This window comes from Caretta caretta, chromosome 2 (assembly GCF_965140235.1).
Source record: "Caretta caretta isolate rCarCar2 chromosome 2, rCarCar1.hap1, whole genome shotgun sequence".
In the NCBI taxonomy this organism is placed as follows: domain Eukaryota; kingdom Metazoa; phylum Chordata; order Testudines; family Cheloniidae; genus Caretta; species Caretta caretta.
Genome location: NC_134207.1, coordinates 119,728,744 through 119,800,832, shown reverse-complemented (window position 1 = coordinate 119,800,832; position 72,089 = coordinate 119,728,744). Strand labels below are relative to the sequence as shown.

Below are 72,089 nucleotides of genomic sequence, written 5' to 3'. Positions count from 1 at the left end.
TGGCCACTCAGAGCCAGGTGGCGGGGGTGGGGCAGGAAGCCAATATGGAGGGCTTGGCTGGGTCTCTCCAGGCAAGTGCATCTTGAGGGAGCCTGCCCAGGGCAGGTCCTGGCCTGGCTGATCGCATCACTCCCGAGGGGCCAGAGCAATTCCGAGTCCAGGGACCAGCCCTGGCAGCCCTGCCGGCTCAGCCTGGCAGACAGTCACCTCCCAGCAAGGCGGGTGAGTGCGGCCAGGAGGCAGGGCTTAGGGGGGTATGGGGGTGGGGGTGCTGGGCTGTGAAGGGGTGGGGAAGATCTGTGTGTTGGGGCACTAGGGCGTGGGGGTTCAGTGTGGGGGGTGCTGGGCAGTTGTGGTAGGGCTGTGGGCAGGGGTGGTGTTGTGCATTTGTGGGTGGGTCTGGGGTGGGGTGCTGGGCATAGTGGTCCAGGGCAGTTCTGGCCATAGGGAGTTAGGGGGGTGTTGAGCAGAGCAGCTGTGTGGTGTGGCATAGGCCCGCCCTTGAGGGGAAGGGGCATGCTGGCAGTACAGGGCTGGGCAGGCCACTGTGCGTCTGGCAACTGCTAGTTTGTAAATAGTGCTCTCACACTGGGCGGAGCGGGGCTGCCCCTGCCATGCCCCATTGCCTCTGGCTGTCCTCTTGTTCCAGGGACCGACCTCCCTGCACCATGCTCCATTGCCTCCATGGGGGCACACAAATATGTTTGGTGCCAGGCCCACAGAAGGTTAATGCAGCCCTGTGGATAACAAACATCTGATGAAGTGAGCTGTAGCTCACGAAAGCTCATGCTCAAATAAATTGGTTAGTCTCTAAGGTGCCACAAGTACTCCTTTTCTTTTTACATAGCACCCCTGATGTGCAGCCATCTTTTGGGTAGCCACTCACTGCATATAATGGAGGATAGGGCTATGCTGGTTAAGCACACCCAGGCACAACCTACGGTTATGAAACGTTCCATAAAAATGTTCAACATCCTGAACCAAGAGACTGAGCCAGAGCCCTTGTTAAGCTAATGTGAGTCCTTAAACTGACTTCATTGAGCTTTGGATCCAGTTCCAAGTGCTTGGTTTTCAAGGTCCCATCCAAAAAACCTCTACACAGCAAACTGCATGAAATTTAGTTTACCTGCCTCAGCGTGATCAAGGGCTGAACTGACCCAGCTAAGATTTAAAGTGGTGCTTCCAGAGCTGTAAGGTAGGCTTTTCAAACTTGGCACATTGACCAAACATGAGTAATTAGGATCTTATTCTTCCTTCCTCTTACTCTCATACTTCAAAAAGCTTGATTGATTTTTCTATACCCAGAAGCTGTTTTGATTTTTATTAGAGTTGGTTGAAATTTTTAAAATATCAATTAAAAAAAGACACCAGAAATTATTATGAACTTTTTGGGGGGCACTTTTTGATCAGCTCCAATTTTTATTTATATACACTTATGAGAAAAACTTACAAAATTTTACATTCAAAAAATATTTTGAGACTGAAAGACTTTCTCCAGAAAACAAAAAGGATAAGTCAGATCTTTTTGATCATCCACTTTTCCAGGATATTCTATTCCATCTATTAAGATATCCTAAAGGATATCGTATTGCAAGCTTTACATGTCAGCTCTGCCTCCCAGGTCATGTCCACACAGGCACCTCAAGTACTTCAAAAAGACTCAGCTTTGAGGAGTGACAAGACAGAGATTTGGATTTGTTTGGCAACTGAAAGGATCTTGCAAAATGATTCATTTTCCCCCCAAACATTTCTCAGGCTCCTTGCTATATCAGCATGTGACACACTGACCCACGGGACATTCCTACCTACAGCTACAGTTCTGCTCCAAATCAAAAGCCACGTTGTACTCCTTATTTGTATAAGGAAACGTTCTATTCACTTTTTGAAATGGGGGGAAATAATTTCTATGGAAACAGGAAGATCCACATTTTTAAATTTACTTCCTTCTACCTAGCAATAGGGCAACATTACGCTTTAAAGCACAGCTGTAAATGTTTTAATGCAGTTTTTAAAGGAGTCATCTATATTCCATACAAAGAGAGCTCTTCTAGGATATGTGCACTAGAAGAAGTGGGGGTTGTGACAGGTTGGAGCCCTGCATCCTGGCTGCCACCTGATGTGCTGGGATCAGGGAAAGGCAGGGTTGAGTCCAGGCTGAGACAGGGGTCCAGTCTGTAAAGAGAAATAACTGGAACTCTAAGCAACAGAAACTCTGCAACTTGCCTAAAACATTGAGGTGAGAAATTACATTTTGTAACCTGTTTGAGTTTATTAAGCTTAGTTTGCATGTTTTGTTTTATTTGGTCAGTAATCTGCTTTGTTCTGTTTGCTATTCCTTATAATCACTTGAAACTAACCAGAAATATTATTAACTACAAAAGGTAAATTTTAAGACCCAGTTTGTGCAATTCATATGGTGGGGGGGCAAAAAGCTGTACATATCTCTCTCCACCTTGAGGGAGGGAGCGATTTTTATGAGCTTGCGTTGTGCAAATCTCTTTATACAGCGCAAGACAATATTATTTGGGGTTTACACCCCAAAAGGGGGTGTGCACGTGAATGCTGGATAAATCCCTGAGCTGAATCTTCCCACACAGAGCTGATTTCAGTCTGTGTCTGCAGCTGGGTGTGGCCTTGCCTGTGTGTGTGTTAGAGAAGGCTTGAGGGCCTAGCACAGCTAGGACAGGGTGAGGAAACCCACCCTAGTGGAACCCCAGCACATCAGGTGGCATCCTGGACAGGGGTGTCCAACCTGTCAGAGGAGTGTTGCCCCGTCACATAATTTTACAGTGCCAAATGCAACCAAGTGTCTTTCAAATATCTGAAAGACAGAAGTTTGAGAGCATGACTACACTCTTTAACCTGTTTGCAAATTATGGTATAGGAGGAAATTTAGGATCCAACATCTAGCCTACCATGTTGGAACTCTATGCTGAAGTTGCAACACAGACCTTGAGCTCTGATTGCACAATCAATTTCCATTGCAGAGACCCAAACCTTGGTCCCACTGAAGTGAACAGTTAAATTTCCACTGATTTTATTAGGCTCAAGGTTTGACCAAGAAAGTAGAAGAGTTGTTCCTGCCACAATATTAGAGAATATTTGTCTCCAGGGTATACTGATCATCACACACCTATGTCCACAACACTTGCCATTTTCCCAGGCTTGTTCCAAAATATTGTTGCCTTAAAAAAAACCAAAAAGCCACTAGTCCAGAAGAGAAATGTTTACTTTGTCTCCCTCTCAAATGTGTACTTTTCCCTCCAAAAATTAACCTGGCCCAAGGCCCAGGATGAGGGAGTTTCAGTCCTGAGCCAGTGACAGTTTAAGTCATAAAAGGGTCACAATTTTTAGATTTTGTTACCATTCAGCCCTGCAGGGCTAGAAACAAGAACTTTATACTATTGCAAAGGGAGGATTTTCTCTACCCAATGGAGCACAGAGCACTCACTTCTACCCCGAGAAGGAGCCCCAACCTTAAGTCACGATTTTCAGAGTGATTGTCAATTTGGGTGGTTCAGGTTTTGAGTTCCAACTACAGCCACCTTAAAGAAGACAGATTCTCAGGGCTTGTCTACACTTGAGATGATGCAGCAGCACTGATGCAGCTGTGCCACTGTAGTGTTTCAGTGAAAGCATTACCTGCACCAATGGGAGGGCTTCTCTCATCAGCATAGGTACTCCACCTCCCTGAGAGACAGTAGCTATGCTGATGGGAGAAGCCCTCCCATGGACGTAGTGCTATCTTCACCTGGCGTTAGATTTTCCACATCCCTGAGTTATGTAGTAATACCAGCAGAAGTTGTAAGTGTAGACCAAGCCTCAGAAAGCACTAAGGATCCACTCTGAAAAAGCACACCCCTTTAGGGGATCTCATGTTGGTCACCTAAAAAGAAAATCAAGGCACCCACTAGTTACGAGTTTTGACCTTGAGGTCTAGTAGGTATGGGGGAGGGAGGGGTTAAGGGTCAGCATCAATGTTCTGGTTCTGTCTCAGCACTAATTTATTGATGTGAACCCTCAAAAAAAAAAGTGTCAAGATAAACAGCTATTTCTTGTATTTTCTTTCAATATTATTTTTAACACCGACAAGCTACACACAGTTTAATTGTCTGTAAATGCTCCAAAGTCATACCAGTAACAAAGCCATTGATGTGGACAATATTTTATGTACTGTAATTAATTTTTAAAAACCTGTTTCTACAAATGTAGATGTTAGTACTCAAACCAAATTAAAAACAGGGCTCAGGGATGCAGTTTAATAAACTGGAAGTGAATTGAATATCATTTGTTCAAGGAGGAAGAGAGATAGATAAGCTAATATCCTGAGCCAGACTGCCTATGGAAGAAGCATATACTCTGATCTGAGAGTTAGAAGTCCTTAAACTGTAGATATTTTCTGTTGTCTGCTAATGGTTGGTCACTGCTTGAACTGACAGGGCATTATAATGTTTTTAATTTTCTTATCAGCTGTTTTTGAGTCCCTTTATGACTTTGATCACAATAATTATCACATGCATAAAATTCCATAATGTAATAGGGCCAACTTCATTCCTGGTATAAGATTCTGATTTCAGGTACACTGGTTTAGACAGTGTTACACTGATATAAACCTGGCTCAGGCTGAAAAAAGTAGCACCAGTGATGAATCTGACCTATGGAGTTTAACATAAGTTAATTATGTTGCGGTTCAATGAAGCTGGATTGTCATGAGGCCCTATAGGAACCACAAACCTACACAGAAGCCTTAAGAGACTATCTTGACCTTTTTGCATTTAAATACTCAACTTCATTATTGTAATAAAGAGCCTGATTTTTAGAAGTACAGACCTTCCACAACTCCAGCTGAAGTCAGTGGGAGCTGCCAGTCCTCACCTCTTCTGAAAATTCAAGCCCTTTTAATTTTTCAGAGGGAGAATAAATGTTGAATCAAATATTTATGAGAGTGTTTTGCTGGGGGCAAAATATGGATAACTCTCCTTTATGAAATGATAATGTGAAGATTTGTACTTGTCTTCCTGGAAACTTCTCAAATTACTGAATATCTGAAAACAAAGCTTAGTCAGTGGAAAGAAAATGATAGAACTATGACATATCAACACATCTATAATAATGATAATGACCTATGTGAAGCGCTCTGAGATCTACTGTTGATATCACAGGTATTGGTCCAATGGTTGGGGCACTAGCCTGGGTCTTCAGAGATTCACATTCAGTTACCTACTTCATGACAGACTTCATATGTGACCTTGGGCAAATCACTTACCTGGCCCGTGCCTCAGTTTCCCCATTGATAAAATGGGTATAACTGAGCGACTTTGCAAGGCCTTATAATCAACTTGATTTCATTGCTGTTTGGATGTATGCAATACCTTTTGAATACTGCAGCTGATTAACTCAGAGTTTTCAGGTAATGTTTTAGGCATCATGGGCAGAACCCTGTGTGGCTTTCACCAAGGTTAACAACCAGAAGGAGGAAATGGGGGACACATGGAGCCCCAGGCAGATCTAGGAACTTCAACCACTTCCAATTGTCTCTAGATCAGATAACCAATTGATGGCAGCTGTCATAAAAATAAAAGGGTAACCACCTTTCTGTATACAGTGCTATAAAATCCCTCCTGGCCAGAGGCAAAACCCTTTCACCTGTAAAGGGTTAAGAAGCTAAGAACCTCGCTGGCACCTGACCAAAATGACCAATGAGGAGACAAGATACTTTCAAATTGGGGAGGAAACAAAGGGTCTGTCTGTCTGTGAGATGCTTTTACCAGGAACAGATCAGGAATACAGGTTCAGAACTTTTGTTAGTTAGTAAGTAATCTAGCTAGAAAGGCTGATTTTACAGAGGTGATTCTTTTACCTTTTCTTTAATTAAAATTCTTCTTTTAAGAACCCAATCGCTTTTTCATTCTTTCATTGTTCTTAAAATCCAAGGATTTGGGTCTGTGTTAGTTTTTGAATCAAGCCTTCCCCAGGAAAGGGGGTGTAGGGCTTGGGGGGATATTTTGGGGGAAGAAGTCTCCAAGTGAGCTCTTTCCCTGTTCTTTGTTTAACACGCATACGGTTCAAGGACAAGGCAAAGTTTGTACCTTGGGGAAGTTTTTAACCTAAGCTGGTAAGAATAAGCTTTGGGGGGGTTCTTTCACACAGGACCCCACATCTGTACCCTAGAGTTCAGAGTGGGGAAGGAACCTTGACAGCAGCCATTAACACCTTCAAGAACAACAATATCCCCAAAAAAGAAAAGAGAAGGAAGAAAAAGAAAGAGGAGGAGAGCAAGGGGAAGCAGGGAATGGAGAGGTTTTGGGGTGAGGAAAGTTAACTTTGACTGTAGCACTGGCAAGTAACCCTTGCAGAAATGCTGTGAGCAACTAGATGAGCCATTTGCTTTCCATCTCATGTTGCAATAGCTAGAGCTTTATTACTGTGACGTTATAACCAGTCCTGCACTTTTCTGGTGAGGTTCCATGCTGCAGCCAGAACAGCTGAAACCATGTTCCTCCTGTATGATTGGGGGGCGGGGGAGGGGGGAGAGAAGATCTATAAAAGGATATTTTCCAACATAGAAAAAAAATAGCTGAATTCTGCCCATAGATACACATACAAAAACTACCAGTGATGTCAGTGAGAATCTATGGGCCCACTTCTTTCCATACAATTCTAGCTTTTGACTGTAGCACTGGAAAGGCCTCATCAAAGGCCTAGATCCTGCCATCAGACCTGTGTGGGCAGACACTCATGCCCACATAAAGCCATTCTGTGAGGAACAAAGCTTAATCCAATCTGACTGCTCTGCAGAGCAGTGATCTGTGGCATGACCCATGTACTGCAGAAGTCTCTACTTGATGACTAATTTCACTAGTAAATATCTACTGAGTGCTTGTTTATCAAGCAGCTGTTGTCTCAGACAATGATCATTCATGGCTTGTCCTTGGCAGGTGGCTATAACAGCTGCAGATCATCTGTAGTAAGACATGTCAGACAGCTAATGCCACTAAAGACCATTCATCAAAGCAACTAGCTTCAGTTTGTGAGCTCACTAGCATAGATGGCATTATATTAGTGTATTATTAATCATGAATACTGCAAGATAAAATGGAACAGGTAATAAATAGTATTACAGTCAGGGCCATCCCTGGGGGGGGGGGGGTGGCCTGGGACAAATCAACCTGTATGGGCCCTGCATGGGCAGGGGGGCACGCTGGGTCTCCCCTGGGGGCACTGGTGGGGGAGAGGATGCTGCAAGGTGTGTGCTGGTGGGGGCAATGGGGCTCCAGCTGTTCCGTGGGGCATAGGATAAGGAGGCTTACCTGGAGCAAGGCACACCCACTGGTGGTCAGGGGTACCCGTCTGCTGGGTACCAGTGCTGCCTCTTGCCCAGCCTGGACTGGGACCCCACACTCCCTGGCCTCCGCATTCAAATAATGGTGGGGCCAGGGTGGGCGCATTGGGCGAGGGAGCTGCATGCGCAGCACCCTCCTGCCAGCATTGCCCCAGGCCCAGCAGGGGCCCAAGAGCACAGGGAGGAGGCGGGGGCTGTGCAATCTGTGCGCAGGTGCCATGGGAGAGCCCAGCTGTCTGCACAGCAGCCAGAAACCCCTGACCTGGGCCTGCCAAGCTCCCCCAGCTATGCCAAATGGTATGAGCTGCTGCGGGGAGGCAGGGCCAGACACACCATGCTGCCTCCTGGTCGCTGCCTGCCTCTGCCTGCTCAGCTCAAGACAGACAGCTGATGTTCTCGCCCCATCTGACACTGTGATGTCAAAGCACGGGGCCCGGAGTCCGGAGTGGTCACCCTGATTCGCCCTACCCAAGGGATGGCTCTGATTAGTTGTTTTTTGTAGTATAAAATTTATTGCTCTACAACTTCTAGAGAAGACAAGAATGTTAATATATATTGCCATTCATAGCATTCGACTATCCAATAAGATCTCCCTCAAATGATGGCTCTTCTTCCATGAGACAACCATCTTTTTATTTCCAGTGGTAAAGACTGGAGCTTTATAACACACACACAAAAAAATCTGACTGGAATATTAAAGGAAAAGCAGAATAGCTTAGGAAGCTAATAAAAAGTTTGTTTGTTTTGGATGGCTGGGTGGTTCTTTCGCTTGGTAAGCGAAAGAATCATTTTGAGACAGTGGCTGAAAAAAGAATTCATAGCAGTAAGTGTACAGCAACATGAAGGATGTTAACTGAAGGCCTTGGATAGTTCTAGCCAGCATGTTAGCTGGTCCTCAAGTGCACTATTAGCATAGATTAAATTCAACTATACTCATATTAGAGAGACAAGGTGGGGGAAGTAATACCTTTTATTGAACCAGCTTCTGTTGGAGCTACAGAGCGCTCTTCTTTAGAAGAAATTGAAAACTTGCCCTTCAGGTCAAACAAAGACAACTGCCTCTGGCTCTCTCCAACTTGGCTGCATCTTACAATCCTATCAAGGCATGGCTACACTTGCCAATGTAGAGCGTTGGGAGTTAAACCAGCCCTCGGAGACAGCAGCAGGGAAAGCACTGCTGTGTGTTCACACTGTGCTCCTTTTGACTGTGGAGAGCATGGCCACATTAGCAGCTCTTGCAGCGCCACAGAGAGCAGTGCATTGTGGTCGCTATCCCAGTGTGCAAGTGGCTGCAGCGTGCTTTGGAAAGGATTTGTAATGCCTAATGGGGCTGGCACAGTGTCACACAATGCAGGTTTCCCCATCCCATTGTTCCATGGGCATCCTACTAGATTGCCAGCAGCTTTTCAAATGAGAGGGTGGGGCGTGTGACAGGGAGCATGTTATCTGTATGTGGGGAGGAGAGTGTGTGTTTTGGGGGGCAGAGTGTGTCAGCATGCTATCTTGCAAGTTCAGACAGCGGCAGGGGGAAACCCGACATCAGCCCCCACCTCTCTCTCACACAAACACACACACACTGCTGCCTCTGCAGCAGGAGCATTCCACCGTAATGGTTTTCTGTGTGCCCTGGAGCAGATAAGCATGCAGGCTGTCAGAAACTGAGCTTTGAAAGGGGATATCCGCATGCCTGCAGCAGAGTTCAAAACAATGACCAGAACAGCTACTTGGCCTCCAGAAACCTCCCATAATCCCCTGAAGTCAATCACAGCACAATAGTGTGGACGATGTGTTGCATTGACGCTCCAGCCCAGGCACAGCAAGATCAATGCTTCTCATGGAGGTGGATTACCAGGAGTGCTCCAGCTGCAGAGTCCAGGCGCTCTAAATGCCTTGCTAGTGTGGACGGGTCAGGAGTTATGGCACTGGGGCTGATTTAATGCGCTCTAACTTGCAAGTGTAAACAAGGCCTCAGTTGGGAGTTCTGACAACAGTGAGGTTAATCAAACCTAAATATTACAGGCTTTTGCTGGAAAGGTTAATTCATAATGTATGATGATTTCTTCCCGGATCTGCTCCCTCATCCTCCATGCCTTGTCTTCTCTAGAAGTTGTTGGGTTTTTTTTTTTTTTTTAATAGAACTTAAATTAATGGATTGCCACTTACATCAAGATAGGTGTTAACTATGTAGAGTGTGGTTGGGTACAAATGCCTGGGGAGTATCCAGTCAACAAGAATTTGGGGAGTCTCCAGACTGGCCTTTTCAAAGGTGTTTTCTAATTATGGTCCTAAGTACCCCAAGTTAATTGGAAAATGCCTTTGAAAAGGCTAGTCTGGAGGCCCCAAATTTGTTGCTCTGAACAAATAACTGGTGAATGTTCAGACCAGCCTTAATAAAGTGTTAACTATCTAAAGCTAATTGGCAAGCAATGAACCCGAGGTAAAACACTCTGGTGAAGACAAGGCATTGGAGAGAATGGTGAGCCCAGTTTTTCTGGAGTACCTCTAGGTTTTAGCTCAACTAGCTAACACATGTTAAAACTGTACCTTGCCTTGTCTACACTAGGCTTGTACCATGTGTTAGAATACTTTAAACATGATAGCTAATTACCATGAGATAAAGAAAAATCCTGTATAGACTGAGTCAGAGCTCCAACCATAGAGGGGCTTCCTGTGCACTTTGGGTCAGGAGGGAGCATGCAGCAGAACCTTGCTTCCCTCCTTGAGCACTTTCACCTCACACTCTAGTTCCAGTATATTTTGCAGCAGAGCCTTTTCCATCTTTTTACTACAAAGGGGACCACATGAACCATAGTATTTGCAGCTATGACATTAGCAATCCAAAAAGACTTAAAGGAGGAGAGGATTACATTTAAAAATAAGACAAGAGGATGAAGAATCGTATTAGTTTTCTATTTCATGTTGTCTTTTAAACAGGCTTGCTCATCCATTATTGGTATAATGCACAATTATTTTCTGTCTAAGCGATCTAACAGTGGATGTGCCGGATTGTTTATTTGCTTTCTGTAGCTCTCTCATTCCTAGAGCAGCCATGTCCTGGTTACCATAGTAACTGCTCAGTGGTAAATTCCATCAACACATGAAGGTATGGGGAGGGATGAAAACGTTAAGAAGACTGAGTACAAAGAGCAAGAGAGCATCTCCTCTTCCTAAAAATGCACAAGACAAATTCAGGTTCATGCCAGAAGAGGTAAATCAGGGCCTTTCCAATGGTAGAGTGATGACATTCCTATCCAGAAAATAAAATGAGCTTCCATGCTCTGTCAGGACTTCCAGAAAGCTGTTGCAAGATGTAGCTGTACCTGAGAACTTGAGGGGGTGGGGATTTGTGCCAGTGTAACTACACCACTGTAAATCCCTAGTGTAGATGCATTGTATTAATGTAACTGGTGACATAGGCCTTGTCTTCACTGTGAGGGGGTTGGGGGGAAAAAGGTGGGTTCTTACCCCATATTGCCATTTAACCACATGGCAAAATCCTTGTGGACACAAGGCAGGTTGTAGTTGCCACATATTAGCAAGATGAGCCCTGGTCTACACTACAAACCTTACATTGTTATGTAATAGCGCAGCACCCACACCTCACGAACACCCCTTTTGACTGGTTATGTCTACACTTCTTGGTTTATGGTGACCCCTTCTGGCAGTTTCTCTGCCAATGTCTAGTGACCGAGTCACTCACAGTCTGTGCAGAACAACTCAAATGGACCCCTTCTGGGGGATTAGTCCAACCAAGTCTCTAAGCAGTCCTGGCCATAGTAGGGGGCTGTGCTCTCAGGACTGCCTCCCTGGAGATTCTTGGCCTACTCTGGTCTGTTCTGGCCCCAGCTGGGCCTCTTAACAGTTCAGATTCCCTTCAGGGGAGAAGGGGGCAAGGGTTAATCACCATCTAATCATAGGCCACTTCTCCAGTAGCCTATGGGGGGGACCCAGGCCCACCCACTATTCCAGGTCCCAACCCAAGGACCCAAGCCACATGCCACCATGACTCTTTAACTAAACTGCTTTCAGATCCACTTTCCTATGGCCCCAACCTTCACCAATGCTTCACCCTTACCTTAGGGCTCTTCTGTGCTCAGGCTCAGCAGCCAGCCTGGCACTATCTCTCACACCCCCAGTCCCTGCTAGCACTGAGATGTCCATGGTAATACCATCCTTCAGTCCACTACAAACACCACAGTCACTCCTCAGGCACCAAGCAGCAACTGACTCTGGGCTACACTGTAGCTCCTTTTATACTAGCCTGCAATCCTCTGATTAGCTAGCCCCTTGCAGTCTCGCCTTCTGATTGGCTGCTTCCTGCACAGTCTCTCTAGGCAGCTTGGAGGACTTAGCTCCACTGCTCCCTTCCTGGGACAGGTGTGGCAGGACTCTGAGGCCTCCAGCAGGGGGCTTCTTGCCCTAGTCCACCCTGTCACATGGTATAAGTACATCACTCAAGGATGTGGAAAATCCATCCAGCCATGCAGTTGTACCAGCCTCACAGTATAGACAGTACTTTAAATGTAAAGAAGCTTTCAGGTAAATGCAAGTCTCCCCCAGAGTTTACCTTGACACATGTAAAAACTACAAACTGCCTTGTCTTCACTAGAAATTTTCCTTTGTGTTGGCTAACGTGGTAAGAATACACCTTTTTCCTAATGTGGATGGACCCTTGAATTGAAGTATCTTATCCCATTGTAAAATCAGGATAAATTACACTGGTGCAAGTCACTTTTTACAGCAGTGCAGCATGTCTAAGGCCCTGGGACTGAGACAACATTAGAGGGCTTGATTGTTCAGCAGCTGAAGAGATGCATTAAACCGCAGCCTAATCGAAACACTGAGATTGGCAAAAAAAAATAATTTATAATTTAATAGCCAGACACGCAGGCAGGGGTGGCACCGGGAAAGGCTTGCAGAGGCAATAGCCACCCCAAATTTTGCCTCAGCCACCCCTCCACTGGGAAGCTACATCTCCCAGAGCAAAGATCAAACATTAAGCAGAAGTAAGTGTGGCATGGTACGGCATTGTCACCTTTACTTCTGCAATACTGCAGTGCTGCTGGTGGTGGCACTGCCTACAGATCTGGGTGCCTGGCTAGCAGCCACTGCTCTCTGGCTGTCCAGCTATGAAGGCAGTGCCTGCCCCCAGCAGCAGTGCAGAAGTGAGAGTGGCAGTGGGTTGCGAAGTCTGGTATGAACAGAGATATTGAAAACATTTCTTTGTTGTCCCCCCCGTATTAAACAGTAGCTATTTAAAAATCTTTTTGCTTATAAAAATAATTTGATAAAAATGTGTTTTAGTCAATTTAAAAGTAGTGAGAAAAGGTAAATTCATTTTAAACAATAGGGTGGTAAATTTAGCACTTAAAATAGTGGTAAATATAAAAGATGTGTTTTTAATTTATAACAGGGGTTTCACTCAGAGGCTTGCCATGTGAAAGGGGCCGCCAACATAAAAAGTTTGAGAACCACTGGGTTAAGCATACATTTTTTTTCTGTCTGCATGTTTTATCCTCACTAGATAAGAAATAAGTTTCATGGTTACAGAGGAGATAAGGTTTAGCTTTTCCCTACCAAGACTCTGGGAACTCAGTCATAAGTAGGCTTGGCAAAATTAAATTTTATATATTGCAACAGATAATACTGATGTTTATCTTTGAGCATTTTTTTTATTTTTAACGATTAAAGCTTTCATAGCTGTGCAAAGTTATGGGCTTTAAACTTTTATTTTTATCCATTTAGATTTTCACAGTTGTGGGAAATTATGGGGCATAGGCTATGAGGGGGATCAGACAATTATTTAGTTGTTGAGATTCAAAAGGTTAAAGCTCTATAACCCATTAAAATACAAACTGTCAACATAGATATCAAAGTATACAAAGTAAATATCCTTAAATCAAACTCTAATGAGTTCTCAAAAGCACATTTGTCTATCTGTAAATGGATCTATTATCAATGGAATTATTGTTTCATCGGTTAGTGTGTGTGTGTATAGTGAAATTGATGTTTACAGACATTTTAACTAATAAAAATCTATTCCTTCCAAGCCTAGTCAAATGATAGAAAGGTCAATATGTTTTTCTGAAGCTCATTAGTTTGGGTAACATATATGTTTTTTCAGGCACAGGTACAGAAATACAGAGAAGAAACAAATTACAAATTCTAAAATATATATGCCTGCTTCACAACACATCAAGCTGTAAATCTGAAATATCTTACTTATTGCTGATAAAGATGCTTGAAAATTTTAGAATTTTGTGAAAAGTGGCCTTTTATTGAAATACAAATCTTTGTGCAGATTTTTTTAGCTTTGTTTTTGTGATACTCTTGATAAAAAATAAAAAAGACAATTTTTGTTAATACTCTGCATTTTTCAGTGTATTGTTCATTCTCCCCTTCCTACCTACCTTTCTTCCCCATGTTTTCCTCAACCCTCCTCCTGCCCCTCCCTCCATACACACACCTTTCTCACTGATAAAATGGAGGAGGGGAAAGTGCAGGGGGAAAGAAGAAAAAATAGAAAACATTGGAAACATTCAAAACCAAAAATTTGATTAAAAAGTTCATGAAAAGGTTTAAAGAAACAAAAAATTGTCTGTTTACAGAACCTGTAGAGTAAAAATGTCCATGAAATGTTATGCTATTTAAAAAAAAAAAATCAGCTAGATCTAATGACTGTCCTATGCCAGATTCCTATAAGTGCTACTTCCAGTATTTTAAAGCAAGAAATCTGAACACAAATTTCATTATTCCCTATTTTTGTTTTCTAAGTCCCATACATTTGAAAGTCATTGCTAGGTAAGGCCCCCAGGACATGCCAGAGGAGCTCTTCTATATTCTATTAAGGCTCCATCCAGGCTAGAAAAAAAAGTATATTTTTAATCATAATTTATTATTTGTATTACCATAGCAGCTAGGAGTCCTAGTCATGGACCAGTACGTCACTGTGCTAGGTATAGTGCAAACAGAACAAAAAGGCAGTCCCTGCTCCAAAGAATTTATAATCTGGGGCCTGACCTATACCTGAAGTTAGGTTGACATAGCTAAAGCACCCAAGATATGAAAATTTACCCCACTGAGCACCGCAGTTAAACTGATCTAACCCCCATATAGGTGCAGCTGGCTCAGTGGAAGAATTCTTCCATCCTGCCACTCAGGGAGGTAGATTACCTACAGTGATGGAAAAACCCCTTCTTTCAGGCATCTCTTTGGGGTGGAGAGGCCATCACTTAAGCCAACTGAAGACAAAATGGAGGGGTTTTCAGGGCCTTTTATATTCTCTCTCTTGTGGGTGGAAACCCCTTTGTTCTCCTGTGCAAAATCACAGCAACAAGATGGAGTTTGTAGCCACCTGGGCAAGTCACATGTCTATGAATGATTCAGCTTTTTGCAGTCCAACGCCATTGTTTACATGTTAGTTTAAACATTCCCAGGAAAGCTCAGATGTGGATTGGCATGTCCCAAAGTCCATTGTCAGTTAAGTGTTTCTTGATTGGGCACTTACTGAGAATAGTTCTTTCTCAAGAAGCTAACCAAATGCTTTACTGAGGCTACTTAGCATCAAACACATTGAGATACATTGAGGTACATAGCCAATATTCATAACTTCAAATACAAAAATGATACATACATACAGCCAGCATAATCATAACCAGCAAACTACAACCTTTCCATAGACACCCCACTTGCCCTCCTCTGCACCAGACCCGGTGCAACCATAGGACCCTGGTTGCAACAATGATCTATATGGTCACAGTTCATGTCAATAAAGACACAGGCAGAACAAGGGAGGAGTAATGGCATCTTTGTCTAGTGTGCCCTAATGAAACAGGGCTGTTGTAGTTTGCTCACCATAAGCCAAAATTCTGCACTCTCTGTTACACTGGCACAACCCTATTGCATGAGTGCAACAGAGAGAGTAGAAGTTGGCCCCATAACTGTAGGGCTAGCTCAGAGTATTTTGAGCCACTGAACAAAGTTGTGATCAAATCCAAAACCTTTTAATATTTCTTACTGTGCTTTATGGTAACAATAGGGGGGACAGCTGTAGAGACAATAATTTCTAGAACTACACAAAATAAATTGTTCTAGTGATCCAGAAAGTTTGCTTGCTCCTTTTGAATTAACAAAGCTAGCTTTATGTGTTTGTAAACTATTACTGTAGTATCTAGTTGCGGTATAGTAATTGGAGGTACCTGACTGGTGTTATCCAATTGCATATAAAATTCAGAAGGCATCCATCTTCCATTTAAGCAATTAAGGCATCATAAATTTGATGCCTAATCTGTGAATTAATTTCCCATTGTTTCCCCTTTCCCTCATTCGCTTGGAATTATCTACTGGTGAAAAATCTATGCTATCAGGAGTTGAGATAGATTCTCATATGTATCAATCAGTATAAAATCGTGAATCTGGCTCTCCCAATCTCAGTCTTATCAAAGGTAATAAACCCATCTTTTCTGTCTATCAGAGCCACAGAACTGCTTTGTAATTCCCTCTTGACTCACTGAGCTATATATTTGTCTGTCTTGTTGCTTAGTTCACAAAAATTCTGTCTGGCTCTATGGAAAATAAAGTGTGTTTTCCAAGTCAACATTTCAGACAGCTTAAGTCAAGGCATGGCAAATTCATTAGGTACTGCTATAGTACCTATTCTTCTGTGCCCCTACTGTAGTCCATGTACGTCTTTCACAAACGCGTTTATATTCATTAGCAACCAGCCTTTTCTCTCTTTAGTTGCATAACTAATGGCCCACGCACATCCCCTGCTCACAGCCTTCATCCTTCATCATTTCTCAGATTGTTGAGCATGAGGGAGCAAATCTCATTCTGTTTACTAATTCTAGAATCTTTTACGGCACGGAAGAGACTAGTTCAGATTGTTTAAGTGGCTGGGTTCTATCCATGTTTTCTCCTTCCCTTGATTAGTATGAAGCCCAGCTACCATCACTGGTACATAGCCCAGCACCAGGGTCTTACAAATACTTTCCATCTGCATTTCAATAGTGAAAGAAGATAAATGGTTAACTCTGGAAACAGAATTATTTATGCACAGGACCAGTACAGTATAGGCAATAATAGTGCAAATTCCCTCATAAGGCCCCCAATAGACTACCTTCAAGGTAGGTAGTGGAAGGACTACCTACAAAGGAGCACCTCTATGCCCTTCCTCCTGGAACTACCACATTCACTCCATAGCCTCACTGAGGATATTGCCAATAGGATTTTATTTTGTGCCATTCCGCAAAACGTGGAGAATTGGCCAGTAAACAATGAACTGAAACCACCCACCTATTTTACAGAGGCCTCTAAAGAGCTATCCAAAGAAAATGCCTTTAGGTCTCTACTGACCGGAGTTGGATTCAAACTAGAAGCGGAAGCAAACTTCTTTTAACCTATCACCAGTCTCAAGCCATCTAGACTGAATATTTCTAGAAATATATCTGTAAGTTTCATCTTTTCATTCGGAAACCCATAACCATGTTAATTCTTCATATTCATCAAGGTCATGCCAATATTCTCTCTCTTTTGAGTTCTAGAGCCATTAAATTCTCCAAACCAAACTAACCGTGATTAGTCTTGTGCTACATTTATACATTTGAAGCATTGGCCGAGTGCACTGGCTCTTTAGGTATAGCTGAGGAAGCTTCCGATATAATATTAAAGTTCATATTCCCTGTTACTGTACCAGCTAATAGTTGGGGGAGATTAGGTAGAAGGACAAGCAAAGCCTACACATCATAAACAAAAGTTGTGATGGTTACATAAAAACAAAAAATCACAAGCGACCAACCCCAGGAAAGTATAAGAGGAGCTTACTCTCATTTTAAGACTTGTGCTTTCTTAAGTACTGTACGTAGTAAAGTAAATATTCTCTGATTAGTGCTCTATAAATACAAGGCATAGATCAAATAAAAACCCGCCCAAAAATATCTGGAAAAAAAATTATATGGAACTAACACGATGCTTGCAAACCATCGTGGTATTCACATTATATCCCTCCTCCGCCAAAGCCTTTATTTGTCGAATCTATTTAGATTGCTAACTCTTCAGGGCAGAGACTGTCTCCCACTGTGTGTTTGTACAGTTCCCAGTACAATGAGGCCTTTGATCATGGTTGTGGCCTCTAGGCGCTACTGGACTACAATTAATAATAAAATAATGTGTAAAAAGAAAAGGAGTACTTGTGGCACCTTAGAGACTAACCAATTTATTTGAGCATGAGCTTTCGTGAGCTACAGCTCACTTCATCATGCTCAAATAAATTGGTTAGTCTCTAAGGTGCCCCAAGTACTCCTTTTCTTTTTGTGAATACAGACTAACACGGCTGTTCCTCTGAAAATAATGTGTGTAAGTGCCATTTATACCCATTCTAATGCCGCTTTACAGTGCCAGAGCACTGCAGCATTTAGGGGCCTTAGTGTAAATGAAAATCATGCCCTCAACATTGAAGCAAGTCCTGGATATTTCCAAACATAAACAAACAGGAAAAAGTCACAGAATCATGAAGCATATTATCAACCACTCCCTTCCCAAAAAACTCAACATCAAAAAATAGTGATAAGCATTTTTCATCTGAGAAATACGGAAATGGAGTTGGAGGTGAGAGGCACATACAACACTCATTTCAATGATGTTCAGAACATTGAACATTGATTGTGGGCTAAGTTCCCTCTAAGCTTTGCAGCCGCACAGCAGGCTATCAAGGGCTGTGCAGGCGTGCAGCGGGGAGAGGCGCCTCTCCCCCAGCCCCAGAGCTGCAGTGGACTAGTATAGCAGTTTATTTCTGAAATTAATGTGGGAGGTCCACTATCTCTATTTAAACCTTCATCCATAAACCAACAAAATTCAAAACCCCAGTCACACCAATTCTGCTGGGATGTTAACCATTTGTGTTAAACAGCCTGATCTGACTTTTGGACATTGCCAATGTGAAGAAACACAAATACACCCTCAAAGTGACGAAGATGAGTCATCACATCACATCGAGGAAATTAAGGTTACCATACATCTGGGTTTTCCCAGATATGACCTCTGTTTAGGTCCTCCGATCTTTGTGCTGGTGCATTTTTGAAATAAGAACAAATGTCTGTGATTTTGAGCTGGGTGGTCAGAGAGTGGTGGGTGCTGGCCAGCCACCTCTGAAGGCAGCACGGCCGTCGGCAGCAGTGCGGAAGTAAGGGTGGCATGGTATGGTATTGCCACCCCTACTTCTGAGCTGCTGCTGGTGGCCGCGCTGCCTTCAGAACTGGGCAACTGGAGAGCTGTACCCATCCTTCCCCCCCACTTCCTCTCCCCTCAACAGTGTCTTCTATTTGGGAACTTGAAATATGGTAACCCTATAGAGGATATCCTCTGAACTCTGCTTCTTTTGTACTCACAATCCTTCCCTTTTCCTCCTCCATCCCTCAGCTGCCACATCAGTCTCCTTTTTCACTTTCTTCTCTATATCTGAAGAATAAAGCCTGGAACACTGAATTTAGAATCTGACATCATTCACCAACTTCCTTGAAGTTAAGGCCTGTTAGACAAAAAAGCTGTCCTCCAAATTTGTGAAGTTCCAATATGTTTTCATTTTGACACCATGGCCTCTGTTAAATTTAATTATTTGTTCCTGGGGCTATAAAAAAAGGGAGGGTGGGTTTCAAAATAAGTGTGGCTTCTATTACATTTAATTACTTCTGCCTGTGGCTTGCATGGTAAAGGTGCAGCTACTAAACAAGAGGCAATGACTAATTGAGGGTGACTTTTAAACTCAGCTTTACTGCATGTAAATTAGACCAGTTGTTTGGAGACCACTAGCACGTTGGTGGAATTTTAGCGGGTTATGACATGGCTCTTGTCATAAAAATAAAGGGAAGGGTAAAACCCCTTGAAAATCTCTCCTGGCCAGAGGAAAAATCCTCTCTCCTGTAAAGGGTTAAGAAGCTAAAGGTAACCTTGCTGGCACCTGACCAAAATGACCAATGAGGAGACAAGATACTTTCAAAGGCTGGGAGGAGGGAGAAAAATAAAGGGTCTGTGATGCTTTTGCCAGAGACAGAACAGGAATGGAGTCTTGGAATTTAGTAAGTAATCTAGCTAGGTATGTGTTAGATTATGATTTCTTTAAATGGTTGAGAAAATAGCTGTGCTGAATAGAATGAATATTCCTGTCTGTGTGTCTTTTTTGTAGCTTAAGGTTTTGCCTAGAGGGATTCTCTGTGTTTGAATCTAATTACCCTGTAAGGTATCTACCATCCTGATTTTACAGAGGTGATTCCTTTACTTCTATTAAAAGTCTTCTTGTAAGGAAACTGAATGCTTTTTCATTGTTCTAAGATCCAAGGGTTTGGGTCTGTGGTCACCTATGCAAATTGGTGAGGATTTTTACCAAACCTTCCCCAGGAAGTGGGGTGCAGCGGTTGGGAGGATTTTGGGGGGAAAGATGTGTCCAAATTACGTTTTTTGAGGAACCCAGATAAAGTTTGGTGGTGGCAGTGGAAATCCAAGGGCAAAGGGTAAAATAATTTGTACCTTGGGGAAGTTTTAACCTAAGCTGGTAAAAGTAAGCTTAGGAGGTTTTCATGCAGGTCCCCACATCTGTACCCTAGAGTTCAGAGTGGGGAAGGAACCTTGACAGCTCTAAAAAAAAAAAAAGCGGGCTCAGTCCTGCAAGGTGCTGAGCCCCCTTATAAGGCACCCTTAACTGCCATTGGAGTTGAGGGAGCTCAGCATGTTCCAGGCCTGATAGATACACTGTCGCTGTAGCACAGTAAGGCTGTGTCATTACCCTGAAACAGCTGCCCAGGGAGGTGCAGAGGAAGTCTTAACGTGGTCCATGAAGATTCAAGCAGATACCGTGAAAGCCTTTGGAATCTAATCCTGCATTCACTGCAGTTCACTTGCATACACTCCCCTATTGTTTGTGACATATTTATTAAAGATGATTTTAATGGATTGGCCACAAATTATTTTGAGTCAATCAGCTGGTATCCACTGCAATATCTTTTACGAGAGCCTGGGGATTATCTAATGGCAACAGTGGGCTTACACTAAAGGGAATTAAGCAACTGTATCTCCATATAGTGAGATGGAGACTTAACCCCCTGTACTGCCTGTCAGCAAGATCTGTACACAGGATCCTTCACAACATGTTGCACACAGTGGAGGTTTGGTTCATTTCCTTTTTTAAAAGGCACACTTGGTAATTATAAAAGGTGCTGAAGTGACCCCCTTGGAGACGGCAATCCTGTATTTTTCTCTTACACACACACACACACACACACCAGCAGCAATGGTTGTCTTAGTGCCTCAACCAACTGTTCTCAGCCCTGTTCTAGAGGGACCATTTATGGCAGCAAAGCAGTAATTGAAGGTATGTCTGCACTTAAACTGCTACAATGGCACAGCTGCACTGCTTTAGCGCTTCAGTGTAGACACTACCTATGCCAATGGGAGGGATGCTCCTGTCACGGTAGGTAACCTACCTTGCTGAGAGATGGTAGTTAGGTCAATGGAAGAATTCTTCCATCAACCTAGCACTGTCTACAATGTGGATAGGTCAGCATAGCTATGATTCTCAGGGGTGTGAAAAATCCACATCCTTGAGAAACAGAGCTATATCAATGTAAATTTCTAGTGTAGACCTCAGACTCAAGGATTATTCAGAGTTCTTGGTCTCCCTACAGCTTGTGATGTGGGTTCTTGTCTTGTTAGACTGGAACCATCAGCTCATTTCATTTATGCCACTGAATGCCCATCAGTAGAACTTCAGGCCACTACTGAGCTGATAAGATTTCAATAGGCACCTTAGAGCATGTCTACTCTGCAAGTGAAGGTGCTATTGTAGCCAGATAGGTATACTCATGCCCATGCTAGCTTTAATCAGCATGGGCTGGCAACCCAAGTACATACCCAGGCTCCGTGGACTGCTTGCACTCAGGCTATGCTACAATCACAACTTCACTTGCAGTGTAGACATATTAAGGTGCCTGCTGAAATCTCAGCAGCTCAGTAATGACCTAAGGTTCTCCTTTCTGATGGGTATTCAATGACATTAGGGAAATGAGCTGATGGTTCAAGTCCAGCTCTAAAAAGACAAAAAGGGAATGAGCTCAAGCCCCAGGGCTGGCCCACAACATTTTGGCACCTGAGGCGGGGAGCTGAAATGATGCCCCCATGTCCCCTTGCTTGGGCCAAAACTTTGAAAGGTCTCAATTCTGCCTTCTTCCTGTTCTACTCCTCTCATGGTACTGCTCTGCTACCTACCCCAATAAAGAAGAACTAACAACTTAAAATGCCTTGTTTAAAAATGTTAAGTAACACTTAACTTTCAAACACCTGAACAACAAATGTAACTTTTCTTGTCTGCATAGTAAACACTGGCATTTTTATCTGTTTGAATAATCAAAGTGGTGCTTTCCATGCCTTCTTGGTTGCAAAGATTTGAACTGCTTCCTGAAGGTCCCCAGTCTGGGCAAGCTCATGCTCTATTGAGATGGTTGCAAGGCCGACCAGCCTGTCCTGTGTCATTGTGGAGCGTAGATGTGTTTTTATTAACCTCGGCTTGGAGAAGCTGTGTTCTCCACTGGCAACTGTTTCAGGAAGTGTTAGAAGTATGCACAGAGCAACAAAAGCATTTGGAAAGAGGATGGCCATCTTATTTGTGCACATATATTCCAGAACAGCCTTTGGAGTTGATCCTGCTGAAATGTATCTTGAAAGGGCTTTCAGTTTATCACCTAAATCACTCGCATCAATATCGCACATGTCAACACTGTCTCTAGTGCCCTGCATTGCTGGTGTAGGTCTTCTTCAGGTATAGTGAGGAGTTTGGGAATATCATACAACATCCGAGATATACTGCTGTGTTCCTTGAGCTGCATGAAACATTCTTCAACTGACTGCATTGCACAATCTAGCACCTGGTTAAAGAATTCAATTTTGAATTGTTGTTTGGAGTCTTTTATGGGATTATCTTGTGCCTCAAAATCAAAATGTCTTCTTCTTTGGTGACTCTTGTATTCTTGAACGGGTGGGAAAATAGCTTCAGTGTGAAGTTCCTCAGCCAACTTCTGTGCACTCTTCAGAACGTTTTGAAATCCCTCTAGGTATGACTTTGCTTTGTCCAGTTGTTCCATTGCTCCAGATATATCAAGGTCAACACCTTGGAGTCTCTTGCTTACAACATTTATTTCAGACAGTATATCATGCCAGAACACTAAGCCACACAGAAATGTGAAATTGTGTATGTTTCTGGTGATTCCATTTCCCTCTGCCACTGTTCTCCCACGAACAGTTCCTGTCATAACATTATCCTCCATAATGGCAACTATGGCATCATCTATCTTCCCAATTTGGTGTTTTATAGGCTTTATCGCCTCCACTCGACTTTCCCATCATGTGGCACTCAGTGGTTTCAGTGTCAGAGAGAATGTTCCCAGATGTTGTTTCAAAATTTGCCATTGATGAGTTGGTGCAGAGAAAAATACATAGATGCTTTGAATTACATTAAAAAATTCAGCAGCCTCACTAGAAGCTGATGCTGCATCACTGACTACCAAGTTCAATGAATGAGAACTGCACGGGACAAAAAAAGCTTGAGGGCTTAACTCTCGGATCTGTGTCTGCACTCCTCTGTTCTTTCCTCTCATGTTGGCACCATTATCGTAGCCCTGACCTCTCATGTCAGCTATCGCAATTCCTGTATCTTCCAGCTTTTTAAGAAGCACATTTGTCATACTAGCTCCTGCAGTATCATCAATGTCAATAAATTCTAGAAAATGCTGACAGTCACCATTGCAGGGACATTTTCACTAGGTTCTGTTGTTGTTGCAAAACACACCATTAAAGTCATTTGTTCCATACGGCTGATGTCAGGTGTGCAGTCCAGAATAACAGAGTAATATCTTGCTGACTTCAGATCTGCCACAATCTTCTGTTTGACTTTTGTTGCCAGTAACTGTATGATCTCGTTTTGAATGGTTTTTCCAAGGTAGTGGTGTGTGTACATTTCTTGGGTGGTGACTCTTCTTAAATGCTCCTGGAGTACAGCATCAAACTCAGCCATCAGCTCCACAATTTTAAGGAAGTTCCATTGTTTGGCACATACAGCTGATCTGATGTGCCACGCAGTGCTAGGCTCTCAACACTCAATTGAAAGGGACAAGTAAACAGGCTAGTAGCAGGGCCTGAGTGAGGGAAGATATCAGCATCTTAAGGGCCTAACTGGCTCCTACTACTTCAGTTGACTGCCTGTTCTCCTCAAGTGGGTTCAGGGAAGCAGCAGGAAACAGGAAGCTCCTTGAGAAGCTGGTGTTTATCAGTCCAGGCTCCTGGGGGTGCTAGAGAGGTACATAAGCGGCTCCTCCTCCTCTCTCTCCCTGCAGGTTCTGCTGCTTTCTGTTATTCCCTATCACCTTTTCTCCTGCTTGCCTGTTATGTCTCTTGTGTCCTCCTTCCTCCAGCACAGCACTCCACCATCTCTGTGCATCTAGAGCAGAGAGAATACATATGCACCAGCAGCAGACACAATAATCTACACTCTGGGTCCTAGTGGTGCCCCCCCACAGTCTGGCACCTGAGGCAGCTGCCTCAGTTCGCCTCATGGTAAGGCCAGCCCTGTCAAGCCCACCCGATCCCCTAGGCTTGAGCTTGGGTGGCTCACCTGAGCCTCCAGTGAAGTGGCAATGTCCTTACAGCTATTTTTAGCGCACCTGCTTGAGCCACACTAGCACAAGTCTGTTTACCCAAGCTGGGAGGCTCACACTCCTCTGCAGTGTAACCGTACTCTTAAAGATCAAGGAATCTCCTTTACCAATCTTGACCTGAGTCAGGTCCCACGGGGAGGAAATAGCTCAGTGGTTTGAGCCTTGGCCTGCTAAACCCAGGGTTGTGAGTTCAATCCTTGAGGGGGCCATTTAGGGATTGGAGCAAAAATTTGGGGATTGGTCCTGCTTTGAGCAGGGGGTTGGACTAGATGACCTCCTGAGGTCCCTTCCAACCCTGATATTCTATGATTTCTACAGTAGTAGCTTTTGCAAAAGGAGTGACCTTCTCAATTTAGTAGCTGGGTTTCCAGCCAACAAGTCCTATTTTACAGTTTGAGAGTTGATCCATCTGTGAAATGGAGATAATAGTAATTCCCTACCTCACAGGGATGTTGTGGGGATAAATACATTATGGATTGTGAGGTGCTCTGATACTATGATAATGTGGATTCTGGGGCTATCAAACAGACAGATCAGTGGGGTTTTGTTCAGAGACCCAAAAACTGCCAACCCACACATAATTATATGATAAGTATTTCCATTTAGTTCACAAGACCTCACAATTACCATAAACTTTTAGCGGAATGTGATTTCCATTACTGTTACGCACGGACACTTATGTGTAATACCATTTTAATATATTTCTTCCCTTTGCATAAATCCCCAAATGTATGTCTTAGCTGAAATTGTTAAATATGACAAGAACGATTATACAAACAAGAGACAATTGTTCTAGAGCACTGAAGCTCTGAATACTCAATGTGCAGTCAAACTTTGGAACAACACATCTGCGTGCAAATATTTCCCTTAGAAAGCCGTTAAACTGATGAAAGAAACTTGGGGCTGACCAATAACAATATCTGAGTAATCTGGGGGTGGTGGGAAGGGGATATTGTACTTCATCACTGTAATACTTACATTAAAAAAGAAAAATGATCATGAGGATTATAGGTAGGTATGTAACACAGGAGTAAACATTTATCTTAGGAATTAGAAAATAGAATTTTAAAAAAATCTGCTGTTGCTCTATGAACTATTGCAGATATAAATGAGAAATCAGGAATCATAATGAAAGACTGGACTGCAGGAGACATTTAAACATGCTGCTTATAATAATTAATAATGATAAAAGGGTTAGTGGACAATATCTGGTGCTGAATGGCCTTCTTCTCTTTCCTTACTTCCTTAAGATTTTTGACAATATTCAAATGTCAGCTTGTTTAATAACTGGGGGGGAAACACTTCAAACCCCCAAGAAATGAATCCTTTGTTCCTGATCCAACCACTAGACTATATTGAATACTGTTTTATTCTTCTCATGGCAGTAACTGTTTAGCCCACTATTTTTGCGCAGTGTTCCAAAGTAATAGACATAAAGAAACAGTTATTCCAAAAGAGACTCCTCTCTCCCACCCACCCCCAATAAAGAAAAAAAGAAATCAGGACAATGGGATTTTAGAACTGTATCAATAGTCAACTATTTAAGCAGCATTAAAACAGATCTGAGCAAAGACTTAGGAACAAGAGACCACATGTGGACTTAGGGTCCTAATTCAAAGCACTTCAGAATGTGCTTGAAATCCTGGCCCCAATTAAGTCAACAGCAAAATTCTCACTGACTTAATTGCGGGCCAGGATTTCACCAAAGGTTTTTATTTAATTTAATAGGAAAACAAAGAACAGAAGAGTATAATATACCTTATGTATATTCAAATTTTAATATGCCCCATAATTTTCATTTTTCAACATACTGTCAGTCCAATCATTCACAACTCAAATAGTCTGCAGAAGTTGTTGGAGGAAGCCAGACCCTGTGGTAGCTAGGCAAAGGACAGCGAGGCTTTAGACAGCCAAGAACATATGGGAGGTGATTTAGGATTATGGAAGGAGTTTTGGGATAAAAGCATTGCCTGGATGTTCCTGCCAAAACCAGAAGTTAACAAACAGTGCTGAAAAATACATTTTCATCATTAGACTTCAGAATACACACCCCCACAGAAAAGAATGGGAGCAGCAGACCCACCTGCAGGGGTATTTCCTGGCTTCCTGCAGACACCAGTACATTGGATACACTTGGAAGGTTTTCTTCTCAATTTTAAAAGCTGGAAATGTAAATTTGTTTTTGTTTTTTTAAAAGAAAAATATTGATTTAGGAGCAGAATTGTACAGTAAAGGGAGGATTCCAGGGCTGTGGAATACATGGGCTCTGCTTATGTTTGTGTGCTGTAGTGAAAAAATTTAATACATTTCCAAAAACGTAGGAGAAAAAAAATCTAGTTTTTTAGTTACTCAAGGGACTTGAAAGTGGAAATACAAGAAAAGAAAGAAAAGAATTACACACACAAAATAATCAAAAGGAAAAACTGTTCCTACCTTAAGTACGTAAGCAAAGGATTGCAGGGAATGTTTCCACCAAATGATTTTAAAATTGCTTTCCTAACAACAGCCACAGAAAACCTCAACGTGTTATGTACAAAGACTTCCTTAAGGCACAGTGCTCATCTTTAAATCAATCTCTGTGCTCCTTCTTCACATGAAAGCTTTTTTAATTTAGTGAAATCCAGCTCTATGAAGTGAAATCAAAGTCCCAGAAGCACTTCACTGCATTTCCACTCAGTGTGACGCTTCACCATAAGCAATCGGGTTATGCTATGTATTTATCACTTTGAATTGCAGCAATTAACACCTACCAGATACATGTTAAATGTTGTACTCCAAGGCCTTACCTTCACTAAAGGGAAAAAAAGACGGATTTTTAACATGTTACAATCCTAGACAAAGCATGCTGTACTTTTAAATGTGTTGGCTGGCCAGGATAAACCCTAAACTTTCCCCTAAGATTTATTTTATCATCTAAGACCTTATATACACACACAAGTCATGCAAGTATAAAGCTAAGGTGTGAATTTAAACTGATGCCATTATCTATATAATCAGATTGCAGGAATGTCACCCTGTGCATAACTCAGAAGTCTAAAATGTTTGTAAAGTCCATGAGAAGCAATGGAAGCAACTACAAGCATGCTTGAGAGCTTGTTTTGTTTAAGTATCACCAGGTTGAGTCATCACTGGGTTTCACAGTCTGTGACTATCCAATTTTTAAGTTCTCAGCCAGTTTTGACTTTATTAATTACACCTGTGTGGTGTTCAGCTACAGTAAGGCATCTATCTATGCCATGCCCAGAGTCCTAGACCCAGTGTGATATCAGCGGTCACTCAATCAATCACATTCACAACCCATACTCTACAGCTAATTTACATGCAACAATTTCACTGGTGACGTGAGGGAGGCTGCATGGATGGAGGATTATTTGGCCCAATCTCCACAGATATGCACTCAACTGCCATCCACAAAATAACACAACCAGCATACACAATGACCGCAAACATACAGAGCTCCTCACAGCAGTACACACCCCTCATTCACCATATGCACAAATGAACACAACCCCCCTAGACACAAATCATCACAACCACCCACATACCACCACCAGCAGCACACACATTAGCCCCAAACATCACCTGGAAGCCTAGACTGGCTGTTGAGTTACTGGGAAGGGATGGAAACAGCTACAAACAGTTGAGATATATTTTTGTTGGGAATATCACCAGGATTGGACTTGACTGAGATATGCGGTCTGTTACAATCCCATTTTTAAATTCTTAGTCATTTTTGGCTTTTTTTACATACAACTTTATGAATTACAGCCATCCAACAGCACAGGCTTTCAGTTACTAGTACAGGAAAAACTGCCCATATGAACACTCATTTCTGGTAGAAGAGTGCCTTTCTGGTTTAGTTTATAGCACTTCAGAAGGGGTTTAATTTATGTAGGTGTTTATACCAGAATAAGAGGGCATATCTACGCGGGGACACTCATAAAACTTAAACAGGATTAAACTCGTGTGAGTGCTCTCAACCCCAAATAACACGGTTTAATGTGCTTCAGCTAGTGCACTTTAAATTCACTCCTTTAGTTAATCTGGTTTAACTTTCCTGATTTTCCCCATGTAGACATTCCCAGTGTCTACGTGGGAGTCACACCTCCATGAATGGACCAGTGTAACTGGTAAAAGCATTCACATGTAGACAAGCCCAAGATGTGTTAGCTGACAACTTCCTTTTGCACACTAGGATTTAAACACGTGTTAAAAAGACACCTTTTTTCCCTTATGAAGACATGGCCCAAGTGGATTATCATTTTCCCACCACCTGTTTAGCAGATGCAAAGAAGGAAGGAGGAGCGAGGTTCCCTCTGGCATGGTCTACATTTAAAAACTTTTATAGGCATAGCTATGTCAGGGATGTGAAAAAACCACACCCCCAGGCAACACAGCTCTGCTGACAAAACCCCCAGTGTAGATGCAGCTATGCTGACAGAAAAGTGCTTCTGCTGACATAGCTCATGTCATATGGGGAGGTGGTGCTTCTACACCAAGAGAAAAACCATGTCTGTTGGCATACGCTAAGGGGCTATGCTGGTTTAGGCTCCATAGTATAGACATAGCCTTTGTTCCATGGGCCTTGTTTACATTGGCCTCCATCTCTGCCATCAGTGAGCAACCAGTGATGTAGCTGCACTGGTGCAAAACCTAATGTGGGCAAGGAGAGCCACAGTTTGCACTTAAGGAGCTCAGCCTGGTTTCAAGCAGGAGTAAGCGCCACCTCACAAATAGTGGTTGTGTCCGCCTGTGCTAAGGGTTGCAGAGAGGCAGTTACACCATTGCCTGGCCACCCATGGATGAAACCAGGTCGTATCCCCAGTGTAGACAAGGTTCAAGGAGGAATTTTTCAAACTCATTGCAGCTCTTCTCGGGTGGGAATGAATGAAAATATGGAAGCTTGTGGAAGACTACTAGCTGCCAGCGCTCCCTGCAACTGTAGGAGAGGAAAGAAATCCCTGCTTCCTCTCCTGAGAAAAGAGGAAGGGGGTTATTTTGTCATGTATTCCCTTTTCCTACTAAAAGATTTTTTCCTGAAATAAGTCAACTTTGTTATCAAGGGGTTCCAGTGTGATTGCAAAACCGTAAGTTTAAGATAACTAATTTCCTATTCCTTAATGTGCTGCTATTTCACAAAAGGAGGAGTCTGGAAAAAACACAGAAGATCAGAAATAGATAGGCAAAATCACTAAAGTCATAGCTTCACTTTGCGCTTTGCAGGCACATTCTTTCAATGGAATAATAAGTTCCAAGGGATGAAACAACCCTAGCCCCAGTCAATGTGGTTGAGGAACCCATCAGCTCCGGCTTTGCCCAACCTGACTGATTGCTGCCAGCTTATCTACTTTGCTTCTTGACATTCAATATTAGAGATTGAAAACCTGGGTCCCTTCTGCTTTCACTTATACTGTGTAATTTCATTGATCTCAATGGAGGTATTCCTGATTTGTTCCAGTAGGAGTGGCCCAACTCCTCAGCTACAACCCAGGGACACACAGTGAAGCTGGTGTACATGCACAAAGAAGGCTTTTGTGATCCCCATAATCTTGACTGCATGCCAAGCTAGTCCCCTAACATAATTTAGAGCAGCATTAAGGCTACTCTAAATTGCATTGGCTGCCCGTGGCCCCACACGTCCCATGTGGAAACCGGGGAACAGAAGGGAATTACACTTCTCTTCTACCCATTATTGCAGCAGTGGCAAAGGAGTTGCTGCATCAGCACTGTGCAATCAGTGGGCCTCCCTGCTATGGTAGGCCAACCCTTTTGTGGCCAGCAACCAGGGTTTGAAATGCCTTGCTTTGCAGTGCAGGGTCTGGGTCCCTGAGCAAAGACTCGGGTCCTGTGACTCAAGCAATATGCATTTGTATTTACAGGTTACATTTAGATCAAGTGCCACAGATCTGTGTGGTGGATCTAAAGTCTCAACCCTGCTCATGACCCATGTGTGTCGATAAAATGCCACATGATGGAATTTCTGTTTATATAGCTGATGTTCCTGCTCCCTGGCTTATATCATCTAAAGGCTTGTCTACATGGAGCAGTAATGCAGACTATAGGGGAGTTATTTCCAAAACGCACTAATGTGTTTCACATTAATTGGCTCAATTCCCCACTGATTCTGTCTGCACTGGGCATGCTCCCGGGGACCTGCAATTGCAGCTCTGGGCTGCACCTGAACTGAGAGCAGGGATTCTGTGACTCTTGTGCTCTCAGTGAGCTCCCTGCTGGCTCCCAGGCATCTTGGATGAGGCAGACGCATGTGGAACAAGGAGTCTGGGAGGGGAGACTGAGACTGGACATTGGTGGGTGGGGAGGACTCTGGGACTGGCTGGGTCAGGAGACTGAGAGCCAGTAAGCAGGGAGGAATTAGTTTTGTTGAGGAGCCAGGTGGGGAAGACTGGGACTGAGAACCACAGAGGCAGGGAGAAGGAGGCGATGGGAAGATCAATTTGATGAGGATCTGGGTTGCAGGGCAAGAACAGGGACTGGCGAGGCAAACAGATTGGGATGAGACACCTAAGGAGTGGAGACTAGCTAAGTGAGAAGAATGGGACTGGAGCGAGGAACCAGGGTGGGGAAGAGGGGTCCCACTTCAGGGGAATGGGCAGAAGAATCTATGCCCACTAAAGCATACTCATTTTTAGATCCTGGAACAGAACATAATATTCCTGAGTCTCACCATTCCTCTGCTGTCAGCAAATACCTTGAAACCCACTGGCAGTGCCCCATCCTCCTCTAGTGCTAGTCCACATAGCAGTAGTAGGTTGTCATCCTCTATCAGTTAGTGTTAGGTCAAGTGCCACAGATCTGTGTGGTAGATCTAAAGTCTCAACCCTGCTGATGACCCGTCTGTGCCAATACAATGCCACATGATGGAATTTCTGTTTTTTCACTTTGCTTTTTCAAAACAAAAACAAAAAACAACCTAGATTGTGCGCATGCACACACACACACCACACAAAACTACACCACCACAGAATCAATCATAGGACTGGAAGGGACCTCGAGAGGTCATCTAGTCCAGGCTCCTGCACTCATGGCAGGACAATGTTATCTAGACCATTCCTGACAGGTGTTTGTCTAACCTGTTCTTAAAAATCTCCAATGATGGAGATTCCACAACCTCCCTAGGCAATTTATTCCAGGGCTTAACCACTCTTACAGTTAGGAATTTTTTCCTAATGTCCAACCTAAACCTCCCTTGCTGCAATTTAAGCCCATTGCTTCTTGTCCTATCCTCAGAGGTTAAGAAGAACAATTTTTCTCCCTCCTCCTTGTAACAACCTTTTATGTGCATCCTTTCTCTTCCTGCAGTGTCCTGCCTCATTCACTACACACCTTCCAACTTCTGCAACAAATAAAGCAAAAGTCCTACAGAAAACAATCTCCTTTACTAGACAGCCCGGATTCAGCTCCAGTGCAGGCCCAGTGCAGCCTGAATGAGGTAGGGGTCCTGTGGGAAAATAGTACGTGATCATGTAATTAAAGACTGAATTATAACACATACATGCTCAGGGGACGAATTAAGGCTGCACCAGCAAACTTTTGAGGGCTTGACTTTGGAACCTTCATAAGATCCTTTTAATGTAGTATTTTGTGTGTGTAATAGAGTATACACTTATTATCTGACTGTGTGGCGGTGAACACTCCTACACACCTCATACTATTACTTGATTTTTACTTAGCCCTAGATCCATTTTGAATTTTAAAAGTGGACATAGTCATGATTAATATTTTATCCTTTTCCAAATTTAAGTTTGGTATAGGGACTAAGGCCTCATCTACATGAGAAAGTTGCATCTATTTAACTAAAGGGGTTATTTCATAAAGTGTAATCACACAGCCTTTTGCACCAATTTAAATCGTTTTAAAGAACAGTTATCTGAAACCAGTGCAACTTCTATTTATGAACTAAACCTTAATCTCACAGATTTAATAAAACGACCCACCCACAACATCTTCTCTCCTGTCTGCAGCTTGACCTGTTTCCTCATTATGAAAGAGGTCACTTGCTTTTAAACTCAATGATAATAATACATAACTTTTTATCCATACATCTTAAATTACTTTACAAAAAGTAGGTAAGTATCACTGGATAACATTTACAAGAATACTTAAGTCTTAGGGGATGTCAGTGGGGCATAGGCACTTGTAAAATGGAGATAGCAGGCAGAATTTTCAAATGGGGAAACTGAGGCACAGGGCAGTGAAGTATAGTTGCCCAAGGTCCCATAGCAGGTTAGTAACAGAGCAAGGAACATGACTCAGATCTCCCAATTCCCAGTCCACCAGTGCCCCTTCCATTAGATAATGCGGCTACCCAGTAATAATCAGCTGGAAGCATAGACTGAAGAACTGTAGTTAGTGGGCAAAGAAAATAAATCCTAGTTCAAGAACATGAAAAAAGGAAGTTTCCTATTACATTCCAGTTTAAGGAACTCCTCCACCCCGAGAAACTATAGATGCCAGATTTGATCTCATTTTCACCTGTATAAATCCCAAGCAGCTCCACAGAAGGCAGTGGTGTTAATCCATGTTTATACAGAAGTGAGATCAGTACCCAGCCCTGTAGCTTTCACTTGGGTATTAATTATATCTGCAGCATGAGAACACAAGCAGCACAGAAAAAGCAGCAATTACTTAACCTGTTTCCAAAATTATTGGAGGAAAAAGCAGAGACTCAGGTCTCAGAGACTTACTCTCCATGAAAAATAAATGGAAGTCAACACTTTAAATGGAAGTTATCATACTTAAGGTGAGTAATTTTATTTCATTAAATATATATTTTAAAAACATACTGTGTAAAGGAATTAGGATTCTCAATAATTTATTATGTACATTAGCAAATTCTGTTTACTGTTATTATACACAGAGCACTGAAGAGTATACCGGAGAGGAGCTGTGCCAAGTTCTTCAGGACCAAGGCAAAGCCATTGTGCAGATAACCAGCTCAAAATGCACTCTTCTCAGTTCATATCTCTTTAAATTAATTCTGGCCATTACTACACTAAATGCTTGACGAAAGGTCAGGGCCTGATCATGCAGGGTGTTGAGCTCATATTGGGAGTGCAGGGTGCTCAGCAATTTACAAGATTGAGCTCTAAGAGAGGTTAATGTTGCACTACTCAGTAGTAAAGAGCCTTTGGGGTCTGATTCTGCTCTCTCTGACACTGGAGTAACTCCACTGAGGTGAATAGAATTTCATTGGTATGAAACCAGTGTAGGCAAGATCAGAATCAGGCCCATTGGGTCTATGGGAGTGGGTTAAGCAGACTATCTGAGCTGCGGTGGTTTCTTTTTTCTTGTCCTCGTAAGATACATTGCAGTTTATCTTTAATTCTCAGTCCCAACAGGGCTTAAATCTCCCCACTCTCTGGAAAGTAATACGCAAAGGTAATTATCCATCTTGTGTAAACAACTGCAAGCACTGCTCAGATTTCCTGGTCCAAGAGAAAAACCAGATCCAAGTGCCTGGCATACATTGACCATTCTTAGCAAGGCAGTTCAGCCTTCCTATCAGCTTTCCAGAACGCTGATGTAATTCAAGGTACCTCAGCATTATAAGCTTTCCATTGCCATGCCAGTTTGCTCTCCTATTTCAGGAAAGGAAAGGAAAGAAGTCAGCTCTCGGATGATTAAACAACACCCAAGGATTAACAGAGGTAAAGTAATCAGATTGTGCATTGGTTTCCTGTAGGCACTCTATGGTATTTGTAACATTATACGTAAGGCACCTGTCATCTCACAGCTGAACAGACAACAAACTATGGGGCCTGTCTTAAGTGACCACATAAAGGGACTGACAAATGTTGATTGCTTAACAGAGGTGGTCTTCTAATAAAGGCGGAGTGGAAGTGTACTCGGTACATCTGGGGATATTTTGTGGTGACGTTTTAAGACAGGAAGCTGCTAATATGGGTAGTCTTTTGTACAAGTTGCATTGTATACCAGTGACCACTGGTGCCAAACGACAGCACGATTGCTTATGGTTTTGTCAGTGTAGTGGTTGCCATGGCCTTTGCCAAGATGATTTCCTTGGATCCAAGTAGCCCAAAGATCTTGCTACATTCCTTTCAGGGAAAAAGGAGTTTGTTGAAGCAGTTACTTCCTTGCAAGGTACCTCCTTGAGTCACAATGAAGGGCTAAGCTGCAAAATCAGTTTCATGTCATATCTGCAGCAACTTCTCTGCTGTTTTTAATCACACAGCTTTATTCATAGAAGAGCAAGGGGATAGCAGAGTCTATGAGCAAAGAAATCAGTTGGATGCTAGCTGACTGGGTCCCTGGAAAGCCTCAGTCCAAAATATCCGTCTCAAATGGGACCAGGTGGTAATATGTCAAGTTGGTGACATAGGCTGCTGGATCATCAGTGTCTTCTAGCTCTGAAGTAAACTCACTAACACTTTCAAACCTAAAATTAAAAAAAAAAAAGTCAAATCACTTACACAGCATGGGACAAAGGAGTGGAGGACAAAGGAAAGAATTAACATAAATTGTGGAAAGAGAGGTAAAACAACTGAAGACTGAATCCAGGAAACAATGAGGAAAGATACTTGCTAGCGAACCATGTGGAAACAAGACCGCAAACAAGAATGCTTTCTTGAGCTTTATCTCCAGCTAATGTTGCTTGCCCACCTTTCAGGGCAATGTTTTGAGTAAGTATTACCAACTAGCCTTAGTTCACATCAGACCTGAGTAACAGTAGAAGTATTTCTAATGCTTTATTGCAGCTTTATCTTTGTGCAGACCACTTTGTAAGAGAATGATCCTCCCAGGAATCCGCCCCTTCTTCCAGTACCTCAGCGCTTCATCCTAATGAAGCAGCGCTTTGTTTTTCAGAATGCTCCACCAAGGAAGGCCCATACGGACTACTGGTGTCTCACAGATCACAGTCTGTGAACCGCTGACAGACTGTAATCATGCTTCTTTGATACACTGACCAAAGTAGTACAGCATCTACCGCCAGTTTCAGAATCATTTAGTGTTACAGGACTAGAGAGATTCCCCCCCACACCACCTCCCACCCCCCAGTTAACGGTAGGCCTGTGTCTTTCTAAACCATGGAAATGAATGGAGGGAGGATCAGTTTGTTTTCAGTAAAATAAGATGGTTATCTTCTTAAAAACGTGCCCTGAATGAAAAACCAGACCAAACCTCATAATATAGCATGGTACCCATATGGAGGCAGTAAGTTATCCATCTCATTAGCTAACAGTGTTTATTAAAAATTATTACCACAAGGATGAGCACCCTAATATGATAGTTGCCACCTATGGCAGTTGTCATCATAGTACTTGATGACACTGTGTATTTGTGATACATTGTTAGTGTGGCATATGAAAGTTGGCCTAGGTCAAAAACAGTAGTCAAGTCATTCTCAAGAATTCTTTTCTCCATGCCTCCCCTACTGCCAACCAACCACAGGAAGGCTCTGTTCCCAGGAAGTCAATGTTCTATCAGGCAATGTCAAAGATCTAGGAGAGGAGTTGCTTAAATTTTACTAGCCAAGAGAAGTTCAAACTATGGTGTGTTAATGACTGCAAGTGGAGCACTTAAGAAGAACCTCTAGAGTTAATCCTACTGAACTCACTTCTCATCTCACTCTCTTCTAGGTTAAAACATGCTGGTGATGAAGGAAGGAAGGAAGCTAGCAAGCAAGCACTAGAAAAATGAGTCATGCAATTGAGGCCCAAATCCTCTCATTTCATTCTCACAGCCTTTGGCAGCTATTTCAAATGCTTCTGTTCTGAGAACACAGAGGACAGAGTCTGAATGGAATCTGCTTTTGTTTTGGTCTGAAAATGGAGATATAATCCTTTCCTTTTATATACAATGCTTTGCATTTGGCTTTTGCAACAAGTCAGAATAAGGAACTAAACTATGACAGAATGACTGCAATTTCTTGATGAGTCAGTGTATCCCTCTCTAATGCCTACAGCCTGACTGCCATCCCCTACTCACACAAGGTTTTAGTAAACCTAGTTTAGCTGGACCAGAATAAAAGATGATCCTATTCTCAGTTTCTCTTCCTTTGACATTTTCTGCACCATCTTCATGCTGCTGCATTATGGGACCTGCCTCGCTTGGCATGGAGCCAATATTCAAATTTTCCGACATCTTGTTAGACATCATCAAATTCTCTGAAGAGAGACCAAACAGATGAAGCCTTAAATAGTTCAGTGTAAAGCTGGGTCATCACATTCATCTGAACTGATTAGACTGCTGCAGCTGAGTAACATAACTACAGTCATCCCAGCAACTCTACCACAGATTGCCATTAGGGCACGCTATTCCAGAGATGAACCAAAAAGAGCTGGGGCAAAGTAATGGCAGTCAAAAGCTTCCAACCCCACATGCAATTTCTCCATCAAACTCTTTCTTTTGGTTTCAGAAGCCTCACAAGTCATTGGCAGGAATATTTTAAACACGCCATAGCATTCTGATACCAGGCTTCTATCTACTTTCCATGGTCTTATGTTCAGGGTGAAAAAACTAGAAAAGCAGGAGACAGGTCTGTTAAGATTCCATCTTTCCCCCATCAGTATCTCTATTGAAGAACAGATGACACTTCTGTTTAAAGTGGGACATATACCCTAGACTCTGCAATATTTTAAAATCTTCATGTGAAGCTGAACTCAGTTAAGGAGACTGCATCAGACAGCACTGCAGTAGAATATTTAACATGCTTCTGAGACGTTACAAACAAGTCATTTTCCCAAGTGAGAGTTTCTGAAACAATAGTTCTTCGGACTATTAATTACATGCGGATTCCTTCCTCTGTCCTCACTAATTATTCCCTAGTTCCTCAAAAGATACGTCCTCACAAAGGGCCTAATTCTCCTCTCATTGTACACACTGATGCAAAACGGGTAATTTCTCTCCTTATAATACGATTGCACCAGTGTAAATCATGGGTAAGTGAGAGGAGAATCAGGGACAGTGTGCTGCTGGTGAAGAAAGTATTAGCTGATTCTCCTCTCATAATCTACATGATTGTAAACCAAGAATAACTCCACAGAAGTCAATGAAGTAACACTAGTGTAAAATTGGTGGGAGAAGAGAGCCTGGTCCCATGTATCAGCCCGCATAAGATCAGTATCTGTATAGTGCCTCTGCTCTCTCTGGGTAGATCTTAAAGGTCAGTGATAGCATTTTCTTTTCCTGATAGTAAATGGTAGGATTTTACATTTCTGGCAATGTTCTTTTCCCAACATTAGTATTTCAGCACAGCTCTTACATAAAAATCTCCTATCCAGAGCTCTACATGCGTATAACACTACAGTAGGGTTGTCCTTAAAAATGCACATCTTCTATTACAGTGGATTTTTACTAGAAAGCAGCATGGCCAACTCCACAGTTTTCACCACCTGCTGCTGGCAGAAAGGGTCCAAATAACCCTTGTAAGATAAGGCTCATGTACAGCAAACCAGTGACTAAAGCAAAACCAGCGACTAAATTATGATGAGTAGATGATGTCTATTTAGCACTTTTTCCTCTCAAAAGATTACAAACTATACACAAGGGGATCATTTCTGCCACCTCTGGGATGGAACACAGTCGTTTCACAGCATACTGCAACAGTACAACACATTTCAGGACAGGATGTGAAGAATACAGCTAAGTGAAATTCTAAATCTGAATCCTTTCCAGGCCATCCAAGGTCACACAGGGCACAAAACAGGCTCTAAAATTACAGGGGAAATTAAAGGGGCAGAATACAGTTACTCAAACTGGCATTTGGCCAGAACACCAGCACTAACTCTCCTGCTTACAAAAGTGCTACAACATCTTTAATGAAGCATGATCAGGATTTCCATTTTATGGATCTTACAAAACACAGCACCACTCACGATCTAATGCCTCTGAATGTTGGACACTGGTTCAATAAAGACTTATAGGAAAGAGTGCCATCTACTGAATCTCCAGTACCACTTTCTGAAGCATGTAGGTATTCTGTGCAAATTTTCTATCCAAGTTCAAAGCTAGCCAAGCCCTATTTAGCTTACAATATCTTAGAGTTGCTGAAGAAAAATGTGGATCTACAAGTTTTCATTTCAGGTGAGACTAGTCAGCCAAACAGGAATTAGCTCTTATTTCAGACAGAAAGCACCAATCCAGTCAATTCAACTGTACACAGACTGCAAATGGATTCCATAACACTCCAAAAAAATGTATACTTTTACTGAAGATTATCAACCTACATTTACATCTGCAATATAGGAAATCTTCACTAACTCTGCCTTTGATAAAACCACATCTTACACAAGTGATTGGCTATAAAATACAACGGCAGGAAGGACCTCAATTCAGCCTAAGAACAGCACACGTATAGATTTTCAGTTATTAACTTCTGAACCGTTCCCTGCAAGAGAAAACAAGCTACCTCTGAATTTAGAATATGAATGGGTAAAGACATCCTGTTTCATTGGCTTATTTATTTCACCACAGTTCGTCTGAAAACCCTGCATCTGTTATATATTTCACAGGTTTTAAGGCCAGAAGGGCCTGTTATGATCATCCAGTCAGACCTCACGCATACCACAGGCCACTGCATTACACCATCTGATCCCCTGTTGTAGTCTAACAACTTTTGGCTGGGCTAGAGCATATTTTTAAATCAAGACTGGATGTCTTTCTAAAAGAATCTAAGTGATGGAAAAATCTATCATGTCCCTTGGTAACCTGTTCCAATGGTTAATTACCCTCACTATTAAAAATGTATGTCTGCTTTCCAGTTTCAGCTTTGATGACTTCAGCTTCCAGACACTGGATCTTTTTACGCCTACTTCCAGCCATTGGATTATGGCCCTAAATGTGCTACAGTTCAAACTATGTTATCAAGGATCAAAGTTTGAAGCAAGGAGCAAGATCCTGGCCACATTAAAGTCAATGGCAAAATTCCCATTGATTAAAACAGGGGCCCTCAGCATCCTTTAAACCCTTTAGCAAACTGATACAGATCACATTCTAAATGCAGTTTAGAAAAGACCTTAAGTTTGGAAACCAAGCTTCTGTCCATTTTATCCATGACGTTTTTCCTCCCTTGTTTTCCTTGGTTTTTTACTGGCTTGACTAATGGGTAGCTCAATGTTTTTCACTGCAAATATTTAAAATGCTTGAATACACTGTTACCTCCATCTAGTTGAAGCTATTAAAGTGAAACATCAATCAGTTGGCATGACAGAACTTTACAGGAGTGCATTTCCATAAAAATTAATCTGTCAACATACTCATTGACTCAAACTCTATTTGAAAGCTTTATCCCCAAAGTGCCTACAATGCAGACCCAAAGGGGGAGCAATAACAAATAAGAAGGTATATTTTAGTCACTGAGTAATAAATTGCTTGCCTCCTAGGAGGATTTCACCTCTCTACGGATCCTTCACTTTTCCACACACTGGATTCAATCCAGCTCTCACCAAAGACAAAGTGTAACAGGCCAGTGTCCGCTCTTGTTCTGAGATCCCACACAAACAGCTTGGGATGCTTTCTGTCTGCTAGCACCTCCTGAGTTTTATTGATATTACCTCCACCAAACCACCATCACAATCCTGTGCAGCAACTTTCTCTGCAGTTTCCTCTAGTCCTCAGCCCTTTCTCTAGGGAGCGCTCTCACCACTCCGACCTCTTGCTTCCTCTGAACTCTGCTAGCGGCCTCCCTTGCACTTCCTTTCCATGCTTTTTAACTACCCTCTCAGCTAATAGGATAATTAGCCCCTTAGCCCATCAGTCCTCCCATCCCCCAGTTTGATTAGATAATTAAATACTCCACTCCTCCAGCAGGCCTCTTCTGGGGTAACTAATTAAAGCTCAGTGATCAGAGTGCTGGGTCAGCTACTAGTTCTCAGCATTCTGTCGCACACATCAGACCCTTGGTACCTATCACCCTTGAGGCCCCATGTTGCATCCACAGTTTTTCCATCAGAAGAGGGCCAGTCTCCTTTAGGTCACAAAACCGGGTGACTGGGCAACAAAATGGCAGATGAAATTTAATGTTGATAAAGGCAAAGTAATGCACATTGGAAAACATAATCCTAACTATACATATACAATGATAGGGTCTAAATTAGCTGTTACCACTCAAGAAAGAGATCTTTGAGTCATTGTGGATAGTTCTCTGAAATCATCCACTCAATGTGCAGCGGCAGTCAAAAAAGTGAACAGAATGTTGGGAATCATCAAGAAAGGGATAGATAATAAGACAGAAAATATCAGATTGCCTCTCTATAAATCCATGGTACGCCCACACCTTGAATACTGCATGCAGATATGGTCGCCCCATCTCAAAAAAGATATACTGGAATTGGAAAAGGTTCAGAAAAGAGCAACAAAAATGATTAGGGGTATAGAATGGCTTCCGTATGAGGAGAGATTAATAAGACTCGGACTTTTCAGCTTGGAAAAGAGGTGACTAAGGGGGGATATAATAGAGGTCTATAAAATCATGAGTGGTATAGAGAAAGTAAACAAGGAAGTTGTTATTTACTCCTTCTCATAATGCAAGAACAAGGGGTCACCAAATGAAATTAATAGGTAGCAGGTTTAAAACAAACACAAGAAAGTATTTTTTCACGCAATGCACTGTCAACCTCTGGAACTCCTTGCCAAAGGGTGTTGTGAAGGCAAATACTATAACAGGATTCAAAAGGGAGCTAGATAGATTCATGGAAGATAGGTCCATCAATGGCTATTAGCCAGGATGGGCAGGAATGGTGTCCCTAGCCTCTGTTTGCCAGAAGCTGGGATTGGGTGACAGGGCATGGATCACTTGATGATAACCTGTCTGTTCATTCCCTTTGGGGCACCTGCCATTGGCCACTGTCAAAGGACAGGATATTGGGCTTGATGGACCTTTGGTCTGACCCAGTATGGCCGTTCTTATGTTCTTATGACACTCCATTGGGAGTCTATTGATTTTTATGACTGCTGCAATGGGCCGTTAGGGTACGTCTGCACTGCAGCTATGAGCGAGCCTCCCAGCCCAGGTGGACAGACTTGTGCCAGTGGAGCTCATGCGAGCATGCCAAATATAGTTGTGTAGATGTTGCAGCACGGCATAGGCTCAAGCTAGCCACCCAAGCTCAGGCCTACCTTGCTCCCTGAGTCCGAGCTCGAGTGGGGAGCCCGAGCCTCTGCCGGCACTGAAACGTCCACACAGCTATTTTTAGCATAGTAGGTTACGCCCTGCTAGCACAAGTCTGTCTACCCAGGCTGGGAGGCTCACTCCCAGCTGCAGCATAGACAGACCCTTACAGCCCAGCCAAACTAACCAACCTTTAATCAGCTAGATGGGCAATTTTACCAACACAGGTCTTCGCACAGCACTGGGTTTGTCTGGGCATTAAAATGTTGTTAGGAGAAGGTTACAATTCATTTAAAGACCCCAATACTCAGGAACAATGTATACTTACAAGTGCTCTGCTGAATCTACATCCAGGTGCTTGTCTTTTCCGTTTGGTATACTGTGGTCAATAACTATTGTTTCAGTGTTTGCTAAACAAAATCCATTAGAACGCATGATTTCTGTGGGGAGAAGGGAAGAAAGAGGTAAAATGCTGAAAGTCTGAGATGGATCCAGAAAAAGGGGGGGGAGGGCGACAAGGCAGGGATAGGGTGGATGTGCATCACACAAAGCTGACATTACTGCAAACAGGACACACTGAAGTGTCAGTGAATATCTGTGCAAGCTAATTTAAAAGAAAAAGTCTTTTTATTATTTTGTAGCTTAATGATGAGCTGGGCTCATTTGCTGACTTCATAGCCACTTGAGCAACATCTGAGCAATTTTACTTGTGATCAGTCCTACTGAACTCATGTGCTTGAATATTTGCAGTTCAGAACCCTAATGTGAGAATATTTAGCAAATCTTCCCATCTGGGAGAAGGCCAAATTCTGCTCCCATTAAAGCCTGTGGCAAAATTCCCACTGACTTCAATGGAGTGGCATCTGCTCCATAAGGTTATAGTCCAACAGTATCTTGATTGTATTCTTCCCAGACATCAAGTTATCATAATTAAACAAAAAGATAAAGAAAAGAAATAATTACAACTCTAAATCAACAGCAACCTTGAAAGTAAGTTAGACAATAGGTTTTCCAACAGCAATTTTCCTTGGGCCCACTTCTCTATTACCTTGAGCCTTGTGTAGTCATTACGTCTCTGCAAATGCTACCAGCTCAGAATGGCTGAATTCTACAGTCATTTTTTATAGGTCGGAGGGTCTAACACAATCCCCATTGAAATCAGTGGACAGACACCTATTGACTTTATGGGGCACTAGATTCGGCTCTCAGTGAATACACAAAGTTATGATATCATAAATACTTAGCAAGCTCACTGCAGCAAGCTTACACTTTTGGGGCCTGAATGCCATTGACTTCAATCAAGATTAGGCCCAACACTTGCAACTCAAATGAGTGGAAGGGTGGGGGCTAAGCCAAGAGGGAAGAAAGAACATGATAAAAGGGAGAGACGTTTGATTCAGGGCCAGTGGCGCAATGGATAACGCATCTGACTACGGATCAGAAGATTGTAGGTTCAACTCCTGCCTGGCTCGGTGTTCTTTGGGGGGAGGGATAGGTCAGTGGTTTGAGCATTGGCCTGCTAAACCCAGGGTTGTGAGCTCAATCCTTGAGGGGGCCATTTAGGGATCTGAGGCAAAAATTGGGGATTGGTCCTGCTTTGAGCAGGGGGTTGGACTAGATGACCTCCCGAGGTCTCGTCCAACTCTGATATTCTATGATTCTATGATCATTAATTAACACTCCTACATCTAACAATAAGTTAACTAAACTTCAAAGTTAAAGCTCTCAGGCAGGGAGTGAAGAAACATACCTGCATTTACTTTATAAATTCTGCATGAAACCAAGTTACAATTCGGGGGCAAATTTGCAACTGGTATACATGGATACAGCAGCATTGCCTTTAATGGTTTCTTACCCATTTACATCAGAGATTTTAGCCCCATGTTCATTAGAACACCTTTCATTCACTGGGGAGCAGCAAAAGTACACTGGGGCTGGCACATCCTTGGAGTCTCCTCTCACTTGCACTCATTTCATACTGCCACTGACTTCAATAGATCTTTTTCCTGATATACACCAAATTAAGAGGAGAACCAGGCCCTGTTTGTTAGTTTTGAGCATTATCTGCAGGAACAACAAGAGAACTATCCCGCTGTTGAAAGGGTGGTGGGGTGGGTCTGGACACAAAAGGTTTGCATCTTGAACCCAAAGTGTTTGCCACCCTGTGATACCGACCAACCTTAGATGTGAAAAGACCTGAGGTTTAAATTTTTTACAATAAAGGTACATTTTTGCATTCAGACTAACACTCATGTGCCTCTATGTTTATGTGGAAAAATTATTCTCTGACTTCTGGTCCATTTTGTATTGCACCCAAGTTGAACAGGATGTATCTGTGAGAGGTTTTACACTGAATCCCTCCAGAATCCCACTTCAGCCGTGACTCCCTGTCAAACACTGTTCAGTAGACTGAGATGCAAAGTCAAGGATCAGACTCTGCTTTCATCTGGTGAGTTTTGTTTGGTTCAAATATTTTAATCCGGAGTGGACTGTGCTGGACACAGTTGGTTTTCTTTTAGTGACGACAAAATATTTTTGCAGTGTACTCAGAGGTTACAAGTCACCTAGAGAGTTGTATTATATCCAATGTAAAGCATGCCCAGCATGTCACAGTTTTTTCCGAGTGTCCTTGACATGACCTAAGAATATTACAGCATTACCCCTGCAGTATGAAGCATTTTAGAAGTTAACCTTTAGTGCCATCTGCTGGAACCATCAACTCAACAATGCAGTCATTTCACTGTGCAAAATTCAGACTAGGGTTGTATCAACTAAACAGCGGATTCTGGGCTTTGTTTTGAAATTCTTTATAACAGCCAGTCAGTACATAAGACTGACTACCACAGAGTGCTTTTAGATACCCAGCCAGAGAGGAAAAAACAAATCAAGTCAGGTGTGATTATAAACTGTAGGAGTTAATTTGGGATTTAAAAACGTATTCTTGTTCAGGTCCCATTGTTTCCACAGCTTCTCTACGCAGAATCTACTCACTGCTCGTCCAGGTTTCACTCTTTGTTTTTGAGCATTCATACATGAGAATTAAGGTGGTGGTCTCCACACAATTCTTTACCAACCATTAAAAATATCAGTGACCCGCATTTTCTTGTCACACCAGTTTGGTGTAACTTCAGTGACTTCCACAAAGTTATGCTTGATTTACACCAGTGTAAGAAGGAGCAGCAGCAGAACTAGTAGCTGCCGTCTTATTGCACTCTTAGAGCTGCAACAGAATGGTGCCCAGACTGTTGCTTAATGACCACATTCCATCTGCTTCTGGACCCATCATGTCACGTGTGCAGAGATGCACACAGACCAAGTTGTTAAGTAGTTGCCTTTCACTACATTTTTCTTCAGAGAACAAAACAAACCTTAAACTCTACAAAAACAAAAAAGTTGATTCTCCAGTGTTTAACCAGTTCAGCTCCAATGGAGTTATACTTGATTTATCCCAGTATAAGTGTCAAGGGAATCAGGCCCAGTATGTCAATTTCCAGTATTTTAAACTGCAGTTTTTCCTAGACTTTCTTTTAAAGTATATTGTTTAAGAGCACTTTGTTTCACATTATATATTCTTAAAGCTAGAGTCTGCCACCCTTATTGACACCGAGTAGCAACTTACTCTGCAAGTAGTCCCATTGAATATGCTCTTTAGTGTATTTTCAGAGAACATTTTCAGGTATATAGAAGCAAATAAATTGGCATATAGTCAACACATCATGCATTTAAGTGGGTGACCGATGCAAAAACTGTGCACAGAAATGGTAGATGTAATTTCTAATTAACTTATACATAACCTGTCTATAAATTCACACCTTTGCCATTAGAACTGACCTAGAGGTCTTTATCACAGTTTGTTCCGTACATCAGTAAAATGACTAAAAAAAAAGATCCTGAACACGCTAAATTTTGCAACATGATATAAAGAATAAATGACTGATTTTCTGTGTTTGCATTTACTCCCTCTTGGGATACATTTGCACATGTCATGTAACAATATAAGAAAAACCCACTTTTTTTTTTTAGCTTAATGAAGATACCCACCTCTACCTGACTCACATTCTGGTCAAGGAGGATTACGCACAGTAAATGTATTCACGCCCTTCCCCTCTCCCCAAGCATACAAGTAGATACCTGAAGAGACAGACAGACAAATCCTCCACTGAGAAGGAGACTGAATTTGTACATGGAAGCCAAATAGGGCATGGAATCACTGTTCTGCACTTACATCTGCTCTTGTGTTTCATTTAATTTCTTTGATGCTCTTCATCATCGTTTATACAGATGGGTTTGCTGTTAAATTTCTCAGGCATGCTTTATATTAAGGGTACATTTATAAATCATTTATAAAGGGTTAATAAACTCTAACAAATGATTACTCCTAACCATGGCATATAATCATCTACAAAATCTTCTACTGTACTGATGTAGTTACAACTATCTGTAAGATTATTACTCCTGTCTTTCACATCTATTCATCATGTATTAATCCTTCTTAAAATATTTATAAATAAACCCTTAGTACAAAATGTGACCATTTTGCATGTTATAAAAATATACTTTATTTAGTTCATGTCCTTTCAGTTCTTCCATTGCAGTGTGGACAGCACAAGGACACGGCCTTCTCAAGGAATGGCTAATGGACTCCAAGCAGCACAAAGACGAATCTGAAGATCGTATAATGCCCATAGCGTGTTTGCTCTTATGATATTCTATACATTGGAAGGCAAGAGCATGGGGAAAGTGAGGGAGGAAGTGTTTCTTTTGAAATGTTGAGGAGGGAGGGGAGTGAAAGAACAGACAAATATTTTCATTTAATAATTCTTGTATGCATTCTAGCGAGCTAATAATTCTTACCTGATATTTTAACCGGACTCTGAAAGCTTGGTTGAATTTTATGGACATTGTCATTTTTTAACACTTGATCTAATGGAGATCTTTCAAAGAAGGTAAGGACAACTTCAGATCTAGAATACTGAAAAAGAACCAAAGAAATATATATTTTCAAAGTTTAATTCCCAGACTCATGGCTTGGTTTGTTTATCCTGTTATCCCCTACCTCCCACCTGTTACTGGGCCAAATCTTGAGAAATGCTCAATACATGCAATTCCTGTTGACAACATACAACTCCCACTGACTACATTAGGCATTCCAGATGCCCAGTGCTCTTAGGGTTTGTCTAATAAATTATGATTACTTCATGGGTGGGTTTTTTTTGTTTTTTGTTACTTGTCCATCAGTGATTTTCTAGGCACTTTGCATAAAAAAAGTCAATATTCCTTATAACAAACTTATTTGTCTAGTGGGGGAAGGTGGGGGGGAACCCTCTTACACTGAACTCATCTGGACATGCCAAAAAACTCATGAAGTCTGCAACTCCTCTCGCTTACACTCCTTTTCACTAGTGTAAATCCACTGACTTCTGTGGAGTATATCTTGCTCTACACAAGAACAAGTAACCAACCAGGTCCATGATCTGCAGATTTCAAAATGACCACCCATTCACATTGGTTATCAGTCACCATGGTCGCCAATTACTCAAGTAGTTTTCTTCCCCAGTGAGCGCTTTATTTGCTCATGAGTTAGTTTCCTTGGTAAAGACACTGACACTGCAGACATGACTACACACTTTGTAAGTATCTGAGACACTGAAATACAGCAATATGACTGTCAGGCAGAATGATCACGCCTGGCACATGGTCTATTGCAGGGGTTCTCAAACTGGGGGTCGAGACCCCTCAGGGGGTCGCGAGGTTATTACCTGGGGGGTTGCGAGCTGTCAACATCTACCCCGAACCCCGCTTGCCTCCAGCATTTATAATGGTGGTAAATATATTTAAAAGTGTGTTTAAAATTTATTAGGGGGGGTCGCACTTAGAAGTTTGCTGTGTGAAAGGGGTCACCAGTAAAAAAGTTTGAGACCCACTAGTCTATTGGCTACACAGTCATATCATAGGACCTTGGCTGAAAATATAAAATAAAAATACGTTGTATTTCCATGCTGCATTCCATTTGAAGAACTCAAAGCACTTAAAATGAATAACATCGCTCGGTACCCCAGCAAAGTATCATCATCCCCATTTTATTGATGGGGAAACTGAGGCACACATGTTCAATGACTTCCCCGTTTATACAGCAAAGCCAGTGCCACGACCAAGAATGCAACTCATATCTCCCAACTCCTGCATGTGTGGTTGAACTTCAAGAGCAATTGCTCTTTCACAAGATCGTCCCAAGGATCTTTAAGTGGTTTGCATACATTAATCAAGCCTCAACATAGCCTTGTCATGGAGATAAATGTTATAATACCTTTTGTACAGATGGGCAACCCAAGGGCCAGAGAGGTTAAGTGACTTGTCCAATTTAAAAAGGAGACTGAATCTATGGTCCAGATAACATTAAAAGGAAGGCATTCAGAAGACTGGGGTAGCAGGGGTGAGACTACAAATAATACCCATTATTACTATTATTATTATTCATTGAGCACCTTCAGCGTGCCTCATGCAACAAAAACAGGGAAATACACAGTCCCTGCTTGACTGAGCTTACAATCTACAGCCCCAATCCTGCAATCAGAAAACACAGAGGTAGACCCTTGTGCCATACAGAGCCCCACTGAAATCAGTGGGGGTCTGCTCATGTGGATCTAATTACAAGATTGGGCACTCAATTCAACACACAATGCAGGTCAGATATATTACCCTGAAAGACAAGGAGATGATAGTCATGGCAATGCTCAGGTCACTTTGGAATAAATGTTATGTAACAGAACAGATCACTGGTTCTCAACCTGCCGGCCGCTTGTGGTCCAAACAGCACACAGCTGCAGCCCATGTGACAGCCTTAGGACCATACAGGTAGTGTGTATATATATTGTGTGGATGCGGCCCTCATAACACATAGAGAGCTGCATATGTGGCCCACAATGGTAAATAGATTCAGAACCACTGACTTAGATGGATTAACTCTGACAGGCTCCAGAGAAGAACTTGTGTTGAAATGAGGGATGTAACTGACTGGAGAGAGGGTGACAGTTTGGTGCACTAGGAAAAGCAGGGTCTTCTGGGGAAAAGAAGGATACCAGTTGGGCTGCCTAGGAGCAAAGGCAGCAGGGGTAGAAACAAGGGGTAGGAGACTATGAGGGTTGAGATACAGGGAGGGAGGGATGATATCATGCAGGATCGTGAACAGCCCCTTTTGCCTCTGCAAAAGCTCAAACAGCCCCATGCCTTCCCATCTAAATGAAGAGGGCAAATCAGACCCGGTGGATAGTAAAGTTCAGTAAGGTGGTACTTAGCATACTTACTTTCCAAGGCATATTTATAATAATCTTCAGAAGCTTCTCCACTTCATTGAGCCTGGCTTCTATATCACGGGCCTCTTTTATTGTGATTAGTCCTAGAAACAAGGTAAACACATTGTAAGCGAGAATGAAAATACAAAACATGCATGTGGACGTCTATATGTGGCAGACAGATCTAGGTTACTCATGAATATGTGGAAAGACATCAAACAGCATGCCTAATTGATATACATCTTTTACCTCAGGAGATGATGACCCATTGTCCAGAAGTAGCTCCCCTAACTTCATGTCAGAGTGTTGCTGTGTTGGAACACAGAGAGGGATATTAAATCAAAAAACCCCAAATCCTCTTTCTGAAGCCATGATCCATCCTCATTTGTCAACGAAGAGTGGAAAAGAAAGTACTCACACAGGAGAAGAGGAAAGAATCAAACACAAGCTAAACAAAGCTCTTTGAGAGCAGCCTCATATTTCTTGAACATAATATGGTACAGGAGCAATAGTCAAAGGAAGATTTTTCAAATCCCTATTCGTAAACAGCTAGACTACAGGACAAGGGGATTTTGCTACAACTGTCATGATAATCATCCACCATGAACATTATCACACAGCCATAGAAACGATCAAGATGGAAAAAGACACGTTAGGTCCTCTACACCATCGTAATATCCAGTCAGTGCAATATATTTAGAGTGCTTTGTCTCTAGTTTTAAATGTCTCAGAATAAGAGGCTTCCAGCATAATACTTGAGAGATTTTTTTCACAACCTAACAGACCTCATTGTTGGGAAATGAGGAAGTCCTACAGGCTGTGCAGAAAAAAATCCAGCAAACTGAAACCTAAGTCAATCTTTTAAAAGCAGACAACAAAAATATGTAAAATAGTTTGAGGTAGAACCCTGCCCTTGAGCACTCTGACAATTTTTGTGGTTTTACACTTATATTTTCATGTTTTAAAAAAAAGTTTTAATCTCCTTGTTGCTGTGTGAAAGACCCGTACAAGACTGTCAAACACACAAAACTAACAAACTGGAGACAAAAATATAGAAAAATTTCCCCTCCATTTTCCTTCCAATCTCTGTCTGGCATTGATATCTTAGGCAGTGGCTCCACTACAGAGCTTACAGCGGTGCAGCGGTGCCGCTGCTGCACTGCTGGTGTGGACACTCTAATCTGACAGGAGAGAGCTCTCCCAATTACTCTCGCCCCTGCAAGCGGCAGTCGCTACGTTGGCAGGAGAAGCTCTCCCGCCTACACAGCACTGTCCAAACTGGCACTTAGATCAGTGTAACTTACATCGCACGGGGGGTGGCTTATTCACACCCCTGAGCGACATAAGTTATACCGACATAAGTAGTAGTGTGTACGTAGCCTTATTTTAGGTGTTGCTCGTAGCACTGGCGCATACATAACTTCCATGCAGAAGTGTGACTTTAGGCTGGCAATGGTCCTTAAAGTACGGCGTTCGTTAAAAAAAAAAAAGTTACAGACTATCTCAACAGCACTACTCCTGGCAACGGGCCCCAAATTTACATCATCCACGGCAGATCAGAGGATTACCAAGGATGGAGCAACAGGATGTTGGACGTGTTGTCACATTCTGCTATATTCTATACAAATCCATTAGGCACACTGTCATTTCTCCTATTTCTTCCATGCTCAAGGAAGGAAGAGGTTCCTTACCCAGAGCCCGAGTCAACTCCCACTGAAATCAATGTGAGTATTTCTATGGACTTTAAAGGGAGTTGGATTGGGCCTAAAGAAAGTAGACACAGCAAAACCAACAGCCCTTAATACTGGGGTGCTCAGAATCTTGATCTAGCTCTGAATTTTGTAACTAATAGGCACCTACAGAGATTCCATCTTGTCACAATGTAGGTGAATAAGGCTATTGAGAAGTTGGACCAACATATAGATATAGCCTCATTTTCTACGTCTTTCTAGTTGCTTGGTAGCCCCTTTTGCCAGCTGTTTATTCCAGGCCAGCCCCACCTGTGCTTTGACATGGGGCCAAAGATTCTATATGCAAAGTGAAAAGGAGTACTTGTGGCACCTTAGAGACTAACCAGTTTATTATGCATCCGATGAAGTGAGCTGTAGCTCACGAAAGCTCATGCTCAAATAAACTGGTTAGTCTCTAAGGTGCCACAAGTACTCCTTTTCTTTTTGCGAATACAGACTAACACGGCTGTTACTCTGAAACCTGTCTATATGCAAAGTGGCACTGCAGTGTTTGCCTGGCTTTCACTATGAATAAGTAGGTAAGTAAGTAAATCCATGTATTAGTGACATCATAGCAAGATTTTCTAAAGCCTTCATGATCCATCGCTAATTTCAAGGGTTGAGCAGCTGACCTTTCAGTGATCTGCCATATACTATCCATCCATCATTGCCTTACTGGTCGTCCCCCAATATAATGACCCACCACCATTTGTTCCATAATAACTTTCTCAGGTTATTTCCATCTCTATGCCTAACGTGACCAAGTACATAAGTTTGCATCTGTTGATTTCCAATAGCAGGATCTGCTTCTCTCCAATACTATTTCTAACATAGGCATTCATCTTTTTTTCCTAACAGACATACAGCATTATATAAAAACGTTGTGCAAATCCTTGAACACAATGGAACTACTTGCACGAGAACAGACTATTTGTGTAAATAAAGGTTTGCAGGATTGGGCTCCAGTGTTGCAAATTCAAGACACTGACACACCTCCTAATCTTCCAAAAGAGATGGCTGGCAGAAATCAGTACTTAGAGAAGCATATTTGTCCAGGTAAGAGCTCTCTCTGTCTACAATGGCCTATTCTTTCATCAGAAATGGCAGGTGAGATTTTTAGTCTCTGGCACTTCACAGGCCACCCAGTAGGGGGTTCTATAGCTCCATGCGTCCACCAAGATTTTTCATCATAAGCAAGAGGTTTCATCTCTAGTACATGTTTCTAACCTCTAGATCTTGGAAAAGAATCAGCTACAGACCAAATACAAAAAACAAAAACCTACTAGAAAACTGGAACAGAAGCTTTACAGCTTTTAGCACAATAAAAACATTTTTATTAAAACCTTAAACAACGTAACAGAAGAAAAGAAGCAGAGTGGGGAGGAAGGAGATTAAGAGTGATGAGAGGGAGCAAAAACTCCGACCCTTTTGCTTTTCTACCGAAAGCCTGCAAGAGCCATCCATGCTCACTCGTTACCTCTGAAAATAATGCTTCTTCTCAGTGACTGACAAGTGTCAATTTGTGGTCAGACTGCATGATTAGCACACGAGTCTGATTTTAGGATCATGCAAATCTGCACTGCCACAGAGAGAGCTCCAGGACAGGCTTTGCCTACATGCATGAATAAGAACTATATATGCATGAATAAATCGCTATGAACGTTCTCACTGACTACAAACATGCAGCCTGAAGCTGCTGATCTTATACGATTAGTCACTATGAATTCAGCTCGGTACAGGCCTCTCTGCTTTCTGCATCTAGATTCTAAATATGTGGAAAATACCCAATTGGTTTTACATATAAACTGAAGCCAGCATAATTTCATTTGTAATATTTGCACACATTATATAATTTTAAAAATTAACAGGTACAAGACATGCCATAGTACTTTCAGTAACTGTAGGCCACGATCCTGCAATTTATGGGACTGCTCACATGCATAAGAATTTGCAGGATCAGCCCACCCAATGAAGTCAGCAGGAGCTGCAGGACTCAGCACCTTGCAGAATCAAACCCTTTCGGTGCTTGGTAACAGACTCTTGTCTGAATCCTGCAACCCTTACTCACACAAGCACCTGGATTAATGTCAGTGGGAGAACTTAGAAGAATGAGGGCTCCAGGATAAAGGGCAAATTCTACAACCCTTACCCAGGCAAAGACTCCTTATTCATATGACCAATTTCACCAACTTCAGAGAGGGTTGCAGGATTTCACCCAAGTCCTCCATTTACATTGCTAACACAGACTTGGAAACCTTGTTCAGACTGACGTCCTTAAATAAAGGAAAATAAATCAGAAGAATATGCCTTGTAGCTTGGAACCCAACTGTACTATTTTTCACTTGTTCAGTCATGCATACGTAGGTTAGCCGAGAGCTGGGAAATATCCCAGTGAGGTCACGGAGAAATGTTGCTCACACTCCTTTTCTTCTGCTGCAGTCTGACTTCTAATTGAAAGCATGTGCTGGATCCTCCCTGGAAACTTTGCTGTGCTGTCTTATTATGTGTACTATGCTTGGACAAATAACTATCAATTCAAGTAATTTAAACGCTGTAAACACCCATCTTTATCGTTTTTAAGCTAAACTGGATTTCCATGGGTTTCCATGGGCTTCTTCTCCCCTACCACAAAACCTTCAGTTATATACAAATGTTACTGAAATGTGAATAATTATGTTTTAATGTCCATACACCTAATCTTGCACACTGCTGAACTTTTATGTAACACACATACATAGCAAAGCACTTATTTGATTCATTTGCATGTTTTTTAACTGATAGGGGGTTGGGGGAGGAATTTCACACCCTGACAGCAGGATTGTCTGGCTATGTAGACTCCCTCCTCAGGCCCTACGCTACCAGCACTCCCAGCTACCTTCGAGACACCACTGACTTCCTGAGGAAACTTCAATCCATCGGTGATCTTCCTGATAACACCATCCTGGCTACTATGGATGTAGAAGCCCTCTACACCAACATTCCACACAAAGATGGACTACAAGCCGTCAAGAACACTATCCCCGATAATGTCACGGCTAACCTGGTGGCTGAACTTTGTGACTTTGTCCTTACCCATAACTATTTCACATTTGGGGACAATGTATACCTTCAGATCAGCGGCACTGCTATGGGTACCCGCATGGCCCCACAGTATGCCAACATTTTTATGGCTGATTTAGAACAACGCTTCCTCAGCTCTCGTCCCCTAAAGCCCCTACTCTACTTGCGCTATATTGATGACATCTTCATCATCTGGACCCATGGAAAAGAAGCCCTTGAGGAATTCCACCATGATTTCAACAATTTCCATCCCACCACCAACCTCAGCCTGGTCCAGTCCACACAAGAGATCCACTTCCTGGACACTACAGTGCTAATAAACAATGGCCACATAAACACCACCCTATACCGGAAACCTACTGACCGCTATTCCTACCTGCATGCCTCCAGCTTTCACCCTGACCACACCACACGATCCATCGTTTACAGCCAAGCTCTGCGATACAACCGCATTTGCTCCAACCCCTCAGACAGAGACAAACACCTACAAGATCTCTGTCAAGCTTTCTTACAACTACAATACCCACCTGCAGAAGTAAAGAAACAGATTGATAGAGCCAGAAGAGTTCCCAGAAGTTACCTACTACAGGACAGGCCTAACAAAGAAAATAACAGAACGCCACTAGCGGTCACCTTCAGTCCCCAACTAAAACCCCTCCAACGCATTATTAAGGATCTACAACCTATCCTAAAGGATGACCCAACACTCTCACAAGTCTTGGGAGACAGGCCAGTCCTTGCCTACAGACAGCCCCGCAACCTGAAGCAAATACTCACCAACAACCACATACCACACAACAGAACCACTAACCCAGGAACTTATCCTTGCAACAAAGCCCGTTGCCAATTGTGCCCACATATCTATTCAGGGGACACCATCACAGGGCCTAATAACATCAGTCACACTATCAGAGGCTCGTTCACCTGCACATCCACCAATGTGATATATGCCATCATGTGCCAGCAATGCCCCTCTGCCATGTACATTGGTCAAACTGGACAGTCTCTACGTAAAAGAATAAATGGACACAAATCAGATGTCAAGAATGATAACATTCATAAACCAGTCGGAGAACACTTCAATCTCTCTGGTCACGCAATCACAGACATGAAGGTCGCTATCTTAAAACAAAAAAACTTCAAATCCAGACTCCAGCGAGAAACTGCTGAATTGGAATTCATTTGCAAATTGGATACTATTAATTTAGGCTTAAATAGAGACTGGGAGTGGCTAAGTCATTATGCAAGGTAGCCTGTTTCCTCTTGTTTTTTCCTACCCCCCCTCCCCCCAGATGTTCTGGTTTAACTTGGATTTAAACTTGGAGAGTGGTCAGTTTAGATGAGCTATTACCAGCAGGAGAGTGAGTTTGTGTGTGTATGGGGGTGGGGGGGATGTGAGAAAACCTGGATTTATGCAGGAAATAGCCCGACTTGATTATGTAAAGAGTTGTCACTTTGGATGGGCTAGCACCAGCAGGAGAGTGAATTTGTGTGGGGGGGGTGGAGGGTGAGAAAACCTGGATTTGTGCTGGAAATGGCCCACCTGATGATCACTTTAGATAAGCTATTACCAGCAGGACAGTGGGGTGGGAGGAGGTATTGTTTCATGATCTCTGTGTGTATATAAAGTCTGCTGCAGTTTCCACGGTATACATCTGATGAAGTGAGCTGTAGCTCACGAAAGCTCATGCTCAAATAAATTGGTTAGTCTCTAAGGTGCTACAAGTACTCCTTTTCTTTTTGCGAATACAGACTAACACGGCTGTTACTCTGAAACCACTCAATGGTGCATAGCTCACTATATCACACACAGTGTTGATGAGAAATGTACATAATGAGTCACTTATAAAAAGATCGACTGACTTCCAAGGCAAAATAGCTACATACATACATAAGAGCTATAAGTCTCACACACCATCCCTCGATAATGCCATGAATAGGTCTTTGCTTTTCCAAAAATGTAGCTATGTTTAAGTTGGCATTGTCTCAGTCAGGTCCCAAATCCTGTTTATCTTACTCGCAAGATTACCCCTATTGACTCTAATGGGACTAACACATGGGTAAGGGGCGAAGGGACTGGCATAGAGATCCTCCCCTTCCACTCTTAAGTTTAACTCACTAACCATGGAACCTTACTGGAGCACGGAGGTCAAAGCAAGTGTATGCTTTCTGCAAAGTGTGTGAGACGTTGTACTGTGATTACTATTACATACAGTAACTCCCCACTTAACGTTGTAGTTATGTTCCTGAAAAATGCGACTTTAAGCGAAACAATGTTAAGTGAATCCAATTACCCCATAGGAATGAATGTAAATAGGGGGGTTAGGTTCCAGGGCCATTTTTTTTTGCCATACAGTACAGTACTATAGTTGGGAGGTGCCCCCGCCTTACCCCACGCAGGCACAGCCCACTGGCACTGGAGACAATGAGGCAGTAAAGGAGGCTGAAGGTGCTGTAGGCTAGGAGAAGCACTTTGCGCAGCAGCAGTGGCAGCTTCCCCTACTCTGGAAGCACCAGGGACGGGGGGCTCAACCCTCGGCCCGCTCACTCCACCCCTTCCCCCAAGCACCCACCCTTAACCTGCCTCTTCTTCCGCCCTCCCCCTTTACTCCGCACGCCACGTCCTCACTCCTTCCCCCTCCCTCCCCTGCCTCCTGCCCACAACAATCAGCTGGCTTGTGGCGTTCAGGAGGGAGGAGCGAGGACACGGTGCACAGGCTCCCCCTCCCTCCCCTGCCTCTTGAACACCGCAAACCAGCTGATTGCGGCAGGCAGGAGGCAGCGGAGGGAGGGGGGCACGCCGTGTCCTCGCTCCTCCCCCCTCCCTCCTGCCCACGGCAATCAGCTGGCTTGTGACATTCAGGGGACATGAGGGTGGGGGGAGGAGCGAGGACTTAGCACGCAGCCTCCCCCCTCCCTCCTGCCTGCAGCAATCAGCTGGTTTGCGGAGTTCGGGAGGCAGCGGAAGGAGGGGAAGCCTGCGCGCTGAGTCCTCGCTCCTCCCCCTCTCTCTCCTGAACACCGCAAGCCAGCTGATTGCTGCAGGCAGGAGGCGAGGGGAGGAGGGGGAAGGCGCTGATCTGCGGGGTCTACCAGCAGGCGGGAGGTGCTGTGGGTGGGGGTGTAAGGGAGCTGATAGGGCAGCTGCCAGCTGTGGACAAAGCAGACAGCCAAACGACGTTATAGTGAAGTATTGCACAACTTTAAATGGAGCATGTTCTGTAATTGAGCAGGGACATAAGATTGAAACAACATTAAGTAAGAGGACGTTAAGTGGGGAGTTACTGTATTATACCCCACGGCGTATATGAAAAAATAAATCAGATTGTACCTTCCTCTCCTCGACCCAGACTGCCATCTCCCACGGGAAAACCCACAGGAGGGAGCAAGGTAAACGAAGAGGTGGACAATCCTATGAAGTACACCTGGCAAAGTTTTCCTTTATGGAAGGGGATTGAGGAACCACAAATTTTAGAGATAGAGCCCCCTCCCAATTGCATAAAGGGCAATTAGATCTTACAAATCTCTACAGAAAGTCTTTTGCATAGACACAGGAGCTGTCTTGCAGAGATGACTGCTGGCTGCTACTCTACTCTTCCCCCTAACCTCAGAAAGCATGGCCCAGCAAGAGACTCAAGCGCTCCTCCCCACCTGCAGGGCATGCATTAGCAGCCTCAGAGAAAGATAAGACAGTCTATGGCTGTTACTCTGAAACAGTCTACAGCTGTTATTTCCACCCCTCCTCCCCATTTCTGCACAGAATTATACAGGATCTGCAGGGATGACACAAGAACAAAGGGACATTCAAAGACATTAAAAGGTAGGAAATTCAAAACGGATAAAAGGCAATACATTTTCACACAAGAAGCAATTAAGCTGTGAAACTGATTGTCATAGGAAATAATTGAGGCCAAGAACATATCAAGATTTAAAAAAAAGGCAGGTGGGGCAGATTGGGAATTTATATGGATAACCAAAAATAGCCAGAGTTGTCATAATTAAAGATAATAAAAATGCTGGAAGGGATATTAAACTTCATGCTTCAGGGTTTAAAATAATCTCTAATTTTAGAGATCAAGATGAAACCTATGTGGAGGGCAGATTATCCCACACTGGCCTACTGCAGATTTTTTACACCATCCACTGAAGCAGCTGGTTCTGGCCACTGTTGCAGACAGGATCCTGGACTAAATGGACAGCTAGTCTGATTCAGCGTGGGAAATCCTATCAGGGGTTCTCGCAACAAATTTTTGGTGGCCTCACAATGCGGCCACCACCTCTCACTGTGGCCACACTTACACTTTCCCCCTAAAATACTTAATTAACTTTAGGAAAAACAATTAAATATGCACAAATTCACATCCAAATCATTGTAATGTATATTTGTAGGGTTTTTTTGGCAGACTCAGTAACAAAAATAATGTGGTCTCCCCTTTCGCCCCCCCTTCCCATCCAGGGCATAGAGGGTCCTGGGGCTTGCTGTGAATACTTGTATATTTGTTAATATCACAGCACACTTAGTAGCTACCTGGGAGGCTATGAAAAGTGATAAGTGATATTAATAAACATACAAGTATCACTTTTCACAGATAGCTAGTAAGTCTGCTGTGAAAAGTGATATTTGCATGTTTGTTAATATCACTTTTCTCAGCAAGACCCAGGACCCATTAAGCCATGGGTGGGGAGGCCAAAGGGGGAGGCAGCAGGGGCCAGAGGCGATGGTGGTCAAGGACTCCCTTGCTCCTGCAGCATTGTACCCCACCTCTCTCCAGAGGCGGTGCAGGGTGGCGCAGGGTGGCGCATCCAGGAGCAACAAGGAGGGAGGGGGAGGGGCCGATGCATCCCCTCTTCCCCGTCACCACCCAGGAGGCTGTTGTGGCTGCACAAAAAGACCCTGGTGGCCGCATGCAGCCACGATGGCTGCATTTGCGAAACTGGCTGCATTTGAGAAATGTTGTCCTATGTTCTTATGAGAGCAGCACCTCCCCTGTGACACCTAGTCTTCAGTTCTGCCACGCTATTCCTGCAGGGGCCCGTGGATGGTGTCACAAAGGAGGCACTCTTCCCCACTATTCTCAGGGGGCTGGGGAAATCCACACACAGAGGGTTCAGTCCATGCATTAATTCTGGAGAAAATAATCCAGGTTTTAGAGATCACCTCTGCGCTCCAAGGGTTTCATTTTCATGTGATGTCACCAACATTGCTCATTCTGGGCATGTTTATTGGGGAGGAGCTGGCAAGCTGTGCTGGGAGCTGGATGTTGGCAGTATGAAAAAAACCATTGTTTTAAATTGGTTACATTCTGAACAGAGCTCTTGTCTGGGGGCATTAGGGCCAGATTTGTAAAGGTATTTAGCATTATGCAGTGATAGTTAGGTCCTTAGTGAGATTTTCAAAATTTTCATCTTTAGGCAGATAAATACCTGTAAAAATCTGGGCCTTTGTGCACAAATTGAATCCTGATACAACAGGTTTCTTATTTTAAGATCTATAGCTCAGACTATGCAGAGGTAAGTTACAGCACCTAACAGTATTCCTTTCAAACAACAGCCTGACAAATTCCCCAAAACAGGAATTAAAGAGTAAAAAAGTTTTTTTTTTTTGTTTCATTCTGTATTTAACATAACTGTTTATGCACACATGTAGAGCCCAAGGAGGTTAAAGGCAGAGAAGTCTGATCTCTCAACTCATTGGCTTTTTACATACATTCATACCAACATTATCATTATTATGATAGTGCCTACAAACACCAGTCTAGGTGCTCAGGACTTCACTGTCACAAGCAAAGAGAATAGCCCCAGCCCCAGTGATCTTGCAGACAGGGTGTCAGATAAGATACTTGGTATAAGACAGAACACAAAAGACAAAATGAAGTGAGGAAAACTGACTGAAGGAAGAGGAAATGAAAGGAACACGGCATTAAAGGAAGGAAGGAAAATAGCATTAAAATGGAAGTCTCTGCTATCACTCTTAGCACTGAATTCATACAAACTCAGAAACTCAGCATGGAACATGGACCAAAAAACCCCCAAACTGACAAATTTCATTAATTCATCATGTACTCTAGATTTTTGGATGGCTTTATTATGAAAGTAGCAAGTTTTATTAATCTTATAACATTACAGATGAACCATTAATTTTTGCCATCACTGGACCATGCTGTTGAATGTTTTGGTGAACATCAGCTGGTTTCAATGGATTTACGTATAACCAAGTAAAACTTGTTTCAGAGTAACAGCCGTGTTAATCTCTATCCGCAAAAAGAAAAGGAGGACTTGTGGCACCTTAGAGACTAACCAATTTATCTGAGCATAAGCTTTCGTGAGCTACAGCTCATTTCATCAGATGTAAAGGAGACTGAGAAGAAAATGAAAAAATGTGTCCTTTCACTGAAGGTCCTTAGCAATAGTATGCAACCAATGCCATCCTGAAAGAGCTGAATCTAAAGGCCATTAAGGCAAATAAAAAAACTGAATTTCAGTTGGACTACATTGCTAGAAGCCTGAAAATGGAAATCTGTTCCCTTTTGTCCACCAGACTGAACGAACTCTGTTAATGAACTATTGACATTGTCAACAGTGAAATGGGGCACAATAGATGCAGTGTATTTATCCGTATTGTCACAGTACTGTAACAGCTGCTGTCTTTGGAAACTGCTAAATTGCCTCTGTAGAGCTCCCTTCACACATACATTAAACTCCCAGATGGTCTTGTAAACAGTGTATAAGAGAGCACACATTACCCATAACCTATTGTGTTCAGAAAGTGCAGCAAAATGTGACAGTCTGCTAGTGTGTGTAATCCAGATCATGCAGCCCTCAGTCTTTCCTGGTGCACTGCAGATGTGACACAGAAGCAGCTGAGCATCTCTTTTCCATTCACTCCTGCTTTTGGCCTGATGTAACAGGGAAGGAAGGCAGAGATGATCCAGCATGAAACAGAAGTTCTGTGTCAGGAGATAATGTGGAGGACGATGGGAGAGCTCTGATATGCCACAGCTAATTAATTATCAGTGACACCAACATTCTTGTGAAGGACAGAGAAACACGTGAGGAGGAAGAGAGGAAACAGAAAGTAGGCCAAGCAAAGTGAGACATGAGGGGGATAAACAGCCTGGGAAAGACTGACGAAGAAAGGAAGAGAAAAATCCGACTAGATAGGGCAGGGGTGGGGGAGGAAGCAGCCGGAAGAGAAGCAATCTGAAAAGAGAAATACAGCAGAACAGCCCTATGAGACAGAAGAGACTGTGTGTACTCAGAGTGTGTGTGATTCTCTATGTTTTTGAATCTAATTACCCTGTAAGGTATCTACCATCCTGAGTTTACAGGGGTGATTCCTTTACTTCTATTTACTTCTATTTCTATTAAAAGTCTTCTTGTAAGAAAACTGAATGCTTTTTCATTGTTCTCAGATCCAAAGGTTTGGGTCTGTGGTCACCTATGCAAATTGGTGAGGATTTTTACTAAACCTTTCCCAGGAAGTGGGGTGCAAGGGTTGGGAGGATTTTGGGGGGAAAGATGTGTCCAAACTATGTTTCCCAGTAAACCCAGTTAGAGTTTGGTGGTGGCAGTGGATATTCCAAGGACAAAGGATAAAATTAATTTGTACCTTGGGGAAGTTTTAACCTAAGCTGGTAAAAGTAAGCTTAGGAGGTTTTCATGCAGGTCCCCACATCTATACCCTAGAGTTCAGAGTAGGGGAGGAACCTTGACAACATGTAAAAAACTTCAGAAGGCAAAACACTGAGCTTTGGTCTACACTTCAAATTTGTGTCAGTACAACTATCTTGCTCAGGTGTGTGGATTTTCCTGTCAATATAGCTACCGCCTCTTGAGGAAATGGAGTACCTATGCCGATATAAGTAGCAACTTCACTAAGCACTGCAGCAGCTCCACCTTTGCTGCTGCAAATCTGTAAGTGTAAACAGGCCCTGAGCTGCAGAACTCTAATCTCAAACAAGCCACAATCAGCTTGCAATCCCCTCTTAAAGATTTCAAATATGTATTTCTTCAGTATTCTCTCCACCTCTTTTTTTAGTATTCCTAGAGCAACAGTAGCCAACATGGGTCTTTTTTTTTCCCATTACCTTATTTTTGCATAAGCATCATTAATGCTGTGCAGTTCTGGAAATAGTGGATTGGGAGGGGGATTCACTAAAATTTGCTGGTACTGTGCAAAAAGGAACATACCAGCACAGAATGTTAGCTTTGTTTTGAACCCACAAGTAATTACAGTCCCACAAAAGGAGTGGTCTACCATCTCTTTCTAAAACTTCTGCAACTGAAAAGTGGAAAAAAATTTTAGCCTACAAAATTAATAACCATTTTTAAGATCAAACTACTTTAGCTCAAATTTTAGGTGTCTGCTTCTTGAAAATATCCCTTGACTTTCATACAACGTAATTTGACAAAATGTATATAAATGATAGGATAATCTAATTCTTCTGATGCTACTTAAATGTACCTATGGTAACCAAAAGTACTTCCCGTTCCTGCTATGCAATGCAAATTTGACTCACAATGCTTTCACTGCTTCCATAAAGATTAAAGATGCAAATAATACTCTGCCTGACACTTTTGGAAAAGCTAGGATCAACAGTATATCTGACTCAGTGCTAATGCCTAGAAACTGTGTGACTTTCTACTGCGTGAAATATATTGAAAATTATGGAAAAATGTGATTCTTCTTTAAAATGCTACATGCAGAAACCTGAGATCCAAAAAGTGTATCTAAAATGGGTTCATACCCCCTATCTGTACCAAATATATTATAAAATCCCCTGCTTATATCCAAAGCATCATTTAGTTAAAGAAGATTTGACTGTATGTGTGGCCAAATGTGCACAAGTCCTGATGAATAAATATGAAATACAGACTGTACAGAGAAATGCAGTGATACTTCATTACCGCAAAGTCATTTTTCACAGAATTTCATTTTAAGAAGTGGGTTCACTATAACTGGAATTATCAGCTACATACTACAAATACTCAGAAACAATTCAGGACTTTGATTTTATCACATTCCCATGTTTCACTGTTAGGGTTACCATATCTGAACATTCAAAAAAGAGGACATTCTGGGCGGTGGGGGGTGGGACTATTTGCTTGCACCCCCGCCCCTCGGGACCACCCCAACTCCACCCCTTCCCCGCCCCCATTCCAAACCCTACCCCAAAATCCCCGCCCCAACTCCGCCCCCTCCCCGCCCCACTGGACCCCTTCCCCCAAATCCCCGCCCCCGCCCTGCCTCCTCCCCTGAGCACACCACGTTCCCCTCCTCCCTCCCAGCTTCACAAAACAACTGTTAACTGGGAGCTAGGGGGAAAAGCGGGCACTCTCTCGAGTGATCAACATTCACTCTTTCTTGAATGATCAACTCTTCTTTGGGGAAAAATAATAATGGCAAAATCCCGGACGTTTTTAGATATTTAAAAATTCCTCCCGGACGGCAATTTAAAAACCAAAAAGCCAGACATGTCTAGGAAAATACAGACGTATGGTAATCCTATTCACTGTAAGTAGTTTCCATCATTAGCCAAAGAAAGTACAGTTCTTGAGATTTAAAAGATCTTAACCCCCAAATCATAGAATTGTCAGCATTAAAAATAATGTAGGGAGATAGAAGCTCTCAATGACTGTGGTATTAGGGCTTAATTCTTCCACCCCCTCCTCATGCATATCATTCACTGTGGAAGCCTACTGAAATAAGGGTGACAATTTATATGGGTTTCAGAGTAACAGCCGTGTTAGTCTGTATTCGCAAAAAGAAAAGGAGTACTTGTGGCACCTTAGAGACTAACCAATTTATATGGGAAAGATTGCTCACAGAAGTGAGGGCTGCAGGACCCAGGCCTTGCACAGGAATTAAATCTGATGTGCTAAAGAGGTTTATTCTTCCCTTACTATTCATCAGTTATAGTTCATGCTATATGGGATGACCAAGGAGGGGCATCAGTATTCCAGTGCGAGTGAAAAAGCACAAACGGGGCCTCTGAAACATGTAATTAAGGCCTAATATTTTGCAAGAGTGATCACTGATTTGGAGGGCCTCACTTGATACCTGATTTTTAGAGGTGCTGAGCACTCACAGCTCCAGCTCTAGTCAGTAGGGCCTATAGGTGCTCAGCACCTCTGAAAATCGGGCCCAAAGTACGTTAAGTTGAGTACCCAAATCAGTAGGCCTTAGAATTGGCAGCCAGCTCAAGGGTTTTCAGATTTTACACAGCAAGGTTCCCCAGTTGACTGCAGGGGGCACTCAGTGCCTAGACTGTCAGGTAGCATTCCTTCCTCCCTCAGTGTTAGCTGAGAAAGGATGAGGAGGGAAAACAAGATGAACTAAAATGAGCAACTCTACATTTTCAGAAACAGAAAGAGAAGCGATTTCCCATGAACCTAGGATATAGCACAGGAATCAGGGAAGTGGGGGGGAGAAGAATATATTCCAGATATTTTTAACAGGACAAAATGACAACACAAATAGATGGAGACCTGCCTGGCAGGAGTAAAGAAAGCAGGAGACTTGACTGACTGACAGAGCCTGCAAGACATATTTCACTTTGAATTACTCTAGAAAAAAAATATTTTTTACCACCTTAGCTTGGGGAAAACTCTGTGATGCTACCTCCAACCGCAAGGACCATGTCTTTTCTCACACAGGTCAGAATCAGAAGTAACCCCATTGAAGTCAGTAGAACTACACTGGTACAAAGGAGCAGAGAATCAACCCTCAGAATTTAACTCTCCGTCACCCTGCACTGGGGCTCAGCATAGGATGGTTAAAGAGAGACAGCAGCAGCAAACTTCCATGTTCTCATGGGAAAATATACACAAAGTCTGGACTTTTCCCTCTATTATTAGCCCTGTAAGTCTGCACTATCGACTGTGCTTACAAATGGGAAATACACATTTGCTCACTTTTCAACACCAGTGCTTCCCCATCCCACCCCCCCACCCCCCGAAAAGCCCCCGCATCCCTCAAAGTGTCTTGGGCAAGGGTGGGAGGTGTTAAATCAGGGTGGATGGAGCAGTAAACATAGATTATGTCAATTAGGATCACTTGGACCCAGAGCGGGATGGGACAGGGTTCTAAGAACTCTCTCTACAATGACGTCCACAGGGTGCCTCCGAATTTGGGACTTGTGCGTATGATGACTGAGTTCGGTTTCCCAGCAATCCGGGCCAAACCTCTGGCGCAGATTCTCTCCACTGCCTTGTCTGAAGGGTCACCAGTCTGACTGAGCCAAGCGGTATTTCACAGGCATGGTACAAGGCTGTAACTTACACAGTGGAGAATCCAGCCCGTTAGCTGGCGTTTAACCCTTTCCTCCCCACCTCAGTTCTGCCGCCCTTCAATCGCTCCGGGAAAGCCATTCAAACCCACACAGCCAACAACAGAGCCTGACTCTCCCCAGCAACTGAGTTACCTCTCCCCACCCTCTCCAGGGTGTGTACCCACATACGCCCCGAGCCAGGAGCAGGGTCTTAGGCAATAGGAAGGAAGCCAGAAGCTGCCCAAACCTTGGAGCAGGGGGGACTGTGACAGCTCGGGGCGATCCTCCGGGAAGGAGTCCAGCAGCCTCCTGAAGAGGCGGCCCAGGTCCGAGTAGCTCCGGTGCAAGTAGAGAACGTTCCTGTCCGACCACTCGGTGCGGATCTCGAAGAACTCCTCCTCGTCCCCGCGCCGACTGATGATGAGTCTCCGGATGCCGTTCACCCAGCAGCCCCTCACGTACATGTTCACCAGAGAGGTGCCCTCAAACACGGCCGAGGCCATCCTGCCGCTGCCCGCACATACCCCGGCGGGGAGCAGCCTCCTCCAGCTGCTGGGGAACCGAGGGTGGCTGGGGGGAGGGTTGCAAATCAAGGGGGGGGGGTGCGATCCGCAAAAAGCACGGGTTGAGTCTCCTCCTGCGCTGGAGGGAGGTCCCAGCCCTGCCCTCTTCCCGCTGCAGCTGTGCTGCGTGTCACACGCCCGACGGGCAGGAACTTTTCCCGACTTTCTTGCACTTTGCAGGGCGCCGGGGTAACGACACAAACAGATCCCTCTGTCTCCCAGCTTGGCCAAGGGGGGCAGCGCCCTTTGCAGCCCGATCCCGGGCCCTCCCTGCACACTCAGCTCTGGCTTCGCCCGGGCCCTTTCCCCACGCAGCAGATCGAGGAGGCCCCTCCAGGCAGACACCCACCCTCTGTGCCTCCGGCCGACTCCTCCGCGCCCCGGGACTCAGCCTCCGCTCCCCCGGCCTTGGCTTCCTCTCTCCGGATCCCGCGGGGGATGGACAGCGGGGGCGGGATGCTTCCCGCCCGCTTCCCTGGGGATGGCTGGTCGGAGGCTCCCGTCGGCTGGCTCCTCTGGGGCAGCGGAGGAGTTTTGTCTCTCCCGCGGCCCTGCAGCTGGCAGAGGCTGAAGCCCCCCCGCTGCCTTCTCTCGCAAAGGGACTCGAGGGCAGGGTTATTGCAACGCGATCGCCCCGCCTGGGCGGCTGCTCTGCGCGCTCCGGCCGGGGCAGCTCCCCCCTGCTCGGTGGCGCTGCTGATCCCGGCTCGCTGGGGAGGGGTCAGTGCAAAGCCCCGGCCAGCGGAGCCTCCTCCTGAGCTGCGCTTGCCAGGCTCCCCCTCCGCAGCAGCAGCAGCGGAGAGCCCGTAGCCAGCCCCCGCCCCATCCTCAGCGCCGAGCAGGGTCCCAGCCGAGGGACAGGGGCCTGCGCCTCGGGGTGATCTCACAGACAGCCACGGAGCGGACGAGGAATTTCTCTCCCTCTCTCCCACTGCCCCGAGAAGTTTTTCTTACCGCCCCAGCCCCAGGCTCTGGCTGCTGCATTAGCTTCCAGCCTGCACGGGGTTTAAAAGGCAGAACCCGCTGCTCTGGTGAGCTGCCTTTCGCAGCGGGAGTGCCGGCGGCTCTGGAGATGAGTGCCTGCCACATCGAGCCTCCCCCTCCCACGCAAGATTAGCTACAGCAGGACCTGCACTCGTGGCGTTTTACTGAGGAAAGAGCGAGACTAGAAGCACATACGTGGTTCGGGATTACAGAGGCAAAGCAGGGGGAAACCTAGCAAGCTCGCTGGTGCTTTCCACCAATCTGGCCTTACCTCTTTGCCCCCGAGGGCCAGCAGCACCCCTGACTGAGCCTGCAAAAGCATTGCGCGCGTTCTTGCAAACACACAGTACAATTTGCTTCACCCCCACCCTAAGCAGCTCTCATTCAGGAAGAATCAATGCTGGGGCTATTCCATCCCACTGGATAGCTGGGAGACTGTAAGGTCTATCAGGCAAGAGAGCTATCTGCCAAAACTAGAGAGGTGTCTATGATAAGGGAGAGGGGGTGTGTGTGTTTGTTGTTCTAGTTGTTTGAAACACCTGTGAATCTGAATAGTAAGTGGTACTTCCCAGACCCAAAGTAAATGAAGGCACAAAACCAGAAGTGTTTGGTTGGGAGTACCTGCACCTCGATGAAGAATTTTTGGTCTTTGGCAAGGGAGTTCTGCTCGCTTACAGCTCACCAGCTCTGACAGAGCAGAAGTGCAGTTAGGGAAGGGTGGGCACTTTCCCTGGACCCTACAGTGGCAAGGAGAGAGGTGCTTTCTTTGGAAGACCTAAGGTTCCCACATTAACTTGCTACTGTACTCAGTAGCACATTTAGAGCTGGTTTGCTGATGTGATAAACTCCTAAGGTTCCTCAGACCAGGATTGCAGCCAACAGACCAACAGCTGAGGATGAAAGGGGAGGGCAGATACAAGGAGTTACCAGAGCTGTGGAACAGAAACCTATAGGAATGGAGGGATAGCTACTCTGAGGGCATTGCAGCTGAATCAGCGTGGGTGGGATGGTTGTGTAGCTTTTTCATATGAAAGGTACTGCAGATTGCATTGTTGTTTACCTTTATTGCAGATATTGCTGAATTTTAAAACCCTTTAAATAAAGAACGGGTGAAAAAGATGGTTGACACTTTGTAAACTAGATGAAGCTTTGAGTAAGCAAAACCCTCTCAATTTTAAACTTGTTGGTAGGAATTGCTGATAAGTCACTACATCATTCTGATGCTTCAAGACACACAACAGAAGAATTTTAATCCTTTTCCCAGGGACACACATACAAACTGCCCACACTCTATTGACTCAACTTCTTTATCAGTACAGCTGTGTTGAATCCATTTTAAAGCACAAGAGAACATCAGAGAAAAAAGCAAACCACAACTGAACCATATTTCCCCAAGTTGCTTTTTATTCAAGATTATATTGATTTTTTAAAAAATTTGGACTAATAATACCCAAATTCCTTAAGATTGAACTGGATCCTGCCCCAGTCAAATTAAATTGCCAACAAACTGACCTCCATAAAAAAGCAGGATTGGGCCTAAGTCTCACAAATAGAAGTAAACCAGATAAGCAATTCAGCAATCTACATACACATTTCACACATTGCTACCACAGCAGACAGTGCAGTGTGTGGTAAAGGCCCACCCACTTCTCCTTGGTTCACCACAAAAAGATTCTGTTATCACTGACAGACAAGACCTCTCTTCAGTATTCGTTATTAGCTGTTAGGAATAGTCAATGTGTTTTCAAGGAAAAGGGATTGATGTGAACTTTTTTACTGAGGGAAGAACTTAACACAGTTCTTTTTGTTGAAAGAGGGCTTTTGTCATCTCTTCTCTTGTTCCAGTACATGGTGGTCTCCCAAGTTCTTCAATGTAAAAACAAAACAAGAAGAGAAGGCATTTTATTTTCTAATAGTCGCTGTGGTAACCCAAGGAAAAAAAAAAAAACTCAGCACATATCCTAAGGAAGTGAAGGCAACTGTGCATCAACTCATTTTTAAGATGTCAGCCTTGTGTTGTTTCTAAATATAGCAGCCGAAGCACTTTTTGAACACTATTTGTTTAATTGTATTTTTTTCATTACAATACTGACTGTGACTGATTTTTGCCCATTGCTGTGTTCTCCCAACTCTTGCTGAAATCAACTTGAAGGAGCCCGGTACCATACAGACTGAAATTCTCTTATATTTCAGGCCTGGTGCTGAGTGTCCTCATTCCTATGGGGCATTCAGCATCTCACAGGTTTGAGCCCTTTTGATTTTTCATTTGTACAATTCACTTTTCTCTCCTTCAGTTACACAGCCCCACCCCCTCCCACTCCTTCCCAGTTTAATTAAAGTGCTCAAAGCAATTGAGAACATACATTTCACAAGAAAACTTGTGTGCATGTTACTGCCTGCTTATGAAAAATGATCCAATGCCAAAAATTTCAAACTTAGATTCCTAAAGTTAAGTCACATTTAGGCATATATATTATATACAAATACATCTTATTTTTAGAAGTGCTGAAAATGGGATTACTTGCATGCCTAAAATTAATTATGTATATAACTATATGCAGGATCAGCCCCTTACACCTACAGTGAGTGATTATATAGTATTGTACCAGAAAAGTTATTTAATTCACTAAATATTAGAGCTGTCAAGCAATAAAAAAAATTCACTGCAATTAATCGCGCTTAAAAAAATTAATCACGATTAATCGCACTGTTAAGCGATAATAGAATACCATTTGTTTAAATATTTCTGAATGTTTTCTACATTTTCAAATATATTGATTTCAATTACAACACAGAATACAAAGTGAACAGTGCTCACTTTATAATTATTTTTATTACAAGTATTTGCACTGTAAAAAAACAAAAGAAATAGTATTTTTCAATTCACCTAATACAAGTACTGTAGTGAAATCTCTTGATCATGAAAGTTGAACTTACAAATGTAGAATTATGTGCAAAAAATGCATTTAAAAATAAAACAATGTAAAATATTAGAGCCTGTAAGTCCACTCAGTCCTACTTCTTGTTCAGCCAATCACTCAAACAAGTTTGTTTACATTTGCAGGAGACACTGCTACTCGATTCTTGATTACAATGTCACCTGAAAGTGAGAACAGGCAGTTCTCATGGCACTGTTGTAGCCGGTGTCGCAAGGTATTTATGTGTCAGATGCACTAAAGATTCATATGTCCCTTCATGGTTCAACCACGTGTCCATGCTGATGACAGGTTCTGCTCAGTAACAACCCAAAGCAGTGTGGACTGATGCATGTTCATTTTCATTATCTGAGAGTCAGATGCCACCAGCAAAAGGTTGATTTTCTTTTTTGGAGGTTCGTGTTCTGTAGTTTCTGCATCAGAATGTTACTCCTTTAAGATTTCTGAAAGCATGCTCCACACCTCATCCCTCTCAGATTTTGGAACGCGCTTCAGATTCTTACACCTTGGGTCAAGTGCTGTAGCTATCTTTAGAAATCTCACATTGGTACCTTCTTTGCACTTCGTCAAATCTGCTGTGAAAGTGTTCTTAAAATCAATAATATGTGCTGGGTCATCATCCAAGATTGCTATAACATGAAATATATGGCAGAATGCAGGTAAAATAGAGCAGGGTCATACAATTCTCCCCCGAGAGTTCGGTCACAAATTTAATTAATGCATTATTTTTTTAACAAGTGTCATCAGCATGGAAGCATGTCCTCTGGAATGGTGGCCGAAGCATGAAGGGGCATACAAATGTTTAGGTTATCTGGCATGTAAAGACCTTGAAATGCCAGCTACAAAAGTGCCATGCAAATGCTTGTTCTCACTTTCTGGTGACATTGTAAATAAGAAGAGGGCAGCATTATCTCCTATAAAGGTAAACAAACTTGTTTGTCTTAGCAGTTGGCTGAACAGGAAGAAGGACTGAGTGGACTTGTAGGCTCTGAAGTTTTACATTATTTTGTTTTTGAGTGCAGTTATGTAACAAAAAAAATCTACATGCATTTCATGACAAAGAGATTGCACTACAATACTTGTATGAGGTGAATTGAAAAATGCTATTTCTTTTATCATTTTTACAGTGCAAATATTTATAATAATAATAATATAATATACACTTTGATTTCAATTACAATACAGAATACAATATATATGAAAATGTAGAAAAACATCCAAAATACTTAATACATTTCAATTGGTATTCTATTGTTCAACAGTGCGATTAAAACTGCAATTAATCGTGATTCATTTTTTTAAACGCGATTCATTTTTTTGAGTTAATTGCGTGAATTAGCTGCATTTAATTGACAGCCCTACTAAATATGAAAGAGACATGACTTAAGTATAAACTGTGGTGCAGCTTTAAAATGGAATTGATTGTTTCTTTCGATGAAAGATTACTTCATAATAATCAAATGTTGTTTGCATCCATAAAAATTTAGTGGAAAAATGCTCTCACACAAAAAAATTATTTGCAGTAGAACAGCAGTATGTCTAGGAGGAAAATAGGTTGGCACCTTGGGCCATAAAATTGATTTGCAATAAACATGTATAACCACAAGGGATATGCATCTTGCAAATGAAAATTGTTCCATTAGTTTTTTCACACTTTTGTTTTCTGCTATTAAATTTGCATGGTTAGTACACGTTTAAAAAAGTAGATAGAGGGTGGTTATTTGCATTCATTTAGTTCATTTATATGCAGCATAATCACAGTCAGTGGAGAAACATCTATGACACAGTGGAGAGTTGGAAATATGTATCTGATTTTTTTTTAAAGGAAGGGCCTTTATTAAGATACATTTTTATCCCTTTCCTGGTAAGTGGCTTTTTATATGAATTGTGTAGGATGGTTATTATCCATACTTAAGGGAGGAGAGATTGTTTTGGTGGCGCATAGATATCTTAGCAAATAAAGATGCCATGTGAGTGTGTATTTTACGCTATGAGGTTTTTGAAGTGATCTGATTGTCTTGTTACAATCGTATTTCTTAAATGCATGCTGGCTCCCAGCCACTTAAATTCTTTAGATTTGTGCCTCAGAGTTTTTCAGCCTAGCAAACCATAACTTTCACTAACACGTGATATTAAAGAAAGGAATGCTTTCCAGCAGGAATGAAATCAGCTAAAAATACATACACAGTGCCTACAGTCTGTTTCTCTGCTTGCTGAAATAACCCAAACCCTATAAAGCCTACCTTTGTGGAAAACTGACCTTCAGTTCTTAGACTGAAGCACACACAACAATTAATGTACATAAGGTGTCGATCTCAGAACTTTGTTCTATAGTATTATTGTGACCTGTTCCATAATAGCATCATAATGAGTGCAATAAAGACACAAATAGAGGAGAGATGGAGGGTTCTACAATAAGAGATAACATACAAATTTTTATTTTATCTTCTTTTGCCATCTTCCTTCTTTTCTCTAAAGTGCAGCAAGTGTTAAACACTTTGAAATCCAGGTTACCAACAGGATGAAACTTGTTCATGCAAACATTTGATGAATACAATGTTCACTATAATAAACAGTTCAACAACACTCTAGTGATAAACCAAAAGGGGAAATTAACATCTTTATTTCTCGTCATAAACACAATGACCTGGTTTTAACAGGTTTTCACAGGAAGCGCAGTCTGTTGGAGAGAAGTTGGAGTCCATTGCTACTATGAGAATTCTGAGAGCAGGTTGTTCTCCTGCCTTATATCTGGAGTATGTACCAGTGGCTGGGCAATGGGACTTGGACTCAGGAGGCCTTGGTTCTAATCCTGGTACTGTTGCTGGGTGACCTCGGACATGTAATTTCACTACTTTGTGCCTCAGTTTCCTCATCTTGTAAAATGGGGATAATGATACTTCTCTTTCTTTGTTAAACACTTGGAAAGCCAAGAGATAAATGTCAATGAATAGCTGTTGCAATTACCACTAAATAACAGAAATAATTAAAAAATTTAAAGGAAAAAAAAGAAGAAACTGACCTGATGATGCAGCAACCCAGGCCCGTGAGGTCACCTGACAGGAGATATTTAGCACCTTGTAGATTCCTCCCTAAAGTAACAAGATGGCCAGTCCAGATACCATGGAT

At 42.9% G+C, this 72,089-nt stretch overlaps 1 protein-coding gene and 1 non-coding gene across 2 annotated transcripts; one reads left to right on the top strand and one right to left on the bottom strand.

Moving 5' to 3' along the window:
- Positions 1-32,777: 32,777 nt before the first annotated feature.
- PXDC1 (PX domain containing 1) lies at positions 32,778-66,102 on the bottom strand. The gene is made up of 5 exons (XM_048839759.2): positions 64,725-66,102; positions 48,430-48,521; positions 45,980-46,097; positions 41,454-41,565; positions 32,778-34,453 (listed from the first exon to the last, which is right to left on the bottom strand). The coding sequence occupies exons 1-5, from the start codon at positions 64,978-64,980 to the stop codon at positions 34,336-34,338; spliced, it is 696 nt and encodes a 231-aa protein (XP_048695716.1). The 5' UTR covers positions 64,981-66,102; the 3' UTR covers positions 32,778-34,335.
- On the top strand, positions 42,525-42,597 carry TRNAR-ACG (transfer RNA arginine (anticodon ACG)). Its single transcript has one exon. It is a non-coding gene; the product is annotated as a tRNA-Arg (tRNA).
- Positions 66,103-72,089: the final 5,987 nt, after the last annotated feature.

What these genes read in the sequence shown, in the direction of transcription:
- PXDC1 (XM_048839759.2), bottom strand. Translation starts at nt 64,980, where the DNA reads ATGGCCTCGGCCGTGTTTGAGGGCACCTCTCTGGTGAACATGTACGTG. An exon ending in TTATAAATATGCCTTGGAAA is followed by an intron (nt 46,098 to 48,429) that starts GTAAGTATGCTA and finishes GTTCTTTTTCAG; the next exon opens with TATTCTAGATCTGAAGTTGT. An exon ending in GAGTCCGGTTAAAATATCAG is followed by an intron (nt 41,566 to 45,979) that starts GTAAGAATTATT and finishes TTCTCCCCACAG; the next exon opens with AAATCATGCGTTCTAATGGA.